Source organism: Silene latifolia, chromosome 11 (genome assembly GCF_048544455.1).
Source record: "Silene latifolia isolate original U9 population chromosome 11, ASM4854445v1, whole genome shotgun sequence".
NCBI classification, from domain to species: domain Eukaryota; kingdom Viridiplantae; phylum Streptophyta; class Magnoliopsida; order Caryophyllales; family Caryophyllaceae; genus Silene; species Silene latifolia.
Window position 1 is genome coordinate 171,969,377 of NC_133536.1, and position 72,089 is coordinate 172,041,465.

Sequence of the window (72,089 nt, forward strand, 5' to 3'; positions counted from 1 at the left end):
TAGTGCGATCACATGTTTAAATCTCAAATTTAGAATACGTAAGGGATGATTAATTTATATAGTCAACTGATCAACATTAATCAGTAATGATTGGCTAACTAGAGTTTGACATTACTGTCATTTGACGGTGGTGATCAGTTGATCCCTTTAGGTCACACCTGTAGGACAATTCCCTTAATAGACAAGTTGATTAATTGTATGATGATACAAGTTAATCAATTCCTTAAAACTGAACAATTCATTTGTGAGAGAGAGAATATTTATATCTTATTGTAATTTGATTAAATAAGATTTATTTTAGTAATGGAAATACTTTATTACTAAAATTGATTATTATTTGTGAAACAATAGAGATAAGAATGAATGGTTAATTATAATTACAATATGTTGTGAATTATAATTATATGACCCATCTTATTTATGTGATCAAGAATCGCTAGTCAATTTGTTGTATGTAATTTAATTAATTTACAAAATGATATTTATTTTATAAATATGCATTAAATTAATTAATAACATGTATCATACTACATGTGACATATTGTATGACAAATGACAAATTGACAAAATAAAATGGTAGTCCATTTTAAATATATCGACAGAAATGGAGGTTGTAGTGGAGTGTGGATGATATTATTTTATGTGATAAAATTAAATAATCACACCTACACTTACTAGCCTTACACACCTACATTATGGAGAAGAGTAAAAGTAAAAGGAGATGCCATGGTTTGGCATTTTGCCATCACCCTACCCGACTCCCTCCTCTCTTTATTATGAGAATTTTGTTCTCATTTTACTCTTAGATATTCACATGCATTCATATGATATATTCTCTCTACCTCTCTTTAAAACAAGCTTTTAGTAAAAGAAATTTGTTCATCTAATACTATCAAAATATTAGATTACTAGTGTAGTAATAGTGATAATATTAGAATCTATTTTAAGGTATAATAATACACTAATCTAGTTAGTTAGTATATTATTTTGAGGGATTTGTCTTGGGTGCAATTAAAGGAGGATCTCTACATTTGGGATTTGTAGGATCATCCATTACATTTAAGATCAAGAACAAATAAGGAAGGTGACCTTATTTGTGCCCAAATTTTCGAGCCATATAACAATGTAAGGAACATTGTTTTTCTCATTTAATCATCTATTTAGTTATGCATGCACTAGATCTAATGAACTTACATTAATATGTTATTAGTTCACTATTAGAAGAGTCTAATAATAGGTTAATAAACCTAACAAATATCTACCGTAATATTGTGTTTCATGGAATAAGGAAGTGTAAATATACCGAAATTCCATAATAAAACGCGGAAATCTTTCTTGCCAAGGAGGAATCCGCTGGAGAAAGGACGCAGCAAATCTTGCGCCTCTTCGAAGGGTCGAAGTAGTTGCAGCGACTCTTCTCCAACCCTTTTTTCGCATTTTTCAGAATATTTTCGATATTTATTTCCATATCTGGGTCATTCCAAAACTCGTCCGTACGTTTAGTATAAATAAAGGCCTTTGCCCTTCATATTTGGCACGCGAGTGTTCCGCCCTCTCTCTCTCTCTCTCTCTCTCTCTCTCTCTCTCTCTCTCTCTCTCTCTCTCTCTCTCTCTTTGCATTCTAGACTACGCTATTGCCTTTCGATGCCTACGTGCTTGATCAATCGACCACCTAAGCTAAGATCATTCTGAGTCCCAATCACGTTGCATGGACCGACCAACATGACCAACTCCACCTTTAATCAATCTAATCAATTTACTAAATCCTTTAACGAGGGCACTTTCCACGCATATTCGAGTCAAGCAATCACTTAATAAACGATAACCTTAGTCAATCTCGTTTCGCTAAACATGTAAGTCTGAGGGTGTAAATCCCATTTTTTTATTGTACTATTATTTTGTATTAATTAATATAAATCTATATCAAGAGCACGTTCGAAAATCGATTTAAAATCCATCTTTTAAAGCCGTTTTTACGAAACAACAGAGGTCAGAAGTGGAGAAGAAATGCAGTAACAGTTGCACCTTCAGGAAGGATCGCAGCCTTGATGCGCCTCTTCCTAAGGCTGCTTGCTGCTCCTGCTCTTCTTCTTCTTCCTCGACTTCCAGCAAATTTTCCTCCTTTTCTTATTCTTTCATTTTACTTCTTTTTTTTTGTTATTCCAGTATATAAATAATATTTTTTAACAATTTCCTTTTAATTACAATGCTTAATTCGTCCTTAATCCCAAGTAATTTAATACTTGCTGGTTTTCGTCGTTTTAATTCAAATCGATTCTTTGGGGTTTCGACTTGTTCATGTCGAGGTTCTGGAGTCCCAATTTGATAAACAAGTTTTCTTCTGAATCTTATTTGTCCATTTTTGTCTTAATTTAACCTCAAGTTTTGCCTTTTTGTATTTTCGATAAGAGTTCCATCGTATGATCATAATCATGTAAACCGCTGTAATTTCTCGTTTTAATTTGTTTTATGACTTGCCCAGATACATATAATCAATTAAAACACTTAAATTCGAGTCTAATATCGATAATCCATCTTAAATATACCAACGAACAATAACAATGATGTGATTCTGACGTCACAGCCAGAACCCAACTCGAGAACAGACGCATGAAGTGTTACGCCTCTTCCAAAGGACGCAACAGGTGATGCGCCTGTTCTGGGTTGGTTTCTACCTCTAAACTATTTGTCGCTTTGACGTAGCTCCTAATTATGGTTTAAATCAACTATTATTCATATTATCACCTCTAATCTGACGTATTTTTCATATTTTATTTCCCTTTCATTTTCTTCTTCGAAATCTCGTCTTTGAGCGTGGTTTTGACGAAGATCTAATAACTCTTGTATCTTTTGTAATTTTAATTATTGTAATTCATTTATCATAATTATTATAATGTAGGATTTAATTGTATGAATCTAACATTTACTTTGACCAAATTTTTTGCTAAAACACGTGTTAACCGACATAGTTTAATTTCACATGCTAGGATTAATCCATGTTTGTTGCATTGCATGCATTAAATCGATGACATATCAATTATGGAAAACTTCCATAATCATTAGTAGAGGCGGCTATCGAGGCGGGCGGGATTAGGTGTTCGAATTAAAGAACTTCCTGATACGTACCCTCACCCTTTACTCCAGTTATCTCTGGACATCCGTGTCCATTGGCATCTCAAGAGTCATTCTAGACATAGAGTGCAAAGGGTAACGAGTTCTTAGTATTCATGTCATTACTTTATGTCTTGACGGGGTACGAGGTATTCGAACGGTTTCCAATTTTCCATAATGAATTAGTGGTGACTCCACAAATGCGGGCTTATTCAACCTTTCACCGGTTTCAATGCCTCACAAATCGGTAACTGCCCATAACGTGCTTTGGCAAACCAAGGTTCCGTGGGAGAAGTGTCGTCGCCTAAAAACCAACAACGCGCGGGTGGCCCATGTCCACACATGTTTAGTGGTTAATTGCATCATTAAGATGTTGATTATGATATGCTGGGTTGCGTTTCATGTATTGGTTGTTATTGTGTATGTGGAGGGTATGTTCTTGTTGAGGAGACGTAAAGCGGTTGTGAGACCGTCTTATGCTTGTGTCGCCTCTTGGAGCTACCCACTCCAAGAGGAATGTGCACATTAATGGCTTGAGTTTGGAGGGACGCGTGTGGTTGAGGCACGACGTCTGGCAGGGGATCCGGTTGGCTTCCGCACCCGGTATGACTAGGCGTATCCCGATACCTTTGTAACGAGTTGCAGTGCCGTGGACGTGTCCGTAGCACCGGTGGTTGTGTGTACGTCTGGGCGTGTCCTAGTACAGGCGTGGTTGCGGTATAACCGAGTCTCATTCATATAGTTGGTTTGTTGCATATTTATTTATCATGTCGTTTATGTTTATTTATTGAAACTGACGTGTTGTGTGTCTGTGTAACTATCACCTATTTCCGGAGTGGCCTGTGTCGATCAATATGATATTTCCGATCATAGGGGGAGTAGGTTGATTATAGGTTGTTTGGTGTCATGCGGGAGACATGACGCGCTTTGGACTTGGAGTCGAGTCCTTGGATAGTTGATAGATAACCTAGATAGTAGTCATGAGTTGTATTCTTTTCTTTATTCATTTATGGTTATGTAATTCAGTATACTTATTGTTTTAGCAAGATTTTACACGGATGTATTGTCTTGCCAGGGAAATATTTTGCAGGGTGACCAAACTCAGTGAATAATGCTTGACTAGTATAATGAATAAGTAAAGAGTAAATAACTTAAAATAACACAAACATTTATACGTGTAAAACCCTGGAAATAAGGAAAAAAACCATGGGCACCAAGCCAGGAGAGATTTTACTATGATTGATGTAGGTTGACAAAAATGCAAGTCTGCCAGGCTACCTGTAGTATAAGAGTATATATGACTGATTGAGTGCAATGTATACAATAGAGTGTGAATGAGTTAGTAAATGAACCATGCCCTTGTTTATTCTTTCCTCTTTCTATTTATAGTAGACTTTAACGGTCTTCAACGTTCAATATGGCTGTTCCTGGTTGATAGGCCTTGTGCCCTATTAATCCGGATGTGGGTATTGACCTTTTAACTGCTTCTTCACACGTCCTACTTGGTTGTCTGTGTCTTCCCCTTTTATGGGCTAGTAGAGTAGTTCTTTCATGAAAGTAAGAATCGTCTTCTTGTGCCCTGATTGTTGCCTAATGTATAAGCGGTATTTGATCATACTAGATGTATATCTCTTCTGGGCACGCAGGATGCGAAACCCTGGCCTGCTCTTCCCTCCTGGCTGGTGTCAATATATGTGATAGGTATTTGATTCTAGGTTGCCCATGTCTGGCGTGGCCTGATAATTATTGCTTGATACTCGTCTGACCAGGCAGGGTAAATATTGGCTCAACAATTGCCCCTTATCTCCTTACTTCCGCTCGTTCTGGCCAGGGATGAGGAGATAAAAAATTGGGCGAGGCAAAAATGAGAGACTTTATGGAGAAGTCTATAGAGTTTATGTTCCATTCAACTTCCTAACGGCTACTATATATTAAATGGGGTAGCTAGGTTCATCAAACCCTAGGAGAGTCATGATTGAACTCATCCACTTTTATTATCCGTTAGATTTAATTGCTGCCTATAAATTGATTGGAGTCGTCAATCATTTTCTCCCTACTTTCATTTCTTAAAATTTCTAAACTTTCTCCTTTTATTTGATTTCTTTGCAAGACAATCTTCGTTTCTCAAAATATTCTAATTTAATCCAAAAAATGGCTAGTGGGAGAAGGAGAACTGCTGCACCAAAAACTGTTGAGGCTGGGCAACCTCCAGTAGCAGTCGACGCTCTTGATGTCATTATTGAAGATGAAGTTATTGAGGTTTCTCCTCCTGCGGAAATTTTGGCTATTATGTATAAAGGTGTCAGCTTTGCCCATGTGAAACCGTTTTTTGCTTTATTTCCCGAGGCTAATCAACTCAAACCCTCTTTTGAGCATTACTTGAAGGGTAGAGGTCTCCTTCCCAGTGAGGCTGAGGTTTGGAAAGTGGCCCAGTCAGGGCTTATTGGTGCAGCCTGGCTGGTTTTGCATTTTTCAATGGGCGTTCAAGGGAGGACGTAGGCTTCCATTTACTATATTTATGGTTGATATTATGAGTGCTATAAAGGTTGGTTCTTTCTAACTCATGCCCATGGTGTGGAAAATTGTTCAATCTATTGAACATTTGTGTGCCAAGCATAACTTGGTGATTACCGTTAAGGATTTCAAAAATGTCTATCACCTTGGGTGTTTTAATTTTCTTGTCAGGGCGAAGATGGATCATTTCATAACAAATTTTGATTCGGCGATGACAAGGGCTGGGCCACGACTTATCCGTGGAGGGTGATAAGTATTTCCCTGCATATGATTTAGAACATAATGATTTAAACGAAATTTCTAATATGAACTTACTTGTATTGTTCCTTAATGGTGGATTAGGCTTGTGATCCTGATGCTGAAGGATTGGCTGATCGTATTGTAGCCTTCATGGCCCTGCCAAAGGAGGAGAGGACTTGGCCTGCTTGCCTCGGCCAAGAACCTTTACCTCATTTTAAGAAGGTTAAGCTGAGTACTTATAAGGCTGCTAAAGGTGATAAGGCTTCTGGGGCCTCGACATCTGGAAGTAAGTTTCATTTTTCTATGTTGATTTCTGTGTTTGAATATACGTTAGTATTGCTGATATGGGGTTTCATCGTGTAGCTACCAGGGGATCTGCAAGGATCGCTGGTTTTGGCCAGGCGGAAGTGAAGGCAGGAATTTCCCAAATTACTCGGGAAAATTCTCGGATCAGTGAGGCTACAGGGAGTGATAGTACTCTCCAGATTAAGGTCCCTACTCATCAGTTTCAACTGGTGCCTCCTCTCCAGGTTGTAGGTAACCTTGGTGAATCCAAGGAGTGACAGTACTCTCCAGATTCCTTTTACTTTTGATCGTCATTCTATTTTTTAATTTATCCCTGCTCTTTCTTACCTGCTCATGATTTCGTGCAAAATGTAAATGACATGTTGAGGGGTGCTTGTGAGTTGAAGTCTTCTAATGCAAAGAATAACATCCTGGACTGTGAGGTGCAGTGTTTGAAGAAGGATGTTAAAGCTCTGAAGACTGCCATGGAGGCGCTGAAAGAGGAAAATGAGCCCCTAAAGAAAGAGAACGATGCAGGCAAAGAAAAATTTGTCGTTGAAGTATCCAAGCTAGAAGCTGCTCGGAATGCAGTGAAGTCTGCCCAGGCAAAGATTTCTACCATTCTACCATTCAGGATGAGCTCAAAGCTGAAAAGCATGCTATACATGACCTTCTGAAAGCAAATGAGGAACTGGCTCTGGAGAGGGCCACAGTGCAAAGTAGGTATAAGGATGCTACCATGTACTTCTTTGGCTAAGGTCGGGTTGATGCTATGAAGGAGCCTGTTGAAGTCAGGCCATACTAGAACCCTGAGCAGAAGATGGCTGACCTTAATGCAGCCTACCCTGATCTTCACAAACTGCATGCTGATGACGAGGTTGAATCTCCTCCAACTAAGGACAGGAGTGACTCTGGCGAAGATGAAGCTGATGAGGATGATGATGAGGAAGAGATGGCTGATGAAGTGATTGGTTTTGCTACTGCCTCTAAGGCAGGTTAAAAATGTGTTTACGATAAGTTTTGGCCCATCCAGGGGTTCCCTAGACAAACTTTGAATATTAATTGGTTTTTGGCCCATCTAGGGGGAGGGGATTTTCCCTGGATTAACTTTGCTCTTGGTCTTCACGTGCTGTGAATGAGTATGCAATTTGAAGCATGTTGTTTTAATTTTTCTTCTATGTACCTGGTTTGAAGCTTGTATTTGTTAAGATGATGCTTGTTAGGAGGGCTTATGGCCCTCAGCCTATTTAGAGGCTTGTGACCCTCAGCCTGTCTGAAGGGCTTTTTGGGAAGGAGGGGATGTTGTCTTTCAGGAGGGCTTATGACAAGTAGTTCAGATTTTTTTCACCATCTTACATGTCTTTGGTACTGAGCTCAGGTTTTTTATGTATATTAGATGTGATAAAATATTGAGATTTAGCGGTCTCTATTATGTCATAATTTGTGAAGCATTTATGGGATACTATTCAGGTTGGGTGGAGTGGCCCTCAATCCTGAATATTTGTTTAAGCAGGTAAGTATGTTATGCTAAATAATTGCATAAAAGCATAAAACAAGTTTTCAGGATTCAATATAATGATTTAGGATGTAAAGTGAAGAAATAATCAGGAAGGTCGGGTTATGATAATATCAGGCAATTTCAAGTAGTAAGAAATTACATAGAAAAAACATGGATCATTTTATTCATGTCAGTTACACATCGAAGCATGTCAGGTAAGAAATAGATTTGATAGCCTTACCTGGTTCAGGTAAAATAAAAGGACTTATACATGAAATTGTTTTAAGTGAGAGACATTCCAGGATCTAGGAATCATGTCTCCATCCAGAGTCTGAAGTCTGTAGGCTCCTTGATCTACTATTGAATCGATAAGGTAGGGTCCTTACAATACAGGGGCAAATTTTGCTGCAGTCTTGTCTTTTTTATTTGGAAACACTTTTCGTAGGACTAGGTCCCCTTCCCTGAATACCCTGATATATACATTTTTGTTGTAGCTTCTAGCTACTGTTTGTTGATAGGATGCTATTCTAATCTTGGCTGCATCTCTTAATTAGCTCTTCAGCCAAGCTCAGGTTATCTTGTATTAATGGCTTATTTTCCTCAATAGTATTCAGGCTACATCTAGAGGTAGGCACGTGGATTTCAGCCAGGATTACTGCCTCACAGCCATAGACCAAGGAGTAAGGTGTTTGGCCAGTTGATGTTTTAGGTGTAGTTATATCAGCCCAGAGGACTAGAGGGAGTTCCTCAGCCCATATGCCTTTCCTTCGTTTCAGCTTCTTTTTTAGGCAGCTGATCACTACTTTGGTGCTGGATCGGCCTGACCATTTACTTTTGGATAGCCATGGGTAGAGGTCGCCAGGTTGATGTTCCATTGTGCAAAGAAGGCCATTGTTATTTTTCCCACGAATTGTGTGCCATTTTCACAAACTATCTCTGAGGGAATGCCATAACGACATATGATATTTCTCTTGATAAATGCTATGACATCCTTATCTTTAACTTGCCTCTACGATTCAGCTTCTATCCACTTGGAAAAGTAGTCAGTCATAGCCAACATATAAGCTTTTTGCCCAGGGGCTTGTGGTAATTTACCTATAATGTCCATCCCCCACTTCATGAATGTCCATAGGGCTGAGATGGAATATAGTAGTTCAGATGGCTGGTGAATGAACGGAGAGTGAAGCTGACATGCCTCACATTTCAAGTTGTATGCCAGGAAATTGGCCCTTAAGGTTGGCCAAAATTAGCCTGTCCTTAGGACTTTGCTTGCCAGGCTCCAGGCTCCTTTGTGATTTCCACAATATCCATTATGTATATCCTGAATGACTTGTTTCGCCTCGTGTGGTTCCAGGCATCAAAGGTAAGGTCCAGCCTGAGACTTTTTGAACAATGTGTTATTGATGATGGTCTAAGTGGAAGCTTTAATTTTAAGGCTCTTGCTTCATGCATGTCTTGGGGTAATATCCCCTACATGAACCAATCGTAGTATGGTTTGGTCCAGGAATTTGTGTCCTCAATGATGGACAAGTCTGATAAGGCCTAGTAATGGCCGGTTCAAGAAGGTGAACAATGGGTATCGTATCAAATACAGCAGGGCTTAAATTTGATCCCTAGGCTGGCTAGGGCATCAGCCTGGGTGTTTAAGTGTCTTGGTATTTGATCAATATCAGATGAACTGAACTTTATGAAAATGTTTTTAACATATTCCAAATATAAGATCATTTTTGAATCCTTTGGAGCATACGTTCCCTTGACTTGATTTGAAATTAAAAGGGAGTCAGTTTTTGCCTTGAGATTTTTTACGCCAAGATCTATACATACGTTGAGTCTAGCTACCAGGGCTTCATATTCAGCCTCATTGTTTGTTGCTTTAAATTCACAGCTGATAGGCTAAGCTATTATATCCCCCTGTGGTGATTTTAGTACTAATCCTAGGCCAATTCCTCTCATATTGGTTGCCCCATCAACGTGCAGGATCCAGTCCTGATCTCATTTTTGAGTGTCTAGTCGATTGACCTCTTTTATCATGTTTGGTTCTAGGTTGGGACTAAAATTAGCCACAAAGTCTCCTAAGGCATGGGATTTTATTGCCATTCTAGGTTCAAAGGTGATATCATAATTCATAAGTACTAAGTTGGATTGACCATTTTGTCATTCTGCTTGATAACTCGGGTTTTCTTAGGACAGATTTGATAGATAAATTGGTCCGGACTATTATTGAGTAACTCTCAAAGTAAGGTTTGAGTTTTGTACAGGATACGATTAATGCAAGTACATATTTTTCAAGTAATCCATCCCTTATTTCTGCATCCACGAGGCTTTTACTTACATAATAGACATGGTGTTGTTGGCCTTCAATCTCCTTGACCAAGACTTCACTTAGTGTTGTTTCAGTGACTGATAGGTAAATTATAAGGGGTTCTCCTTTGTTTGGTTTGGCCAATAATGTTGGAGTGGACATGTAAGATTTTAATTCCTGGAAGGTTGTTTCGAGTTCAGGCATCCACTGGAATGACTTGTTCTTCTTGAGCAGGTTGTAGAATGACTTGCATCTTTCGGATAACCTGAATATGAATCTGTTCAGGGCTGTAACTCTTTGTGTCAACCTCTGGATATCCGTGACTGATTTAGGTGACTCTAGTTCCAGGATGGCTTTTATTTGTTCTAGACTATCCTCGATTCCTCTCTTTGTCACCTTGTATCATAGGAACTTGCCAAATGATACTCCAAAGTGGCATTTGGAGGGGTTGAATTTCATGTTGAATTCTTCTAGGATTTTGAATGCTGCTTCCAGGTCCTTTACATGATCCTCAGTCTTTTTTTATTTGACCACCATATCATCTATGTAGACTTCCATTATATCACCAATTTGATCTTTGAACATCATATTCACCAGGCGTTGATAGGTTGCCCCTGCATTCTTCAGGCCAAAGGGCATTGCAGTGTAGCAATATATACCTCTTTCTGTGATGAATACATTGTTCTCTTGATCAGGTGGGTGCATTTTGATTTGGTTGAATCCATTTGAGGCATCCATGAATGTTAGAAGTTCATGTCCAACTGTAGCATCCACCATTGCATCAATGTAAGGGAGTGGGAAGAGATCTTTTAGACAGGCTTTGTTTAGGTCTGTGTAGTCTACATAGACTCTCCATTTGCAATTTTTCTTCTGTACCACAACCCCATTGGTGAGCCATTTACTACAAAAAGAATTAAAACAGGCGACTGATTTTGGCGACTGAAATCAGTCGCCAAAGGTCAGTCGCGGACCTTAGTCGCCTTTTCTAGCTTTGGCGACTAAAGTCGGTCGCCAAATTTGGCGACTGAAAAATCAGTCGCCAAATGATTAAAATGGCGACGGATGGGGTAGTCGCCAATTTGGCGACTGATTCAAGGTAGTCGCCAATTTGGCGACTGAATAGCAGTCGCCAAATGCCAATTCAGTCGCCTTTTTTGGGTGACGTAGCCAGTTTGGCTGAGGCAATTTGGCGACTGATTTGGGATTTGGCGACTACAAATCAGTCGCCAAAATGGTGACTACCTTGAATCAGTCGCCAAATTGGCGACTGACTTGCAGTCGCCAAATCACAAATCAGTCGCAAAAGCTACTGTAAGTTTTGGTGGTTTTTTTCGTTTTCATTGCTAGCCAAATATTTACAACCTGCATACAAACCGATGTTCCACAACACCATACATCCCAAATTTCAACACACACAACACCATACATTTCAACCCAACACCTCCCAATTTCTCAAACTTCATTTCATATATTGAAAATGAAAGTTTTACAAGCTAAGCTATTCTAAATGTTCAAGTCCAAAGTGTTCAAGTTTTACAAGCTTACATGCTAAAATCATCTTACTTGGAAGCCAACACCGGCTCCACTCCCCCCATGTGGACCATGCGGATCATTTGGATCGTAGTTGGATCTAGGTCCGGAGTTACAACCTTGCCACCAATTCTCAAACATTTCCATTCTTTCCTTCATTTGCCGGAATTCTTCATCAAGTTTGGCAAGTTCTTCATCACGTTTGGCATCACGTTCATCACGCTCTCTTATTTGACCTTGAAGTTGACTAATAATTCCCGGTTGATACGTGTTGCTGGGAATTGTTGAAGTCGATCTCCTACGCGTTTTCTCATAGAAAGCCGGTGTTGAACTTCCGGTACCATACACGTGCCCTTTCTTGAAGCCATCCACCAACTTATACCATATGTCATTATCCGGAGTTTCTGTATTGGCGGCTTTTTCTTGTTCAAATGCTTCCTACAATATTAAACAAATGGTTGTAAGTTAATATGGTAACCACCTTATATACGTCATTTTAAAAGAGAGTAAATTAACAAAAATTAAGTGTTACGGAAACTTACATATAATTGCTTGTCTTTTGGCTTAGTCCAAGTTCTAACCCCTTTGTGGTCAACCCGGAATGCGTGTCCGAAAAGCGATTCTGTACCGTCGCAATCGGCTGTGACTTCTTCTTTCCTCTCTGAATGAACAAAAAAACATACATGTTAGAAAATCAACAAAAAATCTAACATAAAATAAACATGTTGCATTGAAAACAAAAAAAAAAAGTGTGAAATAATAGACAAACTTACCCCCAACATACGATTCCAGAACGATCGTGAACCCGCGTAATGAGTAGGCTCGTTCACGGCGTCTTCCTTTCCTCCTCTTTTGTTGAGGGATGCTTGCTTAGACTTCTTCTGAAACGCGGGAGTTTTGGTATGCTTTATTAAGCCTTCATACTTGTCACCTGCAATTACACATATGAAATCATAACTAATAAGTTACTGATATTATTTATAATATAAGAGAGTATATACTAATTAATACAAATAACAAAATAAGTTAATTAAATACCTTTCATGTGGTCTGGTTCCTTTGGGCGCCTAACTACCTTCCAAATCACGTCCCGATATCGTCGAGTGCCGACTTCATCGTACCTGATACGGACATTCTGTTCTTGAGACGGTGACCAAGCAAATGCTTGCTACAAAAAAAAAAGCGACAAAATTTCATATTAGTATTTATAAAAGTATAACCTTGGTTATTAAAACAAAGAATTACGGAAAATATATACCCGAAAGTTATTGAACCACGCCTCTCTTTGTGCATGAGAAGCTTGTGTCCACGATGTAGGAATTGGACCCACGAAATTAGTCTTCGTGCTTTGCGTGACACCTCGTACCACGCAATCGTCCATAAACCTGCATTTATTTTGAACATGTAAAATTACAAACAATTATTATTTTTAAAAAAAAAAAAAAAAAAAAAAAAAATAGTAGACTAATAAAGAATAAAACTTACCATAATCCCGCCGGCTCAAGAATCATCTTATGATCCGAAGTGTACCGTATCGGCACCCGTGGTGGCTCGTCGGTAGCGTCAGTCTCCTCACCGTCACCGTCACCGCATCGGATCCTCCCGCACAAACTCCTCCTCCCCTCTCCGGACGCGTACTCTGTCCTCCTCCCGAGCCGCCTCCACGCTTCCTACCTCGACCGCTCCACCATCTCGCAAATACAAATAAAAATTAACACAAATAATGATAAATGAAAATTATACAGACTTCTAAATTTTAATAATTTACTCTTGAGGAATACAAAATTATACCAATTTAATCATCTTCATCTTCAAACCCCTCGTCCTCATCCTCATCCTCTTCCTCATCGTCATCATCGTCATCATCATCATCATAATCATCTTCATCTCCAAACCCCTCGTCCTTCCTCCTTTTCTCCTCCTCCCTTCTCCTCCTCACCTCATCTTCCCCCCTCGTCTTCTTCCCTTCTCTCCTCCTCCTCCTCCGCCTCATCCTCCCCCGGCAGTCTCTCTTCCACATCATAAAATTCTTCCTCTTCCATGTCTTCACCATCTTTATTCTCATGCTCATAGTTGATTTCATCGGGTGGAGACAAAAGCGTTTCATTTGAAACGTTTTCTTCTTGGAAAAAAGTTGTATCAACTTGTGACCGTGCCTTTGTCTTAAAGATTGCACACCACGCATTTTGATTTCTATCATTTGTTGTGCTTGGATAAGTAGCAAAATACACTTGATGAGCCTGATGTGCAAGTATAAATGGATCATACTTAGAGTATGTTCTAGTACGATTCACTTCTACAAGCTTGTATTGTTCATGTACTCTCATTCCAAATGCACGAATTATCCTTCCAATCAACCTTGAATAAGACAGTTTTATAAGCTCGGTCACGTCCACTATAACTAATTTCAAAGATATCTTCAACTATACCATAGTATTCGTTGTCATCAAGAGAAGAAATAGTAACCCCCAATTGCACCTAGCCTTACCTTTACCGTGGTTGAATGTTTGAAAATTAAACCCATTAACCGAGTATCGATTCCACGTTCTTACCATTTTTGAAGGACCAAAAGCCAAACTTCTTATCAAATCATCTTGAATATTCAACTCAATTACATGTTTCTAAAACCATGATGGAAATTGGTCCTCATGTTTGTCCCAAACATCATCCTTACTTATATTAGGATTCCTCTGAATGAAATTATTAACAAACGTGTTTCGTATGGCTCCAAGAGGTCACAATTAGATAGCACGTAAAGGTGGGCACGATTATACTCTTTATCATCCAAATATCGTGTTTGCCCCTTTGATGAACACCCTTCATCATCTTGAGTTTGAAAAAATTCGGGTAAACTTCCGTCTACTTCATCCGGTTTCTCAACATTCAAGTTTTTTGCTTTGGTTTCTATATGTTTTTCAAAGTAAAGAGAACAAAAGTTTGCAATCTCTTCCGTTAAATAAGCATTGCATATAGAACCTTCCACCCTAGCTTTATTACCAATTTTTTTCTTCAAATGATTAAGAAACCTATAAAAGTTAATGATGAGTTTTATTAATAATAAAGTTAACATATAATAAATAGATTAGTTATTATTATTAATTTTAATTTAAAAGTAGCTAGATTATCTTAATTACCTTTCAAATGGATACATCCACCTATATTGGACGGGTCCCCCAACTTTGGCTTCATATGGCAAATGAACCGGTAGATGCTCCATGGAGTTAAAAATGCAGGAGGAAAGATCATTTCAAGCTTACACAATATCTCATGGTATTTGCTCTTCCGGATTTAATCATGTCATCAACACATATTGAAGAGGCACATAAATCTCGGAAGAATTGACTAATCTCAACAACTGCATTCCAAACGTTTGTCGGCACGAGGTGTTTCAAAGCAACGGATAATAATCGCTCCATGAATACATGACAATCATGACTTTTCAAGCCTTGCAACTTCAGCTTCTTAAGATCAACACATCGACTAAAATCTGATGCATACCCATCAGGAAAATTCAAATTTTGTAACCACTCACACAATACTTTTCTCTTAGCTTTGTCGAGAGTGAAAATGGATGTTGGCTTAGACCCGTCGCCGCGAATGTGTAATTTGGGACGATGACAAAATTTCTGCAAATCTTTTCTAGAAGCAATGCTATCACATTTTTCACCTTCTACATCCATGATCATGTCAATTAGTTGCTCAAAAAAATTCTTTTCTATGTGCATTACATCCAAATTATGTCTTATCAACATTGTCTTCCAATAAGGAAGGTCCCAAAGAATGCTTCTTTTAAACCAACCGTTTTTCTGCTTTTTCAATTCTTTAAATTCTTCCTCGGTACCATCAATAGGGGATGGTAAATCACATACCGTCTTCCATATCTCATCCCCAGGCACTCGTTTCGGAGGGGCATCAAGCACCTCTTTACCTTTTGTGAAAGCTTTCTTGTTCTTCCTATGTGGATTTCCCTCTCGTAAGAAGCATCTATGACAATCAAACCAGCTTATTTTCTTGCTATTGGGAAGCCAAAATGCTTTACTTTCCTCCATGGAACAAGGACATGCTTTTTGTCCTTGTGTAGTCCACCCAGATAGCATACCATAGGCGGGAAAATCATTTATTGTCCACAAAAGGGAAGCTTTAAGTTGAAAATTTTGTTTTTTAGACACATCATAAGTTTCCACCCCAACTTCCCACAAATATTTCAACTCCTCCACCAATGGTTGTAAATAAACATCCAAATTACGTTTCGGGCTTTTTGGTCCGGGAACAATAAGTGACAAGAAGATAAATGGTCTTTTCATACATAACCAAGGTGGTAAGTTGTATGGTGTGACCATAACGGGCCAACAAGAATACTTCCTCCCAAAATTACCGAAAGGATCAAATCCATCCGTACACAAGCCAAGTCGTACATTGCGGGGTTCCTTGGCAAAATCACGATACATCTGATCAAATCGTTTCCATTCTTCCCCATCACTAGGATGACTCATCTTCCCCGGAGCACGTGGGTTTTCTTTGTGCCATCTCATTTGTTCGGCAATGTTTTTGGTGGCATAGATTCTTTGAAGTCTTGGTGCGAGAGGAAAGTAAAACAATTGGTTACATGCTATTGGTTTCTTACTCTTTTTGGCCCTCTTACTACCGTTGCCTTTTTTCAACACCAAAACTGTATCTCCTTCACTTGTCTCATATCTATCCGCCCCACAATCTTTACATTTGTCAAGCAAAGCATCATCTTTCCAAAATAGCATACATCCTTCAGACATGCATCAATCTTTTCATGCGGTAATCAAGACCTTTAACTACTTTTTTGGTAGTATAGAAACTTCGGGTCATGATATTATCATCGGGGAAAGATTCCTCAAGGAACGAGGCAATGCCATCAACAGCAACAAATGGCATATTGAACTCACATTTCAAGGTAATTAGCCTAGAAGCGGCTTGTAACAATGTCATTCTGCTTCCTTCATACAAGGGTTTTTCTGAGGCTTTTAACATGTCAAGAAAGGCTTTTGCTTGTGGGTGTGGCGGTTGTTCTTCTGAAGTAGTTATATGGTCATCACTATTAAAAATAGTGGAATCCATAGCATCAACAACCATCTCTCTATATGGGTTCTCATCATTTTGTATTTGTTGGGTGTGAGTTTGTTCATGAATTGGAGAATATGCTTCTCCATGTGAAATCCAATTGTAATAATTTGGCTTAAACCCGTTTATAATGAGATGTTCTTCTACTACAATGTCAAGCTGGTATTTCAGGTTTTTGCATTTGGCACAAGGGCACCTATGTTTTTTGTCTACCAAGTCATATTCATCTTGTTGTTTAGCAAATTCAATAAACTCGCTAACACCCTTTATAAATCTAGCGGTAGGACGTCTTTTCTTATTGGAATGGTCTAATCTTCCTTCATACATCCATGAACGTTCCAATCTCTTCATTTTAATCTAAAGAAGACCCCAAAGAAATTTAAACATTTTTAAAAAATAACAATAATATTAAATACAAAATTTAAACATTATACTCCACATTATACAATAAACATATGAAAACAATATATAAATATTGTCAATAAGTAATCCATCTTCGAATGGGGTCCTTATCACTCCAACCTAAACCCGTCAATGTACGTTTCAAGTCACTAGCAAACACACTTGTAATTTATTAATGAGGAAAAAATTGGGCAGCAATTCCCTTCAGTTCTCCAAATACACATATACATGTATTCGGAGAACATTAAAGGGATCGCCACCAAACTCATTCCTCATTAATAAATCACAAGTACGTGTTTACTACCTAAATGACTTGAAACGTACAAAGACAGTCCCAAAATGGGGACTATTCAAGAATTACTCCTAATGAGTAATTCTTGAACGGGTACTAAGTCAACATCAAATCAAACAACAACACAATCAAGTACTAAATTAATTAAGTCAATCAATAGCCCAATTCAACCACATAGTAAAGGCTTCTATCCTAAAGTCCGTAACATAATTTGAACTAAAATTAGTAAATTTAAAAAGTAACTGGTAAGAGGAGGTTACCTAATCAAGTAAAAGCAAAAATGAAAAGAAAACAAGAAGCAACAGACTACAGTGCGGTGGTGCCTAGCAAATAAGGTGACAACCCCCGAAAAGAGAAAAGAAAAACAAAAATAACAAGGTTATTCTACCTCAATTCATCAATAACATGAATTATCAAACTAAATTTATCAAAATCAAGTCCTAAAGAAGGTTCTACTTAGCTAATAGATAATTTCTCTTAATCCAAAAGACGGTTCCACTTAGCTAATTCCATTAATGCAAAGGACGGTTTCACTTAGCTTAACATTAATAATAATAAGGCGGTTTAATTAATAATAATAATAATAATAATAATAATAATAATAATAATAATAATAATAATAATAACAATAATAATAATAATAATAATAATACTAATAATAATACTAATACTAATAATAATAAAAATAATAATAATAATACTAATACTAATAATAATACTAATACTAATACTAATAATAATACTAATACTAATACTAATACTAATAATAATAATAATAATGAGACGGTTTCACCAAGGCCCACCGCACCCACGGACCACCGCCACCCACGGACCACCGCCACCCTTCCCCCACCGCCACCCACAGCCGACCAAACCCCCACCCATAACCCTAAACCTAAACACAAACCCCCTTAATCATTCCCTTTTAATTCAAAAACAAATTAAACTAAATCTAACTACAAATTAATCTAACATACTAACTACAAATAAATCTAACAAACTAACCACAAATTAATCAAACTAACTACAAATTAATCTAACAAATTAAACAAATTAAACTGAAATTAAACAAAAAAAAACTAACCTAATTAAAGAGAGTGATGGAGGCAATGAGAACGGTGGTCACGGTGGTGGAAGTGGTGGAAGTGGTGGTGTGGTTGTGTGGTTGTTGTCGTCGCCTTAATCGCCCGCTGCTTCCTCTCTTTTTTTTTTTTTTGTTTCGAAAGAGTAAAGCAGGAGAGAGGAGTTCCGTTTTTCTATAAAAAAAATTGGCGACTGAAAAGCCATTTGGCGACTACACATATATCAGTCGCCAAATTTTAAAACTCGGTCGCCAAATTGATTCCCTTTTTAAAAAATGACAGCCTGGTTTCTACTAAAAAAATTGGCGACTGAAATTCATTTTGGCGACTGAATTTCAGTCGCCAAATTGGCGACTACACATAAATCAGTCGCCAAATTTAAAATCTCGGTCGCCAAGTTTGATTCCCTTTTTAAAAAGATAAATCGCCAAATTAGCGACTGATTTCAGTCGCCAATTTGAAAATCAGTCGCCAATTTGGCGACTAAATATATCAGTCGCCAAATTTCGGTCGCCTGTTTTAGTTTTTCTTGTAGTGATTAGGGTACATTAATTTCCTGATCATTCTCATGTCCAGGAGTTTGTCCACCTCTTCATTAATGATTGCATTGCATTCAGGGCGAACTACTACATGAATGACTTGAAAAAGAGTCCTCATGAGCTACACTCCCTTCTCGTACAGACCGAGAAGGATATGAAATTGAGTGGGAGCATGAAGCAGGATGTTCTCACGATTTCCAACAAGGGTAAAGGTAAGGGCAAAGCTCCAGGCGACCGAACTGTAGGTAAGACAAAGTTTAAAAAGCCAGGAAACGGTAAGAGTGGGCCTGGTGAGACTAGTGGCTCACAGGGCAAGGCAAAGAGCAAGGGCGGTGACATTGAGTGCCACCATTGTCACAAGACTGGACATTGGAGGAGGAACTGTCCCGTGTACCGTGAGGACATCAAAGCAGGCCGCGTCGTTCCTGTTGGTATGTCATCTTTTATTCATATGATTGAGATTGACCATGCATGTTTCGGAACTTGGGTACTTAATACTGGTTGTGGTTTTCATCTGTGTAATCATTTTCAGGGCCTAAAGAACATCATACCTCTCGGAAAGGGTGATGTGGACCTGCGAGTTGGAAATGGAGCACGAGTTGCTGCAGTCTCCAAAGGAACATAAGTAATCCAGCTCCCTAGTGGGTTTGAGTTATTTTTAAATAATCACATTACTATGTACCTAGTTTATCTAAGAACATCATTTCTGTTTCCGTACTCGATAACGACGGATTTGCATTTTCAATAAAGGATAATAGCTGTGTTTTCTCTTTCAATGAAATGATTTATGGCAAAGCAGTTTCCATGAATGGAATTTACATCTTAGATTAAACCACGGAAGTATTACACATGAATAATAAGAAATTAAAGGTTGGTGACAAAGATCAAACCTATCTATGGCATTGTCGAATGGGACACATAAATGAGAAACGCGTAAAGAAACTCGTCGATAATGGGACTATTCCCGCGTTCGAATTTTCTACATATGGCACGTGTGAATCATGTCTCATTGGCAAAATGACTCGAATTTCTTTCAAAGGTGTTGGAATGCGCGCTAGTGACCTATTAGGACTCATACATACTGATGTTTGTGGACCTATGTCAATTACCGCTAGAGATGGCTATAGATATTTTATCACTTTCATGGACGATTTAAGTAGATACGGATATGTCTACTTAATGAAGCATAAAAGTGAGTCCTTTGAGAAATTCAAGGAATACCAGAACAGGGTTCAGAACCAACTGGGTAGAAAGGTTAAAGCACTCCGTTCAGATCGGGGTGGCGAATATCTTTCAAATGAGTTTGATCAACACCTTAAAGACTGTGGAATTTTCTTGCAGTTAAATCCACCTGGAACACCTCAATTAAATGGTGTGTCTGAACGGAGAAATCGAACCTTACTTGATATGGTTCGATCCATGATGAGTCACACGATAGTGCCTGATTCATTATGGGGTTTTGCTCTTTTGTCAGCTGCTCTTATACTTAACCGAAGTCCGACTAAAGTTGTCGACAAGACTCCATATGAAATGTGGAAGGGAACGGTACCTAACTTGTCCTTTATTCGGGTTTGGGGCTGCGAGGTTTATGTCAAGTGGAGACACGAGGATAAGCTTGGCCCGCGATCGGTCAAGACATACTTTATAGGTTATCCAAAAGGAACGTTTGGCCATTACTTCTATTCGCCCACCGAACATCGAGTTTTTGTTGCGGCTAGTGCGACGTTCTTAGAGAAAGAATTTGTTGAGAACAAGACGAGTAATAGAACCTTCGAGCTGTCGGAGATTCCAGAACCAACAACCGAGGAACGGATGGAGGAAGTGGTTCCTCCAACTGATGACACGGTTAATATTCCTGAGGAACCTAGGAGGTCGGGTAGAGTCTCTCATCCTCCGGACAGATACATTGGTATGGTCGAGGAGAATGACGTTTTACTCCTAGAGAGTAATGAACCCGCTACCTATAAAGGTGCTATGGCCTGTTCCGACTCAAAGCTATGGCTCGAAGCCATGCAATCCGAGATGGACTCTATGTATGATAATGACGTATGGGATCTTGTTGATTTACCTAATAAGGTAAAACCTCTACAGTGCAAATGGCTTTACAAAATAAAGTATTCTGTAGACGCGCAACCAGATACCTATAAGGAACGACTTGTGGCAAAAGGTTTCACTCAAGTGCACGGATTGCATTATGATGAAATTTTTGCACCTGTAGTCATGTTACGTTCCATTCGGATAATCTTAGCGATTGCCGCTTTTCATGATTATGAAATTTGGCAAATGGATGTGAAAACCGCCTTCTTAAACGGTTATTTGGATGAAGAGTTGTACATGGTGCAACCCGAAGGTTTCATAGATCCTGAACATCCTAAGAAAGTATGCAAGCTTAAGCGTTCCAGTTATGGACTTAAGCAAGCTTCTCGGAGTTGGAATCATCGTTTCGACCAGGTGATAAAAGAGTATGGTTTCACTCGATCGGTCGAGAAACCATGCTTATATATCAAGTCGAGTGGGAGCAAGATTGTATTCTTGATATTGTATGTCGATGACATACTCCTAATTGGGAATGACATTCCTCTCCTATCTTCGGTTAAAGAATGGTTGAAGAACCATATCCAGATGAAAGATCTGTGTGAGGCACAACGCATTTTGGAATCTGTATCTACCGAGATAGATCACGACGGACGTTATCACTTAGTCAGGAGTCTTATTTGGATAAAATTCTTGAGAAGTTCAGCATGACCAACTCCAAGAAGGGGAACCTTCCAATGACGTCTGGGATGCAGTTGAGCAAGTCTCAGTCACCCACGACACCTGAAGGGATTGAGCGCATGATTCGTGTTCTTATGCATCTGTAATAGAATCAATCATATATGCCATGATATGCACACGTCCAGACGTGGCATATGCATTGAGTATGACGAGTCGGTACCAAAAGAATCCATGTACCTACGGAGGACTAAGGATAGGGTATTGACTTATGGAGGCGATTCTAAGCTATGCGCAATCGGTTACGCAGATGCTAGCTTCCAAACGGATCGAGATGATTCAAAATCTCAGTCCGGGTTCGTCTCCACTCTTAATGGTGCTTAGGTCAGCTGGAAGAGTTCCAGACAGAGTGTTGTAGCATATTCTACTACTGAATCGTTGAATTATGATAAGCATGTAGGGCACGCTATTTCCATGGGAATTAAACGTGTTCCTGAGTTGTAGTAGTTGATTATGGATTTGATACATTATCTTTTTCTTTTTTTAGTGAAATGTCTGCTTTTTCATTAATAATATAAACCAGTTACAACACTTTCAACTTACTTGAAGTTTCTCAAAAACTAAGCTAAGTACAAAAATGACAACGAATATTAATCATACTTAGCCAATTAAAATCACTAGGCATAGAGTTATTACACAATTGCTTCACTAAACGTCCATGCACTTGATGTTGAATCATTGAAATCAGTACGCCAGGCCGTCTGATAGCATAGTCCAGCCTACCAGAATTTCTTTCCATCCAAATAGCATACCAAGTAGCCATTTTGACGACTCTGTACACTCTTCTTTGCAGCTTAGAATAGAAAGAAGAGCTCCCATTGAGCTTCAGCTGCAGCCAATTCTCCAGTCCCAGAATTATCCTTGAGGAATAAGCACAATCCCAAAACAGATGGTCATGTGTTTCCTCCCCCATCTCACAAAGAACACATCTATCAGTAGCACTCAATCCAAGCTTAAACAGTTTAGATCTAGTATTCAGAGCATGTCTATGAATAAGCCAACCAACAAAAGCATGTTTAGGAAGAATCCATGAGTCCCAGATATCATGATACCATTGAACAGGTGGGTGTCCTCCCTGTAACCAATGATATCCAGCCCTAATAGAATAGTCACCAGCAGAGGCAATCCAGGAATTACCCTGAAAACCACTAGCCAAACACTCCTTAACCCTGCATATATTCCTACATTATCTTTTTCATATACTATTATATTGTGCAGTCGGTTGATGGTGGGTTCAACGAGCCATAAGTCAAACGGTTGACTGATCGATCACAAATGCGAGATTATAACGATACCTCATAGGACAATTTTTTGTGACAACGTAATGGAGTCCTAAATGTTTAAAAACATTCGGTGCCAGGTCATGGATAGGACATCCATTGTGTTCCTAGAGTCGATTCTTTTGACTATCGATTGTCTCTTGAGATTAAGGCAGTTTTTGGGTGACTTTGGTTTCTTTCTCACGGTCTGCCGTAACTGGAGGCTAAGTATATTTATTCTGGGTCATTTCATACTGTGCTTACATCGGCAGGATTCGAGTTGAGGAAAATATCCAACCTTTATCAGGTATAGTTATTTCTCAGGGCCACTCGAGGAGTTGTAACTGAAATGCATGGCCATGCTCGAATGTTGATTCATTTATCAGTTAAGTTACTCTCTAGTCGGGGAAACCACTCTTGATAATGATCGCTTGTAAAATACGACCTTTGTGAATACGGATTTGCAAATTGTTTTACATTGACTGGGAGAAATTTTAGGATATGAGAATCGGTTATCGCACAGACACTTGTGAGTACAAGTGGGAGTTTGTTGGAGCTTGTGTCCTCCACAAATTAGTGTGATAACATTTGTAAATCTCTTACAGGTTCACAAGGGTATACTTCGTATTTTAATCAGTTGATTAACGATTACCTAATAACGGTTGGCTTGCTAGAAAGTTTGACGTTATTATCATACAGATGTCGGTGATCAATTGGTCCCTAAAAGTCACACCTAAAGGATGTGTTTGAGAGATGTGGTTATGGAAATGTAATCACATTGATGCCTTATATGACTAAACAGTTAGTCAATGTGTTGATGAGACGATTATTTAATGCCGATTAAATAATATTAGCGGAGACGAATTAACTGTAAATTCGTAAATTGAATATAATATGTTATATTTAATTAATGTATATAATGTTAGCTTGGACGAATTAATATGTTAATTCGTAATTAAATGTAATCGGTTATATTTAATCAACAAGATGAATGTGTCATAGTGGTAATAGTAAGGGTACTCAAACCAAGAGGTTATGGGTTCGATCCTCACTAAATGACAATTTATATTTAACACATTTTATACATTTTGGAATAACCGAAAATAAGGATTTTAATCCTTATTATTTCGGTTGGATTTGGGCCGAAATGAGGAAGAAAAAAAGACTCCCCATTCATTTCTCTTTTTCGGTTATAATAAGAGAAGGAGGGAGAATTTTTCTAACCTAATCATTCTAACCTAAACCTAGCCTCCATCTCATCAAAGAAAAAACACAAAACCTAAAATTAATCAGTTAATTTGTGGATCGATTCTAGCAAAATCAAAGGGCATTTCTCATATCGTCTTGGGTGCAACTGATAGGAGAATATCATTGCGATATTGTTCATAGGCCATAAAAGCTAGGACCGAAGGTTATTTCTTAATCCTTTATGCTTTTGTTTATGCAATTTAGTTTTATGACTCGTAATCATCACTTTATAATTCGTTATAATCCTTAAAAATAAAGGGATGCATATAGATAAATCCCACATTTTCTTCTTCCAACAATCCTCAAGGATTTTGTCGGAGATGCAAGGATCTTCTTCATCAATGCCCATATACTACTTTATTTACATAGGCCTTCTAGTCTTGTCTTCACTTTGATGCTTGGTCATTAGATTCGATCAATTTAGCTCCATTTTGCCATGAAAATGCAAGGTTTACACTCCTCTCATACCAAGGACACAAAACCTCAAAGAATATGCAAAACAAAGGACTAAAGATAGTAAATGACCCAATTATGCACTAAAAAGCATAGGAACGAGGCTAATTTGGGGACTAAATATGCTCAAATAATGGTCACATCAAATATCCCCAAACCGAACCTTTGCCCGTCCCGAGTAAAGAGGTGACAAAACTATGACCCTTATTTAAACTAACCTACTAATATAGCCGACATGAGACAATTAGCGGGTCTCACTCCACTCCTTCAACTCGTAACAAGACAACCATGAGGTAGGATGCCTTCTTGCAAGGCAAGGTGGGTCTTGCCAAAATGGCGACACATCCAAGCATTAAAGCACACAAAAATCAAGTAATGGATGCATCTACAAAAGAATAGCCATTTTCCTCATCTATGTGGCGGAAATTATCTAAAGGGGAAGCAATTCAAGGGTACACATGCCATTATAGATATAGTTTCTTCAAACTACTAAGCCTGGAAGGATACCAATAAATCACCTCCAAATTGTGGTCAAGCTAGGGTACCTTTGTCCTCAATCGTTAAGTGTTTTCGTCAAGAGTAGACTCCCTATGGTGTTAGAAACACTGGAGGATCGCGGAATTCCCCTTCTTGCCTAGACAAGAAGAAGGGTCGTCCCCTCTCTACCATGCACAAAAGGTGGATACGATGGATAAAGGGATCAATAGTATTTGAGTTTCATTTGGGAGTTTGCTTTTGTTGTTGTTTTTCCCCCAATTTGTGGCATTTAACATTTGAGAACACTTTCTTTTTGCCATTTCTTTTTGATTTTTAGCATTTCAATACTTGACAACTTTCAACTTTTTGCATTTTCTTTTTGAACATTTTCAAAGTCATCCCATATATAGTGTGAGGGTGCTTGTATTTGAAGCTTTAGGAGTCTATTTTTGCTCCTCTTTTTTTTTGATGCAATTGCAAACTTTTTTTCACTTTTCATTTCATTTCTTGAACTAAAATTTTGAACAATTTTTGTACCCATTCCCTTTTTGATGATAAAATGTGGTAGAACATGGATGATGTTTGCATGGTTGCATGGTTTCAAGGGTCACCTTGGAATAAACGGTAGTTATCACACCACAAGGTACTCCTGACTAGGCCTTAATCCATGGGTCAAAGGACACTAGCATGACACATCCTAGGGTGTTTTACAAGTATTCTAACAAGCAAAGTCTTAAGAAGAAAAAGTATCTACAAGGGCCACTTGTCAAGCTTCCCAAATAGACGGTTTCGCAAAAAATTTCTAACATACAAACTACATGCCATGATGCAACTAACATTTATACAACCTAATGCAAATGCTTCTACCAACTAGTATGCCATATAATCTAAATGCAAGTCTTAAATTCACATTGTTTATACCGCATCAATCAAAATAAAGCCACATAGTCATTAACATAAAGAGGAAAAAAGAGATAGGAAAGATCATACCATGTGGTCTTCTATATCCTCATGTCTCGGATGTGGCGTAGTCAATCAATGTGAACAAGGATGAACAAACACAATATATACAAGCAATATAAACAAGAGACTACACTACAAAGGAATGAACATGTTTTTGGATTTTTGAAAGTTTTCAAATTTTTTTGTATTTTCGAAAATTTTTAATTTTTTTGGATTTTTGAATAAAAAGTCAAGTTAGAATTTCCCATTCCCACACTAGTATGGGCATTGTCCTCAATGGCCAATACGATAGGAAATTATGCAATTTATATGCATATGCATGATTTCTAAACTAAACTAAGCTAAACTATACTACATGATGCATGTGTTTTTGTTATGGTGGAGAGTATAATTTAGATTAGCTCCCAATGCATATGCATTGACTTCCCCAAACCAAAATAGACACTATTTCTAATGTCAAAAATTTTGGGGAAGTTCATGCACAAAAATGCAATGCATGAAACTAAAATTTGTCATTTTGGATTTTGAAATTCGGGAACAATAAAAATGAACACCTTAATGAAGCCAAAGTGTTAGTCCTCCAATGTTGCTAGGACTCCACAAATATGATCAAGATAAAATAAAAACAGGAGAAGTAGACAAACCATATAGGAGGTGTAAGAATGTAGGAGCCTCCAATAGTTTGCTAATCCTCACCCATCGTGTCATCATCATTATCATCATCAACTTCCTCACTTGAAGCATCATCAACCTCCATGGATGTGGAGTCACTTCCACTCTCACTTGCACTTTCTTGTTCTTCCTCACTTTTCTCTTCTTCTTGAACTTCTTCATCTTCACCTTCTTCTTCACATTCTTGATCACCACCATCTTCAACAACCATCTCCTCATCACCCGGTCTACCACCACTAGAAGTGCTAGGAAAGAATACCTCCTTATCCGCCCAACTAGGCAAAGGACAAGATGGATCAAGAAGTCCTTGCCTAGCAAGATGTAGGAAGGGCGGATATTGGGCCTTGTAAGAATCAACTCTATCATTGTAAGCTAGTTTATGCATTTCCTTCATTAGTAGAGTCAAGTAATCATTTCCCGCCTTGACATTTTCGGGCTTGAACTCATGGTATTCAAATGGATAAGGTGGGGTGATAATAGAGGAGGAGGGCTCGGTATCTTCTTCCCCTTGGTGTTGAATGATGTAGTCGGCTTCTTCGGAGAGTTAGAGAAGGTAGTTCGGTCTATGAACATTCAAGCGGCAAATTTTGCTAGGCAAAGTGAAGGATCTAGCTTCATTTGTCAACCACCCAAATTTGTTGTCAAGAGTGTCGTTCTTGACCCACTTAAACGTGTGAATCATGGAGGGCAAATCGATAAGATGGCCTCCTTTTACCGGTGTGTAAGTGTCATTCTTGTTGAAATCCCGGTTAAAATGCTTAGCCAAATAAGTAACTAGTCCTACATTGACAATAAAGGCCGTGCCTTCATTGCCACAATCAACATTAAGCCATCGATCAACCAAAAGTCGTAAAGCATGGTATGGCTTGGTAAATTCTCTCCCAATGTTCAAAGCCGATTCAAGAAGTATAAAATCAAGTTTGGTAAGATGATTTGTGCCATTTCTAGCTATCAAAGTATTCCCAATGACCTTATGCCATACTCTAATGCCCGGGTGGTGGACTACGAGAGCACGACAATCATGATAACTTGTGAATTTCCTTCCGGAAATGTCCATCCAAAGAGGAGCGGGGTCATACTTGATAGGCACCTTTGTAAATATCGCACTATCACTAAGGCCAAATATCTTACCCAATTCGTCATAAGATAAGCATCTATCAACATTTTTAAGACGAAACTCAATAATGGTTCGAGTCTCCACCTTTGTGACTTTCAAAGAACTCAAGAATTCCAAGGTGAGGGAGGAGTAAGTCAATTCTTGCATTGTAAACAATTTACTCAATCCCATAGACTCGAAAAAGGCTTTAGTTCGCTCAAGGATACCCAATTTTGACAATGCATCATCACATATAAACTTAGTAGGCATGATGGTTTTCTTAGCAAAGAGGAGAAATTTCTTCCTATGGGAGTCGGAAGTGAAAATTACCTCCGGATAATCGGTTAATTGTTCAATGACCGGAGTGGTAAAAGTAGTAGCTTCCATAGGAGGATTTTGTTCTTGAACCACCATTCTTGCATTATGGACTACCAATGCCTTTGATGCTTGTTTGGCTTGAAGGGCTTGTTGCCTCTTATAAAGGGTCTTTTTTTTGGGTACCTTGGTTGCACCTTTTATTCTTGCCATACTCCTTTGCTTAATAACACCAATGAAAGATTGAAATCTTCAATTTCTAATAATGCCCAAATTGATTTTAGGAGAGATGGATGTTGCTTTGGTTCCTAAATATCAACTCAAAATATGAATATTTTTGGTTTTTTAATCACTTGTTTGATGATAAAGGAGTGATTTAATTTGAATTTGAGGAAGTTTGGATTTGATTTGGTTGAATTTGGTTGAGAAAATTGATTTTTGTTGATGGAGAGGATGAGGGTTTTGAGGTTTTGGGTAGTGTTTGTGTTTGAAATAATGAAAATGAATTGGGAAAGAGGGTTTAAAAGACCCGTTGGTTTTTGAAACAGCAGAGGGAGACGAGCGGCTTTGGTGTCGGGACGCTCGGATTCTTCAAATTCTAGGTTCAGGAAAAGAAGCCATGGGACGAGCGGATTTCAGGAATGACGGGCGGATTCCTGTGCTGAGACGAGTGTCTTTAGTTTAGGACGCTCAGATTCCTTTCTAGGGAAAAATCCCAAATTTTGGCAGTAAAAAGATGAGCGTCTTTTATGTTGGACGACCGTCCTGACTGAGACGAGCGGATTCCTTGCTGGGACGCTCGGATTCTCAGTCAGTCCCAAAATTGATTTCTGCAGCTTTCACAAGACGAGCATCTTATAACTTGGACGCTCGGGTTCTTTCACGACGAGCGGATTATCCCTCGGGACGCTCGGATTCTTCCTCTTCCACACGGATTCAGGTCCATCCGTGGGTGCTTCGTAACCCGTGTCATTTCATTCTTCAATTCTTGTGTTCTTCATTGTAGGGGCACTAGAAAGGCATGGATAGCCTAGGTAAATGCTATCCCCACACTAAGGCAAAGCACTACACATCAATAAACTCATAAGTCCCTCCCTCACTTTTCTCAAAATGATAAAAATCTTGATCAAGGCATAAAAATGTAAATCTAAAAATGACAAAAATGCAATACAATAATTGAAATACAAGTTAGGGAGTTAGAATATTTACAAACGGTGGTTTGGAGAGGACTCCACCAAACTCTCATCCTTAGTGAGATGTCATGGGGGCATGTCCAAGGTGTTGTTGATGTTGCTCAACACCTTGAAGAAGTAGTCGAAGGCTTGTTCATTGTCATGATAAAGATCTTGAATAGACCTTTGCACTTGTTGGTCCTCATTGTGGTCTTGGGCCATAGCATTTCCAACATAGGGATTGAACATCCCTTCAAACTCATCATCCCAAAGACCGCACACTTCGTCTACTTGGTCACTAAAAATGTCTTGAGTTGATGAAGACAACTCCTCTTCTTTCTTGTCTTGACCAACGAGGCCATCTTCATTGTTTGACTTGGGTGAGCTTTTCAAGATCTCTTTGTTGAAATTCCCTTGCTCTTTGAATGGAGCATCATCCACTTTCTTTTTCCATTGAAATTCCAACTTCTTCCTTTCATCTTTCCAGCTATAGTGATCAACCATAAAGCATGGCTCATGTAATCTTGGAGCTCTCATAGTCTTGTCGAGATTAAATGTGATAGTTTCATCTCCGACTTCAAGGGTGAGTTCTCCATGCTTAACATCAATCACCGCTCCCGCGGTATGCAAGAATAGCCTTCCTAAGATAATAGGAATGTTGGAGTCTTCCTCCATGTCAACAATAACGAAATCCACCGGGATAAAGAATTTTCCAATCCTTACGGGCACATCTTCCAATACCCCTAGAGGTATCTTTGTCGACCTATCCGCCATTTGAAGCGTGATATTAGTGCACTTAAGTTCTCCCATCCCTAGCCTCTTACTCACCGAATATGGCATAACACTAACACTTGCCCCTAGGTCACATAGAGCTTTGTTGATCATAGTGTCACCAATAGTGCATGGGATGGAGAAACTTCCCGGATCCTTAAGTTTTGGAGGTGAACTCCCTTGGAGAATGGCACTACTTACTTTGGTGAAAGCAATAGTCTCAAGCTTCCGGATCGATTTCTTCTTTGTAAGGATATCTTTTATGTACTTTGCATAGGCCGGAACGTGATTGATCAATTCCGTGAATGGAATTGAGACTTCTAAATTCTTGACAATCTCCATGAATTTTCCGAGTTGGTTATCAAACTTAGGCTTAGCTTGACGACTTTGAAAAGGAAGTCTAATAACAATGGGTTCCTTCTTTTTGGCCTTTTCTTCATTCTTCTTTGAAATTTCATGAGTGAGGGGTTCTTCTTCCTTAGAGTTTTGCACAACTCTTTCCTTGTCACTAGCCTCCACAATTTCATTCTCAACTTGCTTCTTTGACCCTTCATAGCTTGTTCCACTTCTTAGGTGGATAGCACTAACTGATTCATGTCTTGGGGGATTACTTTGTGGTGGTAATTGTCCTTTTTGCCTTTGTGAGCTTGAAGATGCTAGTTGAGTCAATTGGGTTTCCAACATTTTTGTATGGGCTAGGATATTGTTGATGGTGATTTCTTTTGCTTGACTATCCTTTTGCATTTGAGTGAAGAATTCTTGTTGATTTTTTTGCATTTGAATGACCGCTTTTTTGACATCGAAACCTTGGTCATTTGATTGATTGTATGGAGTTTGATTTTGGTAACCTTGGTTTTGATTGAAAAAGGGTCTTTGATTTTGGTTTCTCATTGGAGGTGGGGTGTATGTTGAAGGATTTTGAACATTTTGGCTTTTATATGAGAGATTTGGATGAAACTTGGTGTTTTCATTGTAATAATTTGAATAAGGGGTACCACTTTTGTATGCTTGAAAAGCATTCACTTGCTCACTAGTTCCCCTACATTCACTTTGGTCATGTCCCAAAGTTCCACAATTCTCACATATTCCACTTGGAATTGATGAAGATGCCACCATGGCATTAACATGTTGCTTTGGAGATTTTGAGGCTTCTTCAAGTTTAGCCATAGCCTTTTCAAACTTCAAGTTAATGGTATCAATATGAGCACTAAGTTGAGCACCCAATTGAGTAATAGAGTCCACTTCATGCTTTCCTCCTCTAGTAGCCTTCCGAGGCCTACTATATTGTGAATTATGGACCGCCATTTCCTCAATCTTGTTCCAAGTTTGATTATCGTCAACTTCCGTGAACATACCATTTGATCCCATGTTGAGAATGTTTCGGGAGTTCATAAAGACCATTCCAAAATTGTTGTACCAAGAACCACTCGCTAAGTCCATGATGAGGACATGAGCGACAAGTTCCTTTGAATCGCTCCCAAGCTTCATACAAATATTCTTCGTCCCTTTGCTTAAAACTCGTGATTTGAGCTCTTAACATGTTAGTCTTCTCCGGAGGGTAGAACTTTTCGTAGAAAGCTAGAGCCAATTTCTTCCAAGAGTCAATACCAAGAGTAGCTTTATCAAGGCTCTTCAACTATTGTTTCGCTATACTAATCAAAGAAAAAGGAAATAAGACCCATCGAATTTGGTCTTGAGTTACTCCGGTTTGTGAAATCGCATCATAATAATCACAAAAAGTCTCCATGTGAGAATGAGGGTCTTCACTAGGCATCCCCCCAAATTGGATTCTTTCGACTAATTGGATAAATGCGGATTTTGCAATGAAATTACCGGTCAAGTGTTGTGGTGTGCGAGTACCATTGGGTAGGTTCTCCTCGGTTGGTACGGAATGTGATGAAAATTTAGGCATTGTGGGTTGATTTTGTGGTTGGTTGTTTATTGGGTTATCCTCTCCCTCTCTTGCAAAAAGATTGATGAACTCAATAGTATTTGAATGAATATCTACAACCTTACTAATACCTCTCAAACTGTTTCTAGCAAGTCTTCTATTGGTTGTTAAAGTCCTTTCCATTTTGTGATCAATGGGTAAAAGGTTACCTTGTGATCTTCTAGACATGCAAAATATCAAACAACTCGAAAACAATTAGAACAAACCTTGAGGAGTTTTACTTCCCCAAGGCAAAGAAAGACACAACTAGTAACAATCAAAGAAAATCAAATCAAGTTAACACTGTCCCCGGCAACGGCCCATTTTTTGGTCGGGACAATTTCGTTTTCGGTTACTTGTCGTTTGGAGCACCTAGACCAAAACAATATTTATAGCTTCACAAACAACTCTACTATTAGTAAAGAGGTAAGTAAAGGTCGGATCCCAAGGGACGGGTATTGATGTAGGATTTTTGATTGCAAGTAGTGGTGTCTAAGATTGTCACAATTTGGGTTTGAGGTAGAAGATCACTAAACTAAATAACAATGTAAGTAAACAAGCAAGATGATTAAGATGAGATGTAAACAATTGATAAAAGGCACTAGGGTGTCATGTGTTCATAGGGGATTCATGGGATTTGATCATACAAACATGTTTTCAACTAGAAGCAAGCAATTATTGTTGTGATGGGATCGAGTTAGTGTATATCTTATAATCCGTAGGAAGGTTTGGGTCCCGGAGCCGAATCGATTAGATTGTACAACACCTACAAGTCGACTTAATCCTCCCTATCCAACAATATGCATGGTCTAATGATACTCGAGTTGGTTTATGTCTTACAAGTCTCATTGAAAAGATAAGTGATGGGTAAAAAATGCAAGGATTTATAGGCTCGCATTTCATCAAACATAACATGTGCATAAGTTGAAATCACAACAAGCAAGCAAATTAATTATGAAAGCATATTAGATTAAGCTTGAATCAATCCCCATGTTGGTTTCCCCTAATTCCCCATTAACCCTAGTTAAGGAAACTACTCACTCATTATCAAGTTTAACATGCAAGGTTGTCAATCATACTAACAAAGCAAAACATGATGAATAAATGAAGATGATTAACAATAATTAAAAAGGGATTAAGAGAATTAAGAGAATTAACAATAACTATCCCTAATATTATTTTAAAATTGTTAAAACCTAGAGATGTTTAACCTAGAGATAGAAAGAGAAAGCAACATTCGCCATCTCGAGGGTTTGCATTATCGACATATTTGCTTGATCTCTTGGTTCAATGGCTAAGAAATCTAGTACACCCCTTAATGCTAAACATCATAATACTACTAACAAATCTAATACATTAAGTATAATACAATCAGAAAAGGAGAATCTGCTAGGAAGGCTGAATGTTAAGGAAGGACAGAAACATAGAAATATTCATGACATCCATGGGATTAATCCTTTTCAATTGGAAGATTTCCTAGAGGAAGACATTGATGAAGAATCCGAGCCTGAAAAGGAGGAAGAAGATTAGGGTGAGCATGGAGAGTGGTTTCAAAGACATGGCAGAAAGATCATTCAAATGATTGATGAAGATCCTTCGGATCTCCTGCAATTAACAGATGAGGATGTCAAGGATGAGTTATCTTACTGGCAACAAGCAGTATATGGTTTCATTGTAGGAGCAAATCCCCCTTGGCAAATTCTGGAGGGTTTCTTGAAGCGAATTTGGAGTAAGTACTCTATAGATAAAATATCTTTTTTACCAAATAGTGTGTTCTTGGCTAGATTCAAAACTGAGGAAATGAAGCAGGCTGTTTTAGCCAGTGGACACTTCTTATTCAACAATAAACCACTGGTTATTAAGGCTTGGAGGCCTGATATTGAACTAGAAAAGGAAAACATTAAAAATTTACCTGCATGGATAAGATTGAATGGCCTTCATTTGAAGTTCAGGGGCAATAGTCTTCCAAAAATAGCAAATCTGGTTGTTACCTATGTTAAAAGTGTTACAGCAACTGAACAAAAAACAAGACTAGGGTTTGCGAGAGTAATGATGGAGTTGAAGTTGGGTCAGAAATTTCCAGAAAAGATTAAATTTTTGGATGAAAAAAAGCAAGTGATCTATGTTCCTGTAGTTTATGAATGGAAACCAAGTGTTTGTACTAAGTGTAATCAGATAGGGCATGACCAAGATAAATGCAGGAAGCATAAAAGAAGTTCAGTTCAGCACAAAAGCAAGCAAATTTGAAAACCTGTTCAGAAGATACAACAGCCTGTTCAAAAGACACAGTAACCAGTAATTAAGCCTGTTGAAATCACTCCTAATCCTGAAAATAAACAGCAACAAATTAGTATCACAACAACAGAGGAAGTAATAACTCCTATCATCAGACCTCTACAGTTGCATTCAAGGACTATGTCACCTGTCATGTTAATAACAGCCTTTAGATAGGGAGTGGATGATATGAGCAAGAACACTCAACTATCTCCAAGTTATATGGAGGTGTTGAATGGTCAGGGCTCTTCAAAGGAGAGTGTGTGTGATGGTAGTGATCCCCCAAATCATAATCCATGATAAATATGGGTTTTTAGAATATGAGGGGGATAAATGGGGAGGCAAAGCAGAAGTTTGTAAATAGATTTTTACATACTAATAATGTAGGAGTCTATGGTCTTATTGAAACAAAGATCAAAGCCGATAAAGTTCATAAAACTATGAGTAATGTTTTTAAGGATTGGAGTATATCAACAAATAATGCTCAACATCAAGGGGGAAGAATTTGGGTCCTCCAGAAACCTCATATGGTGGATATACGTTTCCTGGAATACGATGCCCAATATATTCATATGCAGATCCTAGATAAAGTTGCTCAGGTTCACTTTCATTATACTATTGTGTATGCTTTCAATGGTGTGAGTGAGAGGGAACCTTTATGGACCAACCTAAGGAGACTTGCCGGGGCTATAAATGGGCCATGGGCAGTTGGTGGGGATTTTAGTTGTGTTTTGTTTGATCATGAGAGGTTGGGTGGCAAGGTGAGTCATGCTGAGGCCGTTCCTTTTCATGATTGTTTGGATTCATGCCATTTGATTGACAATCAAGCTCTAGGAGCCTATTACACCTGGAGTAATAAGCAAACCCCAACATCCAGGAAGTATAGTAGGCTTGATAAATTCTTAGTTAATGCAGAATGGATGAGTACTTTTGCTCAGTTGTTTGCAAAGTTCTTACCTGAAGGATTATTTGATCACAACCCTTGTGTTGTTAGAAAAGATGACAGAGATAAGCAAAGGAATAGGCCCTTCAAGTATTTTAACACGTGGAGTTCGGCTCCACAATTTCAAGCCACGGTCACAAAGGTTTTTGAAGGGACTAAAACGTACAAAGTTATCAAAAAAATGAAGGCCTTGAAGCCTAAATTGAAGGAAATCAACAGATGCCTTTTCTCTGATGTTGAGAATGCGGATGACCTGGCCATGACTGAACTGCTTCAGCTCCAGAAACACTTAATAGATCATCCTACTGATCCCAATCTCTTAAAGCTAGAATATGAAGCTCATCAGAAAGCTAAAAGACTACAGCAAGCTAAAGGTGAGTATCTCAGGCAAAAAGCAAAGGCTCATTGGTTCATAGAGGGAGATACAAACAATGCATACTTTCATGGAATAATCAAGGCTAAGAGGAACAAAAATACTGTGCATGAGATCAGGGACCATAAAGATAGGTTGTACAATGATGAGAAAGGCATCCAAACAGCTTTCTTGGAGTATTACCAGCTATTACTAAGGTCACACAGTCAGATAAGTCATATTATCACAAGCATCGTCAAACAAGGGGCCCTATGTACTGATCAGCATAAGCATAGTCTCATGGAACCAGTTACTAGACAATAAATTAAAGATATTATTTTTCAGATTCCCAATGACAAAGCGCATGGTCCAGATGGCTTCTCAAGTAAGTTTTTCAAGGACACCTGGGATATAGTAGGAGGAGATGTTACATATGCTATTTTAGATTTTTTCCAATCAGGTACATTGCTAAAACAGTTGAATGCTACTTTAATCACTCTGATCCTAAAGGTGAATAGGCCTACCACTGTTTTGCAATATAGACCCATAGCGTGCTGTAATGTCATCTACAAATGCATTTCAAAGGTAATCTGCAATAGATTAGCAGGTATCCTCCCAGACCTAATCTCACAAAATCAGGGGGGTTTTATTCAGGGAAGGAGTATTATGGAGAATATTCTAATATGCCAAGACATAATAAGACTTTATAATAGAGGAGTTGCATCTCCCAGATGCCTGTTTAAAATTGATCTACAGAAGGCCTATGATACTGTGGAATAGGATTTTGTCTTTCAAATGCTTAAGGCCATGAACCTTCCTGATCAATTTATTGGATGGATAATGCAATGTGTAACTACTGCCACTTATTCTTTGAGCTTGAATGGGGAAATGTTCGGTTTTTTTAAGTGCCAGAGGGGATTGAGACAGGGGGACCCTTTATCTCCTCTCCTATTCACAATATGTATGGAATATTTATCCAGATTGTTGGCGTACACCACAGAGACTATGGGATTCAAATACCACCCCTTATGCAAACCTTTGAAGCTCACTCATCTGATGTTTGCAGACGATTTGTTGCTTTTCAGCAAAGGGGATGTCAAGTCTATTATGATTCTGCTGAAGTCTTTCTCTACCTTCTCATATGCAACAGGCCTGAAGCTAAGTAAGGGTAAGTCCAATGCCTACTTTAATGGGGTTAAAAATGATGTGAAAAATGTCATTCTGAAGATATCTGGGTTTATTGAAGGGATTTTGCCTTGTAAATATTTAGGGGTTCCAATCAAGACATCCAGACTAAGTGCACATGATTGTAGACTGTTGATTGAGAAAATGGTGAGCAAAATAAGGGGTCTTGGTTCAAGAAAGCTATCATATGCAGGTAGACTAGTTTTAGTCAAGGTTGTGCTTAAAACATACCACAATTATTGGGCAACAATGTTTATCCTTCCAAATGGAATTATTTCTCGAATAGAAGCTATTTGTAGGAACTTTTTGTGGGATGGGGGAGCTGATTACATGAGATATACCCTGGTTACTTGGGAGAAAATCTTTAAGCCCAAAGTAGAGGGTGGTTTAGGCCTCAAAGATGACATCACTTGGAACAAGGCAGCTGTGGGTAAGCTTGTGTGATGGCTATACACTAAATCTGACCATTTATGGGTCAAATGGGTGAATCACACTTACCTCAGGGGCAGTAATTTGCAAGATTATAGCCCACTAAGTGATACAAGCCGGTATTGGAGAAAGTTGTGGCAAGTTAAAACCCTACTGGATAGTCCTTACCAGTAGGAAATTTGGTTAAACCAGGAAGGGAAAGAATACACAATTGCGAAAGGGTATGAGTTCCTTAGATGCAAAGGCGACAAAGTTAACTGGGCAAAACTAGTTTGGAATAATTTGACAGTTCCAAAGCACAGTCTAGTGGCCTGGTTATATCAGCATAAAGCAATGAATACAAAAGAAAGATTGCACAACATAGGGATAACAACAGATATTACCTGCTACATCTGTGAAGATGGGATTGAGAACACGAATCACCTCTTCTTTGAATGTGAATATAGTGACAGAGTTGTGTGTTGCATATAGAGATGGATTGGGGTTAACTTACCTCACAGTAGCATCCTTGATTGGAGATTGAAGATGAAAGGGGGCAAAAAGCACCAGGAGATGATTAATGCAATCATCAATGCGACGATCTATTGTATTTGGCGACAGAGAAATCTTTGCAAACACGAGGCTTAAGTACTCAGAGCTACTAAGCTTGCGGGTGTCATCCTTAAGGACATGAAAACTTGGTTCTCTAGCTTGATTCAACGGAAGATTGACATCGACAAGGATGAGATCAGGAAATTTTTCGGGGAAGACATGAATCCTATTTTCTAGGGTTCATGTGTGAAGCAGAAGACGATTTGATTTTGTTGTTGAGATTCAGGTAGGAATATGGTCTTGTTGTAGGATCGGTCTTGGACTGATGTCGGTTTCCTTTTGTTTTTGTCTATGCGATTTGATGAAGCCCATTAGAATAATGGACTGACCCAAATGCATTGTATGGTTACCTTTTTTCTTTGAATGAATTATTTACATTTCATAGAAAAAAAGAGAATTATTCCTAATGATGATTCCAAAATAAAACAAAGAATAATAGAAGTACTTTATGATAGATGGAAGGTTGTCAATCTCCCAAAATAAACCCCAAATAATCTTCTATTACCCAAAATAAAAGATGAACAATAGAGAAATTAAGGAAATGTGATTTTTATTAATGCTTAATTAAAAGTTGATTACAAGATTAATATTGTATTAGAATAACATTAGAGTTTAATAAGAAGAACATAAATTATACTAAGGATTGATGATAATCTCATTAGTACAATGGGGTAATTATAGTGGGGATTAGGTACATAAATTAGGGTTACTAAGGGCTTAAATGACGATTAAGACCCTTAAGAAAAGTTGAGGAAATGCTCCTCTTAAGAAAAGATGCGAGTCTCCTTTTTGCTAGTCTTTCAGAAATATGCGCATCCCGAGTGGAACAGGGAGAAGACGTGCTGCACTGGACGACAATCCGAGTAGCCAAGGTGTCGGGACGAGCGGATTGTGGTGGTGGAAGGCGGGCGGACAGGAAGGTGGGACGCTCGGATTGTGCAGGTGTTGGTCGAGCGTCCCGAGGCTGCGACGGGCGGATTCTACACCAGCAAGCTTGTTCCTCTTTTCTTCTTTTCTTCTTCCAACAATCCTCAAGGATTTTGTCGGAGATGCAAGGATCTTCTACATCATTGCCCATCTACTACTTTATTTACATAGGCCTTCTAGTCTTGTCTTCACTTTGATGTTTGGTCATTAGATTCGATCAATTTAGCTCCATTTTGCCATGAAAATGCAAGGTTTGCACTCCTCTCCTACCAAGGACACAAAACCTCAAAGAATATGCAAATCAAAGGACTAAAGATAGTAAATGACCCAATTATGCACTAAAAAGCATAGGAACAAGGCTAATTTGGGGACTAAATATGCTCAAATAATGGTCACATCAGTAATGAATAGAGAGAAGTCTGATATTTATTTTAATGGTATGAGTAATGAGGATAGCCAGTTTGTGTTGGGAATCTCAGGGTTCAAAGAGGGGAATTTCCCTTTCAGATATCTTGGCATTCCCATTTATTATAAGAGAATGGCAGTGGGGGACTGTTCCAGGCTTGTTGAGAGGGTGGTGATGAGAATACGTGGATGGGGAGCTAGAAAGCTCAGTTATGCAGGTCGACTTGTGCTTGTTCAGGCTGTGTTATCTCAACTGCACAGCTTTTGGTCTCGTATTTTTATCATTCCCATTACAGTGATGGATAGAATTGAGCTTATATGTAGGAACTACCTATGGAGTGGATCTGAGGGTTTTCATAAAACATATCATGTGGCTTGGAATAAGGTGTGCACTGATAAGAAGGCTGGTGGGCTTGGTATTATAAATTGCAAGCTTTGGAATGTAGCAATGCTTGGCAAATATGTCTGGTGGCTAGCAGAGAAGGCCGATCACTTGTGGATTAGATGGGTGAATCACATGTACATTAAAGGTCATAACTGGCTAGATTATGTTTCTACTGCTAGCTCTAGCTGGACATGGAGGAAAATATGACAGGTCAAGGATCAATTCAAGGCTGCATACTTTAATGGCCAGTGGAGTACTAATACAGGGAGATATACTATCTCTGTGGGGTACTCTTGGCTACAAGAAGATTAGGCTAAGGTTCCATGGCATCCAGTTATTTGGAATAGACTCAACTTGCCCAATCACTCGTTTATTGGATGGCTAGCTATCCAAGGAAGGTTAATGACTTAAGATAGACTACTTCGTTTTGGCATTATTCAGAATAGCATCTGTGAAATGTGTATGGATCAGCCTGAGGATAATACCCATCTGCTGTACCAGTGCAGGTTCAGAGGCTAATGCTGGACATTGCTTGCTGATTGGTTGGGTGTTGTTTTGCCTAGCACAGGGATATTAGAGTGGTGCTGCTCGTGGAGATGCAAGTCCCTAATGAAGAAGAAGATTATCATTACAGCTATTTTGGCCATGATTTATCAGATTTGGATGGCTCGCAATTTGTACAGGGTGGAGTGTCAGCTTCCTCTACCTTCCTATGTATTCAAGTCTGTGCAAAGTATTGTGCAGGGCAGAGGACAAAATTGGAATTGGACATCCAAGTATCAACGAATGACCTGGTCACCTTGGATGTAAAATTTATTTTGATTAGCTGATTGTCTTAGGGTTACTATTGTATGCTTCTATTGGTGATAATGTACGACAAATCTTAATTATTTAATTTTCACATTTCACCAAAAAAAAGAGAATTAAATTCATGACTTATGAACTAATTACAATGATCCCAACATTGTAATTCATTTATGATTAGATTAAGGCAACACAATTTATGTTATGATATGAAAGATGTATAATGACAAATTTTTAGAACGAAAAAGAAAAATTTCATAACCGAATGACTTGGGTTGAAAGCCAAGCCATTAAAATTCATACAACCATTGTTTACGAAATGGAAATGAAACAAACTTCCATGTCCAACATGGAAATTAAAATAAGTTCTAAAAATAACAAGTCAAAATACAACAATACTAAAAGAGACAATAAAATAAAAGCCAAGCTTCCATAGGCTTTCTTCTATGGGCGGCTACACTAGCATCCCTTGTTGAAGATCATCCTCAAGCTTGCTTATCCTTTCCCTTGTCTTTACTCACATGCCCTAATATCACATTTAAAGGGGGTGAGAATTACAACTTGTATCTAAATACCAAAGTTGAGATTTCTATCAATAACATAATAGATTAGAGAATTTATTACCTACTGGAGTCACACATCCAGCTTTAACATCTCCAATATACTTAGGGCAATTACGCTTCTAATGTCCCATGCCACAACAATAGTGGCACTTATCTTCGGTAGATGCACCCTTTTTCGGCCTGGAAGAGTTATTCCCAATAACTTTCCCTTTACCCTTGTTGGGTTTCTTACCCTTACTAGTACTCCGCTTGAACTTCCCTTTGCTTTTGTTGTTAATAGAAAGCACATCATTTGATGAACTAACATCAAGACCCATGTCCCTCTCAGCTTGCACAAGCAATTTGTGCAACTCATGGAGAGAAGTCTTCATGTTTTGCATATTGTACTTTACCCTAAACTGCACATATGCATTCACTTTGTTCAAAGAATGTAGAACTCGGTCTATTGACCCCTTGGGTCTTTAGAGTCTCAACAAGCTCAATCAATTTGAGCACATGAGGGCTCACCTTTTGGCCCTCTTTATGTTGATCTCGAAAAATATGGAGGCCGCCTCATATTGGATTATCCTTGGAGCTTGTGAAAACATGGTCACAAGCTTTGTATAGATCTCATAGGCCGTGCTCATTTTAATAGCACTCCTTTGGAGATCGGGCTCCATAGATAAAATCAAGACATTCTTGATTGCGGCCGACTCTTTTAGGTAAGCCTCATAGGCTTCCCTTGCGGTGGAGGTTGACCTAGTAGTAGGTGCGGTGGCAGCGGCTTTGGTAAGGTAACGAAGCTTGTCGTCACCTTCTGTGGCCAAACGGAGTTACGCATCCCAATCGACGAAATTGACAGTTTCGAAAAGTGACAGACTTAAAACCATGATGGTCAAAAGTAACACTTTACCGGCTACACTACAGGACACCAATGCATAAGCTCATCTCAATTATGACAATTTAGTCTATGGCAAGCAGTTTACGAGTTATTTATCTCAAGTAGCTTATGTGCAACAACACCTCGGAATCCATAGAGGGGAAGAAAAATGCAACACACCATACAAAAATTTATATAATCTCATGAATGCAACACACCCTTGACAGTAAACTGTGGGTTAACACACCTACCCTCAAATCAGTATAGGTAGTGTTGCCATGATGCTGTCTACTCTTACCACATTTTGATTTATTTTTTTGGTATAAGTTCATATTCGCTTGCATAACATTGTAATGAAATTATTTTGATTTTCCGGCAACCCAACAATACTTATTTTAAACATATTTGGATCGATAATCATCTTATTATCTTCAGCCAGTTTTTCCAAGACCAATTCTTAATACTACTTCTTATCTATTCGTAATACTCGACTAATCAATTCCTTATACACAAATAATTGCCCCCAAATTTAAACGAACAAAGCCCAATTTACCAGTTCAAAATTTATTGCAGTAAATTCTCAACAACTTCACTTTATCCCTCAAATCAAACAAAAATCGAGAAATGAAATCAAACTAAAATTGACAAAAGCTAACATTACACATAATAGTGCAAAATTTCATCAAAAATTCAATTTCGAGTCACAGTACCTCGGTTAGGAGACGAAGGCGGGCGATGGTGCTGACCTGGAGTGGCGGTGTGCGATGATAAAGGAGACATGGTGGTCGTTTGCAATTGTTAATTGCGCTGAAGTCGAATAGCAACTGTGGCGATGAGGGTCGGTGGTGATGGTAACGTCGGGGGCGATGGTGGTGGTAACGAGAAGCGGCGGTGGTACAATTTGGGTCGGTGCTGCTGGTTATGCTAGGGTAGAATAATGTGTGTTTTAATAAGAGGAAGGCAAACGATATTCGAGGAGTGGTGGGAGAATATCAAGGAGTAAAAAATAAAAAGATGGTTCTAGGAAGTAACAGCTTTATTTATTAATAAGAGGACGGTTATGTTGACTAACCGTCTTTGTTGCTTATTAAACGAGAACGGGTCTCTTTTTAAACCGTCTTCTTTGTGTTATCACTAATGGCACGAGAAATAATTGGCTGATATAAGACGGTTTTGCTCCCAACCGGACTCTAATCGGCGTCCTCTTAGCCTAAAATTGTAGTAGTGAAAAATTAAGAACGACGCCTAACTTCACTTTTACAATTAGCATAAGCATTAAATAGGCGCCTAACTTTTATTTTACATTTAGTTTAAGCGTTAAATGACGCAATTTCGTTCGGAGAATATAAATGTTGCTATTGTTGCTTAAAGTGTTGCGACAAAATGCAACATTTGTGTCAAAACGTTGCATTTATAACAATACAATGCAACACTTCTCTTAAAGTGATGCCCTATATCAATAAAAGCAACATTTTTGAATAAAGTGTTGCATGATTAACTAAAATGCAACATAAAAAACAAAGTGTTGCAGATGAAATGTTGCATTACATCAATTTTTGTAGTAGTGAAATTAGTACCATTCTTATCAAGTTTGCATCGATCCATAAAGGATCGGAGCCAAGAAGCATTATGGAGTGGTGGAGCGTTTGTGCTAGTTGATGGGGATGTAATTGGAGTCGACATTGCAAATTAATCAAATTGACTACAAAATAGAAATGAAGGAATTATAAACATTTATTGTCTTAAAACTTGTAAATATTTTAAATCAAGTTTTAGCATTTATATAGTGACCTTTACCCAACTATAATAAATGATTTCGAGACCCAAAATTCATATTAACTTGGATGTGAGCCTATGGGCCCTCTACATCTTTTACCAATATAACTTTGTTGGGTTAACCTTTTAACCGATTCTACAACTAGAACTCTCGGTCGATGATTTTACATTTAAATTCATCTTTAGCCGGAACCTTTTGCGGCTACGGTCGCAAATACCTTCGTTCAGATCAACCAAACTTTCGAAGTGTAATAACTATTTATTACTGATGAGTAGTATTTTGGTAGCTTTTACCCAGCGCTTTTACTCTTACCCGACTCGATTTTGCGTGCTTAAATGATTGAATAGCTCATTTAATTACAAATTTATAATAATTAGTCGTCTTAGTTAGAATTAATAATTAGTCGGATGCCTGTTTAATATTAATATTACTATTACTTTATGATAATAATATGTAGGTAAGGAGGAATAATGAGAAGAAAAGCGGGTCAAGACGAATCAAATAGGCAAAAGAAGATTTGTGACATTGTGAGTCAAATGAAAAGATTTGAGATGAGTCACTGAAATAGACCAACTTTGACCTTTGACTTTGTTAACTCACACCCCTGCCACTTAAATTTTCCATCCCCTTGTCTCCTTCTTTAATAAATACATACAAAACCCAGCAAAGCCATCATCTCCATTCGACCTTCATCTCCAGCGGCCAGTAACAGTCTCCGACAACCAATCGAGCCACCGCGGTCCTTGCCCTGAGCCCGCATCACTTTCATACTCAATCACCGACGGAGCAACGAAACTCGACCAATCACATCACCACCATATCAACCATCCTCGACACCAACAACCACCACCCGTCTTCCTTATTCATCTTCCTCATTCACCTTCAATACTCCACCAAATACCATTAACATCACATTCTCCATCATCACTCACCACGTCGACAAATTCGACAAACACCAGCAGCAACACCACCATTTCAACCACGATCACTATCCCATTTCACTCCTCTGCCTCGCGACACCACTCTAGTCACCGAGCACCACCACAAACTCAACTCCACCTTCAATTCACTCCGTCCTCGCCACCTGTATCACCAGCATCAACACAATCATCACCATACCCAACATCCATCTCGGCTCACCTGTACCTGCAAATGAGCACGAGGCCAACCATGAAAGTAGCGGTATCGACAACGATCAACTCAACCTCTCTTCCGGCTCTACCCAGATCCGCGCTCCACCCGCATCAACCACCAACAACAAGCAGCTACCATGAACCATCATCGTTCCCTCGCCTCTGACCTTTGCATCATCAATTCATCACCAATGGCTCTCAGCCGGCCAACCGGCTGCTGCCTACCCGGCTCCCAACTCGCACAAATCTCAAATGGATCCTCAGCCGGTCAACCGTCTGCCGATTCCCCCAACCGGCTAGAAATCCTATCAATTTTACCTCAATTTTCCAGTGGGTTTTTTACCGGTGCACAGCCGGCGGCCGGTGGACTGGCTCAGCACCCTTTTGGCGTGTTTGAATCTCGTTTTCCCCTTCCCCTTTTTGGTTGTTTTGTTTATTTTGTCTGAGGGATATGTCGTGTAATTAGGTGTGTTTGGTGAGGATGAGGGTTTAGTTAGGCCATGTTCTTTTGGACTGAAATTGTCTGAATCAATCAACTTAATGGAGCTGAATCAATCTGAATCAACTTAATTGAATTGAATCAAATCGAATCAAACTTATCTCAAATCGAATCAACTTAATCGAATCAAATAATAATAAAAAGATTATACTAATAATAATAATACCAATAATAATAAATATATTATAATAAAAGTAATACCAATAATAATAATAAATATTATAATAATATTATTCATTAAGAATAATAATATATTAATATAATATAATAATAATCTAATAAGATATATAAAAAATAAAATAGTAATATAAAAAATAAAATAGTAATATAACAATTAATATAGTAATAATAATAATATATTAATAATATAAACGATACCATTATGAATAATAATATAATAATAATAATAATAACTAAAAAATAAATAACTAATAATAATAATAATAATTATAGGTCTAATATAATAACTTCTTAATATAATAATATTAAATATAATAATCATAAATATGTCATTAATAATATTAATAATAATTAATATATTATTAAATTATTAAATAAAATATAATAATATTAAATAATAATAATAATAATAACAATAATAATAATAATAATAATAATAATAATAATAATAATAATAATGTTACGAATAATATTAATAAAATAATAATAATAATATAATAATAATAATGATAATAATAATAAAAAAAATATATTAAATATAAATATAATAATATAAACAATACGAATTAATTATTAATAAATATAATAGTAATATAATAAATATAATAATAATAGTAATAATAATAATAGTAAATACTAAATAATAATAATAATAATAATAATAATAATAATAATAAAAATAATAATAATAATAATAATAATAATAATATTAATAATATTAATAATAATAATAATAATAATAATAATAATAAAAACTAATATGAATTGAACTGAACTGAACTGATCTGAACTGAACTGAACTGAACTAAACTGAATGGAGCTGAATCAATCTGAATCAACTTAATGGAGCTGAATCAATCGAATCAACTTATTAGAACTGAAATTAAGTCCAAAAGAACATGGCCTTATTATTATTATTATTATTATTATTATTATTATTATTATTATTATTATTATTATTATTATTATTATTATTATTATTATTATTATTATTATTATTATTATTATTATTATTATTATTATTATTATTATTATTATTATTATTATTATTATTATTATTATTATTATTATTATTATTATTATTATTATTATTATTATTATTATTATTATTAATATTATTATTATTATTATTAATATTAATATTATTATTATTAGTAGTAGTAATTAGTAGGAGTAGTATATAAAGACATTACAAGACTTTTACACTACTCTACACACTACCATTTTACCTTAGAAATTAGACTAGATTATCATTCTCTCTCAATATTGTTGAACCCTAATATTTCCTCTCATTCTCATTCAATAAAAAGTTGTAATCTTTCTTTAATTATTAGTTTAAATCTTCCTTTGTTTATGCAAGTTCTTAATTTTCTCAATAGTTTACATTTAATATTTGGGTTGTATTTGGAAGACAAGAAGAAATTCATTCTTCCATTATTATCCAAGCTTGTTCCTTTCCTCTTTGTTGGTACAATTCTCAACTTTTATTTACAATTACTTGATTAGTTTACATTTAGTGTTCTTTACTTGTTGTTTTCATTCAAAGTTTCTATCTTTATTATGTTTAGCATGTTTGTGTGTGTATTGTTCCATCTTATTGTTAGTTTTTCATCCTTAAATATGTGTGAGTAGTCCTCATCTAGAGCTTAGGGGGATCTTGGGTAGTAAATGGGTGTGAAATTGGGTTGATAACATATAGATTTGGGTGTTTTAATGGTTGTCACTTTCTTGCACATGAAGTGTGTGTAGAATTGCTCCTATAAAAGTTTGAGTATTTTCTCACATGTTTGGTTATCTTGGTGTCTATACTAGTGGATGGACAATCTTGGTGTGTAGACTATTGAATGATCTTTTTGTATGTGAGTGACGAGATTTAGTTAATCACATGAAAGTGGGTTAATGAATTCTAGGTGTCCTAAGATATTAGGCATAATTCCTTGACTATTTGAATCACCTATTTCCCTTGTTTCATGCCCAATAACCCGAGTGAACCCGAAAGCTCTAGTCTTTCTCATATTGATCAACTACAATTTCATTTAGTTAAATTTTATATTTATTTGCACCTTAGTTTACCAATAATCAAACCTCCTTCATTTATTAGCTAAATTGGGACTTAAACGGACTAAGTATACACCCCCTCCATCTTTGTGTTCGACACCCTAATTATACTACTTAATTTGGGTTCTTTATAAATTGTTTTTGATTGGGAAATGACGACAAAATCCCCACTATCAAAATGGCGCCGTTGCCGGGGATGGCGTTAGGTTATATAAGCTTAGTTAGTTGAAGTTTCTAGCTTTAGTCTTTACTTGTTGTTTGGTTGTTTGTGTAGTTTGTGTGGTTCTTGTAGAGTGTGTGTGATTTTTGCCTTACCCTAGTGTGTAAAAGCACTAGGAGTCTTACGGTTTGTCAAGTTGTATACCTAGGAGGAACCACCAAGCTTTGCTCTTTGACTCCGATCCCGAAAGGCTTTTTAGAGCCTTAAGGAATAGGACCATAGCAAGGGTTAGAGTCTCTTCTCATGCAAAATAAACCAAGCAAATCCACCCATTCAACCTCTCATTGAAAACACAACGCAACAACAACCAAACAACACAATTGAGCCTTCAATAGAAAATCCATTTCACAAATTCCAATTTCCAAATATCCCACCTCAAACATCACCCCCTCATATACCAAATCCACCACCACCAATGGCTTTACGTGACCATAACCGTCTTCACCACAATGATGCTTGTGACCCAATTAATTTCGGCACCTTGGCTCCCAACAACTTTGAGAGGCACCCCGCCCAAGTGGGGTTGATTGAGAGAGACTTGTTCGGAGGACAAATTGAATAAGATGCTCATGCTCATCTATGAAAGTTCAAGAGAAAAGTCTCTATGATAAAAAAAGAATGGGGTATCCGAAGACACACTAGGGATGATGTTGTTCCCATTCTCCTTGATGGGTAAGGCGGACCGATGGTTGAATGTTCACCCTCTGGACACATTCACAACTTGGAACGCTTTAGCCAAGGCATTCATGGCCAAGTACTATCCATCATTCATGACCGCCATGCTGCAAAATGAGATCCACACTTTCCAACAAGAGGATGGAGAATCCTTGGGTGAAGTATGGGATAGATATCAAGTTCTTATCGCTAGTTGCCCTCACCATGGGATTCTGGATTGGTATGTCACACAAACCTTCTTCCAAACCTTGTTACCAAGAACAAAAGAAATGGTGAATGGCTCCGCAGGAGGGGGTTTCGATCATTTGGGTGATGAGGAGGGCACTACTCTAATCAAGAAAATGGTGGATTCCGAGGCAAACTATGGCACAAGAGTGAATGTCTTGAGAAGAAGTAAGCACCGTCCCAAATTCTTAGTGAATGTGGAGACCAATGCTAAGCTTGATATGCTCACCAAAAAGCTTGAAGAGTTAATTAAGAAGAAGCAAGTGAATCAAACTACCACTTCTCATGGACAAATCCATGGAGGAAGTGATTCAAAGACCAACATGTGAGTCATGTGGAGGGATGGGTCACACTTATGAGGTATGTTCAAATAACCACCATAACAACTTTGATGGGAACAATGTGCAAGAGGTGAATGCTTTCCAAGCATTTAACAATTTCTCCAACCGCCCACCAAGGCCCTCATTAAACAACAACCAAGGATCCAACCAAAACTTTGCCAACCAATCTCAAGCATACCAAGATTATGGGTGTAACCAAGGGAACCAAGGTAATCAAAACTTTTACCAAGGAAACCAAGCCAACCAAGGGTTTGGTCAAGGGTTCAATCAAGGGTTCAACCAAGGATACAACAATAATTAAAAGTACAACCAAGGGCAAAACCAAGGGTTCAATCAAGGGTACGAAGGGAACAACCAAAATTCCAACTTTAGAGATCAAGGATATGACTTTCCTCCTCCAATTTCCAACCAACCTTTCAACCAAGAGCCACCACCCCAAGCAAGTAATACCATGGGAGATGATAAATATGACAACTTAGTGAAGTTGATAGGGGATTTGGCAAGTAATACCCAACAACAAATCAAGAGTCTTGAAGCTAAAGTGGCTTCTCGAGCTCTCATGAGTTCTCAAAAACCACCGGGTGTATTTCTAAGACAAGGGAAAAATACAAGGGACTCTATGAAGGCAAAGGAAGTTAATGCTATCATGGTTGGAGTTGAAGAGGAAAGAGAAGAGTCATTTCATTTGCCAAGTCAAGAGGAGTTATCATACACTACTCCCTTTTCCATGGCTATGGAAACATTTCAAGAAGTTGACCATGACCCCGAAAAAGAGAGCATGGGAGGTTATGTACTTGAACAAATTATGATAATCCATGGTACAAGCTTGGATGTTGAAGTCGACCCTGATAAGGGAGAGATGGTTATGATACTCCAACTACTATGAGTGAAGAATTTGTGCTTGAAGAAATTGTGGAAGCACCATATGTGATGGTAGAAGTTGAGGAGAACTTGGAAGAAGAAGAGATGGTGATGGTAAAAGAACACTCTTTGGCCAAGCAATAAGGAGCAAATGACACTTCAAGGTATGACAAATTTATGGACTTGGTAATGAAAATGGAAACCTCCAATCCATCTTTGATGGATATGCCTCATTATTCCGAATTCTTTGAAGAAGTCATTTCTAGAAGAGTGGGCATTAGTGGATATGAGCTTGATGCCTCAAGTGAGGAGTGCAATGTGGTCAAATCTAAAGAAATCCCCGTTAAACTTGATGACCCCGGGAGTTTCTCAATTCCTTGTACTGTTGGTGACCAAAAGGTGGATAATGCTTTGTGTGACTTAGGGGCAAGTGTGAGTGTCATACCACTTGCCCTTGTGAAGAGGTTGAATATTTCAAGCTTAGCCCACACTTCCATTACAATCAAACTTGCCGACGGGACAATCAAATCTCCAATTGGGATTCTCAAGGATATCATGGTTCAAATTGGTAAGCTTTCAATTCCTACCGATTTTGTTGTGTTGGACATCCCTATGGGAAGACGCTCTCGTATCATTCTTGGTAGGACATTCTTGGCCACGGTGGGAGCCGTCATAGATGTCAAAGAGGGACAATTTTCATTCAAAGTTGGAAGGAAAAAGTTGAATTCAAGCTACCACATGCTTCAAAGAAAACCATGGTTCAAAACATGTTTGCCGTGGAAACTTTAGAACTCCATGAGAATGAAGATGAGAACATAGAACTATTGATTGCTTGTGAGCCAAAAGTTGATGATGAGCCACCGACTAAGTTCCTTGAAGAAGAAGTGAATGCTAAAGATAAGTGTGGGGAAAAGGGAAAGACTTGGGAAACAGAGATCAATTCTAGAACCAATGCCCCTCCAAAATCAAAATCGGGACTTGAAAAGAAGAAGTCAAAAATATGGAGGAAGAGATCGAAAGGAAACAAGGTATGTGACCCTAGTGTTGACAAAGAGACTAAGGAAAAGCTTGAAGAAGAAATGAACCGAAAATGGCAAGAGGTTCAACATGCCATGTGTAGGTTACATGACGTGACGACAAGGGTGAAAGACTCTTGTTTTCTTGGTAGTGAAAATGGTGGAAGGTTATTGGGATCTCGGGATATTGATTCCGGCTGAATGAAGTCTTTGAATGAAGAGGTTTGGTGGAGTTACTTAAGAACCACCGCAATGTATATATTCTCTTTCTTTTTAATTAAGTTTTTACCGCATTTTGCATTTGGTGACATGATTCTAAAAGGATCTAATCTAAATTAGCTCTCTTTGGATTCATATAGTATAGCTTGCATCATATTTCAATATTGCATATAGATTAGATCATGCATTGCATACTTATTTGAAAATCACTAAAAATTTGAAAAATAAAAAATCAACAAAAACATGTATTTCATTTCTAAATTTCCTCCACACATTTATTTCCATTGAAAATATGTAAATAAATAAGTGTGGGGATGAAATGTTATCATTTAAAAATAATAAAAACATGTTATTTACTTTCAAATATTCAAAAATTCCATAAATATGTTCTTTAATTTCGAAAAATTCAAAAACCACCAAAAATATGTTGTTTATTTTTCCTATTATCTCCCTATACTTTGTTTCGTTGAGGACAATGTAAATTTCAAGTGTGGGGAGGGAAATATCCACTTTATGAATATTGTTTATACTTGTACATATACATATATAGTTGTAAATTTAAGAAAATTCAAGAAAATGCCTAAAAATCGAAAAAATTCCAAAAATTATAAAAATATTGCATTGTATATATATGTTTGGCTAACCTTTGGCATATGCATGACCATTTGAGGCAAAAAGGAACTAGAAGTCGCTTGGTAAACTCGTTCTAATCTCTCTCCTTTACCGTTCTTTCTTTATATATCTTGCATATTTGAAGGAGGATGGGAAATTTTGTGCCTTGGATGTTCCCTTGGGAACTTGTGGATTGTTGGTGTTGATGTGTTGCTAGGATTAGTCAAAATTGTTCCACGTCACCTTTTGTGTCATTTTCATTTCTTGCATGCATTTGTTTCACATGTATATATGTGTTGTGTGTCCGTCTTGTTGCATTGAGTTTGTATATAAATTTTTGAACAAAAGTTGGTCTAGGAAGGGAGCATGATACCCTCTATGATGATATTGTCTAGGCTGTGTCTTTCCCCTCTTAGTGGCGTGCACCTTGTGACCTCCTTGTTAGGTATTTCCTTGCAGATACCCGGGAAATGAGGCTAGACCGGAAAGTTTTGACCAACATGTGAGACAAAGACCGTAGTCTAGGCCTAAATTTCGACATAGCTACTTTGATGTGAGGTTTAGAGCCTCTTTTGGACCGGTACATCCATGCCCGGTCTCCCTTAGGCATGAGTAGGCTCCTTGCATGGCATGTCACATCACGACGCATAAGCATGGCGTCCTTTCCTTTTTAGACCATGAGATGTTCATTTGTGTGCATATTTTGAAACAATTAGTTGCATTTCATTCTTGAGCTTCACATTGCCAAATAAGCCTAATTTTTCAACCCTTTAGACTAGGTCCTATTTTGCTAACCCCTTTTGAGCTTGAACCTCTCTTTTGGCACCTACCAAGCTAGCTACATACCATAAACAACCTTCCCTTATCAAGAAAGTTGCTTACATGTTGTTGGTTGTATGAAGAAGGGTGTTTTGAACCTTAGTTGATGAGTGAGTCAGGATAATGGTTTTATTTGGTTTATTTGAATAAAGAGGTTTTGAAAAAAGAAAATAAAAGAAAATAGAAAGGAAGAAAAACGTAAGGAAAAAGAAAAAAAAATTACTTATACTTTGTTTGATGAGAAAAACTAAGCAACACTCCTTTCATCAATGGAGTAGAAAAAGGCGTTGCAAGAATAATATGGCACATGATGTTTTTCCTAAATGAGTCGGGTTTACACAATTTTTGCTTGATTTTGGGAAGCTATTTCTTGTTAGGGTGTAGACATTTCTCATTGGTTGCAATAAGGTGATTATTTTCGTGTTTTTCCAAAGTGAGTCGGGTTTGCACAATGTTTGCATAAATTCGGGAAACCAATTTTTGTTAGGGTGTAGACGTAGCTCATTTGTTGCAATAAAGTGGAAGAAATGTAATTTTGGCAACTTCTTGATGTGTACCTCCACATATTTCCAAAATGGTGCTTGCACCAACCACGTTTCGTCCCGTCACCTAGCCCCGTTATAACCCTTGTTTCTCTTTATGCATATTTTCCTTTTTTGCATCTCATAAATGGTCTTGTAGGAGAGGGTTTCATGTTAGATTGTGGGAATGTCTCACAAGTCGAGTAGTTGAGTGATTTTGGTTACTTTTTGTCACAAAAAAAAATCACCCGTTCTAAAAAGGAAATGAGAGACTAGTGAAAACCGTGAGGAAGTCGGTAGTCTAGGTCCTTTTAGTCATGGGTCAATTTGGTTGAATTTTGTGTGTGTCATGTCAATCTTGAAGGTTAGGCTTTGCTTCCCCCCTTTCCCGCCTTTGAATTTGTTTCCTACGCACTTGGTTGTCATATTGAGGTTGCTTGAGCCATAACTAAGGCATTGACAACCCGTTGAGACTATGAGATGGTATCCCCCGACCAAAACCTTTAATTGTTCAAAGCAAAACGGCCGCTCAGATGAGGAAAGTGGTTTGACTTTTTGATTGATGCATCTTATGATTGATTATGTGCTTAAATGTTGGATGTGTCTAAATTTTCCGGAAGCCCCCACTTGCCTTGCATCGGAATGTATACCTCATTGTATTTCGGTGTGAGTTGAAGGGGCGGAGAAGACCCGTTAATTGCCTACCATCGGATATTATTAGTTTATCTAGTCCTTTTCTTTTACGGGTCTTAAGTTTATTTAATGAGCTTACTCGAGGACGAGTAAGGTTTAAGTGTAGGGAGATTTGATGAGTAGTATTTTGGTAGCTTTTACCCCGCTCTTTTACTCTTATCCGACTCGATTTTGCGTGCTTAAATGATTAAATAGCTAATTTAATTACTAATTTATAATAATTAGTCGTCTTAGTTAGAATTAATAATTAGTCGGACTCTTGTTTAATATTAATATTACTATTACTTTATGATAATAATGTGTAGGTAAGGAGGAATAATGAGAAGAAAAGCGGGTCTAGACGAATCAAATAGGCAAAAGAAGATTCGTGACATTGTGAGTCAAATGAAAATATTTGAGATGATTCACTCAAATAATCCAACATTGACCTTTGACTTTGTGAACTCACACCCCCTGCCACTTAAATTTTCCATCCCCTTGTCTCCTTCTTTAATCAATACATACAAAACCCAGCAAAGCCATCATCTCCATTCGACCTTCATCTCCAACCACCAGCAGCAATCTCTGACAACCAATCGAGCCACCACGGTCCTTGCCCTGAGCCCGCATCACTTTCATACTCAATCACCGACGGAGCAACGAAACTCGACCAATCACTTCACCACCATATCAACCATCCTCGACACCAACAACCACCAGCCATCTTCCTTATTCATCTTCCTCATGCACCTTCAATACTCCACCAAATACCATTAACATCACATTCTCCATCACCACTCACCATGTCGACAAATTCGACAAACACCAGCCGCAACACCACCATTTCAACCACGATCACTATCCCATTTCACTCCTCTGCCTCGCGACACCACTCCAGTAACCGAGCACCACCACAAACTCAACTCCACCTTCAATTCACTCCGTCCTAGCCACCTGCATCACCAGCATCAACACAATCATCTCCATACCCAACATCCATCTCGGCTCACCTGTACCTGCAAACGAGCACGAGGCCAACCATGAAAGCAGCGGCATCGACAACGATCAACTCAACCTATCTTCCGACTCTCCCCAGATCCGTGCTCCACCCGCATTAACCGCCAACAACAAGCAGCTACCACGCACCATCATCGTTCCCTCGCCTCTGACCTTCGCATCATCAATTCATCACCAATGGCTCTCAGCCGGCCAACCAGCCACTAGTAGAAAAAGTCCTATTGACATCGCCACAAAAACACCGGTTTTAGTTGAAACGATGTAAATGTTTATAGATAACTTCGGTTCTTACAAAAACCGATGTAAAATATGTACTGTTATTTTCTCTTACATCGGTTTTTTCAAAAAACGATGTACAAAAATATTTATGCCATCGATTTTAACATAAACGATGTAAATGACTAAAATGGGGTATCATTTAACATCGGTTTTAACTTTTAGATGACCGATGTAAGAGAGTTCTCATTAACCGCAAAAGATTAATAGACAAGCCCTAGCTTCTCCTCTTCACACGACCTTTCCCTTTCCTTTACCGTCCAGGACTGCAGGGTACCATTCATCTCTCACAATCCCTCTATTTTTCTCTCTACTTGCCTCGCTCTTCTCTGTAGATTCACCACCGTTTGCCGCCGCACCGATTTCACTTTCTCCGCCGACGATTTCCGTCTCATCTGTTTTTCCTCTTGTCTCGCCAAACATGTATCATGCCTATTGATTTTTAAAGCATCGTAGAGGTTAAATCCACGTCTCTCCTACCACCGATAGTAAGCAGCTGCCAGCCTGCGACCATAAATCTACCTCTGTGTTAGGTATTACTTCCATTTGAATTATACTCCGTATCATTTAAGTTGGTTAGGGTTTATGGATTAATGAATTGTTTTTTTTTTAATTCTATCGGAATTAATATTTTTATTTTTGTGAAGTTAGGACATCCCAAGTAAATATATAGGTTTATATCTGTATGATTATTGTTAGATTTATAATCGTTAGCAAACCATAGAAATTACGAAAGATGAAAGGGATTTATAATTGTTTTGTCTTATCAATCTTTATTATTTCAATCTGCCTATAATTCTTTCATCGCTCTCTTCGATCTAGTGCTTGTATAAACCCTAAAAATTCTATCGTATTCAGTGATTTTGTGCGATATCGAAGGAAATCTTACAACAAGCTTCAGTAGTTTCACTCGCTTTGATGATTTTCCATTCACTATCTCAAAAATTAGGTAATTTTTCCATTTTAAAGTTCTTATGAATTTGATTTCGTACGATAATGACAGCAACATATATGACCCAAATTGTAATAGTCTAGTCTTTGGATTAAGTCTTCATCCTTTCTTTTTGGATACTCTAATTCAGTCTATTTTGCAGGATCATTAGATTTTTGAGTTTTTGAACAAAGCTTCAATTTAGGTAATTTTTCTAATTTCTAAGGTTTTATTTTTTTTTTCATCAATTAAGTTGGGAATATGAGAATATCAAATAGGCTTGCTGTTTGCTTCAGAGTGTGAGATAGGTTAGATGGCCAACTTCTTCACATAGGCTTGCTGTTTGCTTATTGTATTCCCACAATTTTTTTGGTTGTTTCACTGTTTGTTGAACATACTATTTGTTGACCGTTAGTTTCTAAAATTGACTACAAAATTACACTTCACAAAATAGTCGTTAATGATTCTTGCAGCTGAGTATGTCACGTTTGCTAGTTGTTCAGGCAGGACACTTGTTCATGCACGAGTGCACGACAGTTAGGCACTTCACTATAAGCCTAATACATTTGTATTTTTTTTTTCACAAAGCAACTGTTTTCAACACTCTTGACATTCACTTGTGTCCGACTGTTGCAGCTCAGTCTGAGTAGCATAGGTTTGACAGCGAAATTGATAGATTAATGTCACTGGAATCGTTATTATGAAATTTTGCCGCCGGGAAGTTCCAGACTGAGATTGGAGAAGCATGGACATCGTAGATTGTATCAATCCAATTGCGAGTGCATTTTTTCTTAGAGTAATCAATGTCGTAACTTTCAGGGTTAATATTTATGGTAAGGCGTCGTCAATGATATCATGACGATTTCTGCTCATTGTTTATGTGTTTCGGCGTATTAGAACCTTGTTGCGTAAATTAGGATGGTTAATTTTGGATTCAATTTGTGGTGTAGTCGAAACTTAGGATCTTAATTTATTGCTTGACAAGGGAAGAAGGATAACGAAGGTTGATTAGGATTGTTAGGAAGGGTTCAAGTATTGAGAAGCAAGCAAAAGATTCTGACATAGTTTAGCAGTGTTCTTATTACAATATGCTTCTTATGCATCTTATGTTTAACCATGTTCTAAACAGGGGATATAGCGTACTGCGATCATCATGGTTACTTTACATACTTGATTGGTTTAAAGGGATTGCTAAATACAAGGGTATCCAGGTACCATTCTTACTCATTGACATATCGCAACATTTGGCGATCCTTGACTATCTTAGCTTGCAGTAGTACAATCTTTGGATTTTGTATGAAGATTGCCTGATTTGGAATCTGTTTTGATATTCCCTTGAAATACTTGATGCTGAGCTATACACTCATTATACACTTATACATACTATCTATTTTACTTAGGTTCGGGACACGAGTCTGTTGAGCATGAACTCGACATTACTCAGCTTTTTTAGGCATGGGTAGCCTGTCCTGAACTAGGTACGGTATACAGGTGTTGTGCATGACAGATATATTGTTGATACTGATGATGAGCTACGAGCCTTTCCAAGCTGAAAACTGGATGCAATGTTGCTAGTTAGAAGGAGCTCGGATATAAGGAACTAACGAGGAGTATTAAACTATTATGTTAGTTTTTTTTTATGACATTTTGTATCTATAGGTATCTGTTTATGTGTAGATCTAATTATTTATGTTCAAAACACATTTATATTTATAAGTTTGGAGTATTTATTTATAAATTGTTAGATTTGGAAGTGTAATTTTTCTTAATTGATGGCAACTCTCATTTGAGGCGTTCTACCCATAAGAAACGCCTCAAAATATTTTTTTTAATTAAAAACAGCCTATTAACATCGGTTTTAGTTAATAAATTAAATGATGTAAATAAGGGGATATTTACATCGGTTTTGCACCAAAACCGATGTAATTGAGACACTATTAACATCGTTTTTCACCTATAACCGATGTTAATAATATACTATTTACATCGGTTTTAGACCAAAACCGATGTAATTGAAACACAATTAACATCGGTTTTCACCAAAACCGATGTTAATTGTATACTATTTACATCGGTTCTAAAACCGATGTTAAGGTAAAAATACTAAATACGTCGCCCCCAGAAACATCGCCACAAAAGCGATGTAAATGGGGTAAAATAACCGATGTCAATGAGACTTTTTCTACTAGTGAGCTGCCGCCTACCCGACTCCAAACTCGCACAAATCTCAAATGAATCCTCAGCCGGTCAACCGTCTGCCGATTCCCCCAACCGGCTCAAAATCCTATCAATTTCACCTCAATTTTCCAGCGGGTTTTGTGCCGTTGCACAGCCGGCGGCCGGTGGACCGGCTCAACACCCTTTTTGGCGTGTTTGAATCTCGTTTTCCACTTCCCCTTTTTGGTTGTTTTTTTTATTTTGTCTGAGGGATATGTCGTTTAATTTGGTGTGTTTGGTGAGGATGAGGGTTTAGTTAGTATTATTATTATTATTATTATTATTATTATATATTACTATTATTAATATCATTAATAGTAATTAGTAGGAGTAGTATATAAAGACATTACAAGACTTTTACACTACTCTACACACTACCATTTAACCTTAGAAATTAGACTACAAAATTAGACTAGATTATCATTCTCTCTCAATATTGTAAAACCCTAATATTTCCTCTCATTTTCATTCAATAAAAAGTTGTAATCTTTCTTTAATTATTAGTTTAATTCTTCCTTTGTTTATGCAAGTTCTTAATTTTATCAATAGTTTACATTCAATATTTGGGTTGTATTTGGAAGACAAGAAGAAATTCATTCTTCCATTATTATCCAAGCTTGTTCCTTTCCTCTTTTTTGGTATAATTCTCATCTTTTATTTACAATTACTTGATTAGTTTACATTTATTGTTCTTTACTTGTTGTTTTCATTCAAAGTTTCTAACTTTATTATGTTTAGCATGTTTGTGTGTGTATTGTTCCATCTTATTGTTAGTTTTTCATCCTTAAACATGCTTGAGTAGTCCTCATCTAGAGCTTAGGGGATCTTGGGTAGTAAATGGGTGCGAATTTGGGTTGATAACATATAGATTTGGGTGTTTTAATGGTTGTCACTTTCTTGCACATGAAGTGTTTGTAGAATTGTTCCTATGAAAGTTTGAGTATTTTCTCACATGTTTGGTTATCTTGGTGTCTATACCAGTGGATGGACAATCTTGGTGTGTAGACTATTGGATGATCTTTGTGTATGTGAGTGACGAGATTTAGTTAATCACATGAAAGTGGGTTAATGAATTCTAGGTGTCCTAAGATATTAGGCATAATTCCTTGACTATTTGAATCACCTATTTGCCTTGTTTCATGCCCAATAACCCGAGTGAACCCGAAAGCTCTAGTCTTTCTCATATTGATCAACTACAATTTCATTTAGTTAAATTTTATATTTATTTCCACCTTAGTTTACCATTAATCAAACCGATACCGTCGTTTTGTATCAAAATTAAATTTATAATTCCAAACTAAAACTATAGCTAGTGATAGTAAGGGTCGAACCACAGAGAGACAAGGTCAATTTTGTTTGCTTATTTCCAGTCTATAAAAGTAACAATTAAGTGGGGGGGTTTTGAATTTGATTGACTAATTTGACTAATAGCTTAAATAAGAATTTCAAGATAAAAGGAAGATCGGGAACTTCGGTTCACCATGGCTAAGGTCAGGTCAATAAGGTGGCAAAAGTCTAATAAAACGGTCTCAGGGAATATGAACAAGCCTTTCGATCTATGCTCAAATTAACCTCACGGTCTACTAACTCCCAAGAATTTCTCAAAGCTTTCGCTCAAAGGAAATTCAAATCTAATGATAACTTTAAATTACTAATTTTTCAATCTAGTAAAAGGGTTTATCAAAAGACAACAAGATCGATATGGAAGAATTCATGCTAACCAAATAATCCTAATTTATGCCATGGCTCACCTCATTCCCAATCAATAAAATTAGCTACGCATGATTACAACTACGGCAATTGCTAAATTAAAGACAAAGAACAACACCGACATAAATGAAATTGAATAAAAGACAAAAGACAAGAGATGAATTGCTGGAATTAAATTGGTAAAACAAGAATTGAAATAACAAGAATTAAAAGAAGAAGGAATTTGCATAAAACATACTAAATGAAATGATGAACAACGTAATCAAATTCGAGGTTTTCCGTCTTCCCAAAACTAGATCTAAAAACTGAGTTCTTCAGTTATGAGAGGCATAACCTAACAATTGCTGCGTTCTACTGATAAAAAGATACCAAAAGTTAATTACAAGTTGGGCTTTTAAAAGTCTTAAACGAAAAAATCAATATCAGCTCGCAGACTGGTCGATCGACTGGTTAGCATGGTCGATCGACTGGTCACTTCAGAACAGTAGCGTCTGATGTACTTCATTGGTCGATCGACTGTGAAGCATAGTCGATCGACTGGGCTAAGCTACGTAGTGGCTTCTTTCTCTCTTCAAATCAGCTCTCCACTCCTTTGCACGCATCCCAAGGTGGGTGAATCCGAACTCCCTTCTTCAAAGCTTCCCTAAAGTTGCCCCCGGAGGACGGTTTAGACTTGATTTAGCTTACTTCCATTCATTCCTACAATAAATCATAGAAAATACAAAGTAAACCATTTCGGGAGAAATAGTAGCCTTAAGCTAACAATTATGCATGGAAATACGTGCCAAAATTGCAAATAAAGTGTATAGAATATACACGTATCAAATCTCCCCAAACCAAACCTTGCTTGTCCCCAAGCAAGCACTATGACCCATATAAAAGCCTAATGGAAAGGAGTATATCTCAGAACTAGCTACAAGCCAATGCCAAACCGTTTAATGCACATAGTCAACTACCGCAAAGCTTAAATCAAGTGAACAAATTTATGCATATCATCGAATTAAATCGGGCGTTCGACCTTGCAAGACTCATAAATTCGGACTCTTCCGGGTCACTCTTCCCTCAGCAAAGCAAATGGTAAGAATATATGTAAAAGAGAGGGAAGAAAGTACAGACTCTCACCTAGACTGCGACCGACAAAACATGTATGCTTGACTAGTATGAATAATGATTCTAGCTACCGTACATACGCATAACCACCGTCAAAGACTATTACATGCCGAACTATTGCAAGATTTGGATATGTGAGGCTAAGTGGGAAAGAAGGGGCAAAACAATTATGGAAAAAGTGAAGGTAAGAGCCAAGCTAGTACCTATCAAACCATCAGAAACCGTATCCCGTTCCTCCAACTCAAAATATAAACCATGCCTTTAATGACTAGGCAACACAATATCCCAAAACAAACACCTCCATATCATGAAATAAGCACATGAGGTGTATTCTCAATTCAACCAAATTATTATTTTTTCAAAATTTTTATTATTCTTTTTTTTTTTTCAACTTCTGAGCTGGTGGTCGATCGACCAGTGATGGCAGTCGATCGACCACCCTGTCACAACCAGAGCTCTCTGCCCAGGTAAACGTCCCTTTTTTTTCATTTTTCCTGAATTTTTCTTTCTTTCTTGAGGCTGAACATGAGCAACCCCTCAACTTCTCATAAGTACTTTCTCCATCATTACAAAACCGAACCAAAACAGCTTATAATTCGACAAATTCCTCTACTACTTCCTAGCTTGGCACAATGGTAGGCTAAGTATGGGATGTAGCCGAGGGCAACTGGCAGTTATGGCTTATAGTGGAGTTAATGGGGTAAAATGAGAAAGGCGAAGATGTAATAGTTCTCAAAACATGCAATACCGACCACAAACCAATGTGTATAGGCAATAAGCAATCAAAACTCATACACGTGCAAAACATGAAATGAAGGGAGTACTACTCTCAATCCTAAATTAACCGGTCATGAATGTCACCAGTTATAGGCTCTATATCTCTGAAAGTATAAGTAGTTTGCCAAAAATAATGAGTCAAGTCTAATTACCCGAAATGAATTTCATAACAAAATTTGAGAAATCACTTTTAATTTTTGCTAAGCAGCTATGAAAAGGCAAGGAATGGCATAGTTGACTAATAGTGCAAAATCATCATTAATAACTCCATTCCGACTCAACTATATGCAAAAGTAAACGTGATATTTTTGATTTTTATGAATTTTTTCTTTGTTTTTTTTTTTTTTTTTTTGAACTGAAAAAACAAATGCAAACAGAAATGCACTAAACATGGGACTGAAATGCAATAAAAAAACAAATGCAGATGCAAAACAAAAGGCATATGCAAATACCCTCCCCAAACCAAAACGCACAATGCCCTCATTGTGCTCAGCAGCAAATCACCAGCAGAAATAGGGAAGAATAAAAGCATAATAAAATAAAAATGAAACTAATAAAGAAGGTTCGGAACTCACAAAAAAAAACGACCTCCCCAAACCAGCCAAAAACGGGGAGGTCACCAGCATCTAATCACCACCGTCGTACTCCTCACCACTAGACTCTCCGAACCCTGAGTCATCCTCCTCGTCCGCCTCAGCAGCAGCGGCAGTGGCTCTCCTGGAAGTGGAGGCACCAGCAGTAGTAGTAGGACGGGGTCTCCTGGCAGGCGGAGGGTACCCACCCACCGGAGGGACAAAGAAGGACGGGTGAGTCCAAGCACCCTGTGGAAGCATCCCTCCCCGGGCGTACTCCTCGTAAACTAGGTACAGGGCCAAGGCCGTGTCAAGTCGGTGCTGGTCAAAGCTCCTGCACAGGTCAGTCAACACACGTGACATCCCCCTTTGGTCCATGACCGGGGGGATAACAGTGGGTGGAGGGGGACGGAAAGTGGTCGGGTAGCCGGTGGGAGCAGTAGTGGAGGTAGAGGGTGCCTGTGAAGTGGAGGCACGAGCTCTCCTCGAAGAGCTAGCAGTAGCAGTGGCCACCACAATAGGGAGCCTGTAACTAGGCAAGGGCGGCCGAGCTGCCCCCTGAATAGTGGTAAGGGGCAGGATAGGAGGGTAGCCTAGAACAGGGATGCGGTGGCAGATGAAAGAATCAATCTTCCACCGCATCTGTCTATCGACCCACTTCACAGACCTCGCGTAGACAAGGTCCATGAAGCGCAGGTCAGGGTCAATGGAGTCCTCCTCTCGAGGAAAAAGTCAAACTAGACGGTTGGCGATACGTGTCACCAACCCACCACAAGCAATAGTGGTCAAAGTGCCCTCACTTACAGTCTGAAAGTGAGCGGCGGTCAAATAGGTTATGTTATAAATACGGGCTACCCGACTTTCAATGTTCAGATAGCCCGCTAAGATTGACAATTCAATAGCATTCACATTGTTCGACTCTTTACGGCCAAAAATGGTATTACCCATTAGCCGTAGAAAATAACGAAGAGGGGGCAAGTGGACGGAAGTGCCCGTCCTTTTAGGCCCGTAAAAGTCACTAATGCAAGACCACATGACCCGGTGAACATCAGCGGTATCCGAGGTTCTGCCCTCTAAATAAAGACCCAGAAAACCAGCAAAGTCGGCTAATGTCAAGGAGTAGTTGACATTGAATAGCCTAAAAGAGATGCAAGCACTAGTCTTATCAGCCTCGAAAGAGGCCGAGTCAAAAGCATAAGAGGAAAAGAAGTCGAGGGTCAAAATATAATACGTGAACTCAGCCATGTCCACTAAACCTGTCATACCTGTCCCGTTTAGCAGGGACACAACCGACTCATAACAACCTAATTTCTCTAAAGTAGGTTTGTGTAAAAAGCGGGTGGCAGTAACTTTCATAGTTGCGGCAAAAAGAGAAAACTTGGCGCGTTGAGTCGAGTTAGAAAAGATAACCTGCGGATAGTCACGAAGACTATCCGTGGTGTCCTCAATCATTAGCGGCGGTCCTCGTTGCCGCTTGGCAGCTCCTTGACTCGACTGCCCCTCGTGCATTTGCTGCTTTCCTTTTGTCATTGTGGTTCCTACAAAAAACAATCAAATTAGCAACAATCATCCCCTAACAGTGTCAATTTAAGAAAACCCGAACAAAATCAGAAATTAAAAGCAAGTTAGGGTTTCGAAATTTTTGGGGAAAACTGGATTAAACATCTCCTAGTTGCTAATTAGTTTCGAAAATCAAGGGGGAAAGGGTAATACAAGCAATTAAAGCATAAAACAACAAGAAATCAACCCCTAAATCAATTATCCCAAATCGATTTTTCCGTCTCAAGGGGACAATGCTCGAAAATTGGGCATGATACTTCAGTAAAAGTCGAAAATAGAGCATGGAAAAAGGATTAGAGACATACCTTGAAGAAACTTGAAGATGAAAGCAAGAAAAATCAAGTCTAAGATGGGATTGCAGGTGAAAATCGCTAAAAGGGGGATGGAATTAGGGTTTGTTCTTGATTTTCTGATTTAGAGGGAGTGTAAGAGTGAATGAATGAAAAAGGAAAGAAGACTCCCTTATAAGTTGCACTCTGATCCCGCGAAGTGGTCGATCGACCACTTGACTCGGTCGATCGACCTGTCTTCCATTTACACAACTTCTGGACTTCCTGTGGTGGTCGATCGACTATATGACCCAGTCAATCGACCACTCCCCTATACACAGTAGTTTCTGCTTGCTCCACCTCAGTCGATCGACTGGCTCACTGATACCTGTCGAAGTGAGTACCAAAAATAATATTTATAAATTCCGAACTACAACTAGCAATCGGTAGTAAGGGTCGATCCGCAGAGAGGTAGGGAGATAGTAGTTGCTATATATTTCAGTCTGTCGGGTAACAACAAATGGGGGTTTTGATGTGAATAAATTCTAAAACTAATAACATAAATTAAATAAATAAATAAAAGTTGCAAAAGATGTAAACTATGATAAAAGAAATGCTAAGACGGTCGGTTCACTATAGCTGCGATGGCACATAATCCTAGGTAACTTCGAAATACGGTCGCGAAGGATGGGGAAAACAAGTCCTCTCGGTCCATGTTAAATAGTAACTACCTCTCGGCCTATGCTACTAATCCCTAAGTCTCATTAATACTAACTCTCGTTCTTGATTAATGATTCCTAATGCAAACTAAATTACATTATCTTTCAATCTAGCAATCTAGCCGTCTTAAATTCGTTAATTATTGTCCATTCCTATCTCTCGATCTACGAGATGGTCAAGTTTAAGCATCTATCAAATCTCCTCTCGGTCTCATTGAAAGATAAAGCACTTAACGAAACAAACAAAGCAAAACCAGACGCGAAGTCAGTCGATCGACCAGCTATCCCAGTCGATCGACCAACCGGCTCAGTCGACCGACTGGTTAAGCCAGTCGATTGACCAAGCCCTAATGCGAGGTCACCTATTCTAATGCCATCTACGCCATAGATCCCCTACATCTTAGCAAGGGGTGTTTAGCTACTCATACTTACGCAAATAACAAGAACTAATTTGATAATAGGCATAAAGAATTGCATAATTGAAATAAATGATGAATAAATTAGCATAAAACTATAACTAGGGCTTTGGGATTCTATCTAGCAAGAAATAATACTACTGAAACGAAATAACAATACTGAAATTAAAGGATTAGTATTACCAAAGCTAAGGAACAAGCGATGAATCCGGAAATAAGGTGCGAACTTTATTGAGAAACTAAAGTATTTGAATGTAAATTATGCTAAGCTCGAGACCTAATGTCTCTCCTCTCAAAAAACTGATAATTATTCTGAAAACATCGGTTAGTTATATAGGAATATCACGCACTCTTATTCCTAAACCTAAGAACACATTGGGCTTTCTAATTCTTGATCTTTTAATTTGTGCATCAGCCCGCGTGGTGGTCGATCGACCACTGAGGTCAGTCGATCGACCAAAGGTGCTGTACAGAATTGCATTCTGACGATTCCTGCAGCGCGTACCGATCTTAAAACAGCTGCCATGTCTTCGTTACTTGGTCAAATCAGGCGTTCTACGCGGCGTTGGAAAGCTAAGAGGATAAGCTTTCACCTCCAATTGGAATCACTTGATTATCAGCTGTAGAGCTCGAGATATGGCCATCTGAAACAGGCTGCAATATCGTGAAGTGGTTCTTTGCTTGTTAAACTCGTACGCACCCTTGCTTTTACTATCTTTAGGCCTTGAAACGCGCACCAAGCTCATTCCTCGAGTCAATACTCCATGTCAAATGCAATGCTAAGTACTTAGGGATGGATTCGGCTTATTTTCCACTGAAATCTTCATATTCTTACAAAATCACAAGAAAAGGAAGAAATACACGAAACAAGGGAAATAGTAGCATAAATTACTCAATTGAGCTCTGAAATGCGTGTAAAATAGGGTGTAAAACATCATATAAATGTCACGCATCACTCACTTAGTCGATCGACTGCCAACGCTAGCAATTAAATTTTAATTCGTCAAAAATTCATTTTGCCATCATAATTTTCCTGTCTTTCTCTCACAAACATCCAGTAAACCACATACGCACTTTGCATAAAATAAATTCCTGCAAAATTTATCAAAGGCGTTCATTTTCTTAACCAAGTAATTACTAAAAAGAAATAAATAAAGCTCGAAATGCAAAGTAAAAGAAATAACAAAATAAAATTCCTAAATTACAATTAATTACAACCCGGGTTGCCTCCCGGTTAGCGCTGGTTTAAGAGGTCCCGCACGACCTTTTTTTACCTCACTTTGAATCATCCGATAACGGTTCGAAGTACAATACCTCGACTTTCCCAACATATGCATCTGATCCGTGATAATGCTTCACATATTGGCAATTAACTTTGAATCTTTCTCCAGCAGAGGTCTCCAATTCAACTGATCCGAACTTTGTGACTGCTGTGACCGTGTAAGGGCCAGTCCACCTGGATTTCACTTACAAGGAAATAAACGGATACGAGCGTTAAAAAGGAGTACCTTATCGCCAATATGGAACTCGCGCTTGATGATTCTCTTGTCGTGCCAGCGCTTTGTTTTCTCCTTGTAGATCCTAGCATTGTCATAGGCCAGCAGCCTAAATTCCTCCAACTCATTCAGCTGTGTCATACGTTTCTCACGAGAGAGGTTAGGATCCAAATTAAAATCACATTTAGCTCACCAAGACTTACGCTCTAACTCAACAGGCAAATGACATGTCTTACCATAAATCAATCGGTATGGTGACATCCCGATTGGCGTTTTAAACACGGTCCTATAAGCCCATAAGACATCATCTAACTTAAGACTCCAATCTTTCCGTGATTTAGAAACAACTTTAGCTAAGACTTCTTTCAATTCTCTGTTAGAAACCTCAACCTGACCACTAGTTTGGGGATGATACCCCAAACCTCTACGATGTTGGACACCGAATTTAGTCAACAGAGCACTAAGTTGTTTCTCTTTAAAATGCATTCCACCATCGCTAATGACAACCCGAGGGACACCAAAACGAGGGAAAATGATCTTTTAAAACAATTTAATCACGGCCTTTGCATCGCAATGGGGAGTAGCAATAGCTTCCACCCATTTGGACACATAATCTACAGCTACGAGGATATATTTATTACCTTGACTGCTCGGAAAGGGTCCTTGATAATCAATGCCCCAGACATCGAAAATCTCAACCTCAAGAATGCCTACCTGTGGCATCTCGTGTCTATTGGAAATATTCCCCGATCTTTGACAAGCATCGCACTCAGCAACAAAATTGCGACAATCTGCATGCAAAGTTGGCCAATAGAAACCAGATTGGAGTACCTTAGCCACAGTCCTAGACGGACCATGGTGACCACCATAAGTAGAAGAGTGGCAAGCTTCTAGGATATCCATCACCTCCCATTGAGGCACGCATCTCCGGATGAGACTGTCTACGCATTCCTTGAAAACATAAGGATCATCCCAAAAGTATTGCCTAGCATCATAAGCGAACCGCTTCTTCTGCTGCCATGAAAGCTCGGGTGGTATCCTACCTGTCACAGCAAAGTTAGCAAAATCAGCAAACCACGGAGGTGGATAAGACCCTGAAGTAGTAATGGCTAACAGACTCTCATCAGGAAAAGAATCATTAATAGGTAACGAATCCTCCCTGTCTGTCAGCTGCAGACGAGATAAGTGGTCAGCCACCACATTCTTAGCTCATTTCTTATCTTTGATCTCCAAATCAAACTCCTGCAAAAGGAGTATCCACCTCAAAAGCCTCGGCTTCGCATCTTTCTTAAGAAAGAGAGTCTTCAATGTTGCATGGTCAGTATAAACAGTAACCTTAAAACCTAACAAATAAGACCGAAATTTGTCTAAGGCAAAAACTACTGCTAGAAACTCTTTCTCAGTGGTAAAATAATTAATTTGAGCCTCATCCAGAGTTCGGCTCGCATAATATATGGCATTCAAAGCTTTATTCGTCCGCTGTCCCAAAACTGCACCGACCGCATAATCGCTGGCATCACACATGATCTCAAATAGGAGGTCCCAATCAGGCGGCTGAATGATTGGCGTAGAAACTAGGGCCTCCTTTAACCTGTTAAAAGCGGCAAGGCACTCATCATTAAATTCAAAGACAGTATCCTTAAGGAGCAAATGTGTGAGTGGTTTAGCAATTTTTGAAAAATCCTTAATGAAACGCCGATAAAAACCAGCGTGACCAAGGAAACTCCGCACTCCTTTAACATTCATGGGAGGAGGCAATTGCTCAATCACCTGCACTTTTGCTTTGTCAACATGTATACCTTTATCAGAAATCAGATGCCCTAACACAACTCCCTCATTGACCATAAACTGACACTTTTCCCAGTTTAAATCAAGATTAACATCTATACAACGCTGCATGACTTTATCAAGATTAGCTAAACAACGATCAAAGTCACTACCATAAACTGAGAAATCATCCATGAATACCTCCATAATGTTCTCTATATAATCAGAAAAAATCCCCATCATGCACCTCTCGAAAGGTAGCGGGCGTTACACAATCCGAAAGGCATTCTACGGTACGCAAAAACACCCTGTGGACAGGTAAAAGTGGTCTTACTCTGATCATCTGGATGAATAGGGATCTGAAAGAACCCTGAATATCCGTCTAGAAAACAGAAAAATTTGTTAGAGGCAAGTCTTTCAGTCATTTGGTCAACAAAAGGGAGGGGGAAATGGTCTTTCTTGGTGGCGGCATTTAATTGTCTATAATCAATGCACATCCGCCACCCTGTCACTACTCGAGTTGGTATTAATTCATTTTTCTCATTTTTAACCACGGTAGTCCCTCCTTTCTTCGGGACTACCTGAACTGGGCTAACCCACTTGGAGTTGCCAACTGTATAAATAATACCTGCATCGAGTAGTTTCATCACCTCAGCCATAACAACTTCCTGCATCTTTGGGTTCAACTTGCGTTGACCTTGTCTGTAAGGCTTATGGCCTTCCTCCAGCTCTATCCTGTGCATACAAACATCAGGGCTGATGCCCTTAATGTCATCCAAAGAGTAACCTAGAGCCTTCCTATTTTTCTTAAGCACACACATCAAAGCAGACAGTTGGTCATCATTAAGCTTAGCACTAATAATAGCTGGGTACTGCTCTGTATCATCTAGAAAAACATACTTAATATTGGGAGGAATTGGCTTACGCTCTGGCACCTTTACCTCTACAGCATAGACAAAATCAGCTTCAATGGTGTAGCAAGTATTTACCAAGTTATCGTTGGCCAGGCTTAAAAGCATCTCATCTTCTTCTCATTGAGCTCATAGCTCTCCATTGAGGCTACCAAAGCATCTGGCTCCTCAGCATTCTCCACTTTATTACCTGCACACTCATCTAAATGGGTTAGATCAGCTAAGGGATCCTTGGATAAGGATTCCCTCCAATTACAAGTAACTGCCCTGTCAACATTATCAATGGAGTAACACGTATCATCATCAGCAGATTCAGTCGCCTTGTGAGCAAGACTGAACTCAATGGTGTCATCTCCTACCTCTAAGGTTATGGTTCCGCGTTTGACATCTATTACAGCCCCGGCTGTATGTAAAAATGGCCTACCTAAAATAATAGGTATCTGACTGTCCTCTGCAATGTCCAAAACAACGAAATCGACAGGAATAAAAAACTTACCCACTCGAACGGGTACATCCTCTAGAACTCCTATAGGTCTCTGAGTCGATCTATTTGCCATTTGAACGGTAATATCGGTTACCTTGAGTCTACCAATATTTAACCTTTCGTAAACAGAATACGGCATGACACTGACACTGGCCCCTAAATCAGAAAGGGCCTTTCCAATTTCGTGGTTACCTATAGTGCAAGGAATTGAAAAACTACCCGGGTCCTTCAATTTAGGTGGTACATTAATTTGTGAAAGAGCATTACATTCCTCCACAAAAGCAACATTACCATCATCACGAAAATTTCTCTTACGATTTAAAATGTCTTTCATAAATTTAGCGTAAGAGGGTACCTGGGTAATTAAATCAGTGAAAGGAACCGTTACCTCGAGATTCTGGACCATCTCCAGAAACTTACCAAACTTGCGCTCCAGCTTAGTACTCTTCAAACATTCCGGATACGGGACTGCAACACTGGCCGTAGGATCAGCAACCTTTGGCTTCCGTAAGTTTAAAACTTCCGTCAAATCATCAATGAGTGAAGAATCATGCAAACTAGTTGACGGATTTGCATCCTGCACTGGGACCCCGGTCGATCGACTGATATGAGTGGTCGATCGACCAACTTGGCTAGGCGTGAACAGTTCCTGTTCAGAATTAATTTCGTCAGGTGACTCAGTCGATCGACTGACAATGTTGGTCGATCGACCAGAAGTACTGGGTGTGAATAGTTTCTGATCAGAAACATTTTTATCTGACGCTTCAGTCGATCGACTGACAATGTTGGTCGATCGACCAGAAGCGCTGACAATTGAGCTCGTTTTTGCACCAGAAACTAAACTAGCTTCTTCATCATATCCCAAGTCTTCTTTTGGCTTGTCGGGACTTTCATAAGAGAGGCCACTTCTGAGATTAATGGCATTAATCATTTCAATTGGCCCTTCACATTTGCTTGAAGAATTAGCGACTTGCTTAGCCTCTATATTCTCCAACTGCTTCACAAAATTCTTTGAGGACTCAATCCCGGATGCTTCCATATTCGCCACTTGAATCAAAAGAGCTCGGACCATTTCTCTCAATTCCTCGATCTCATTTGAGTTATGAACGGGAATTTCAACTTTTTCCTTGGAAGCTTCAGCGGTCTCGAGCTTCTCGAGACGGGCAGTGATAGAAGTAATGAGTGTCACAACGTTACTCATTTCATCACTTTGCTTTCGTGACTTTCCACGTGAACTTCCAAACTCAACTCTATGGACGGCCATCTCCTCAATAGTGTTCCAACCTTTATTTTGACCGGTATTGTTTTGGAACCTACCATTAGCAGCTGCATCCAGGATGACCTTGTAATCATCATATAGAGCATTATAGAATACATTGCAAAGGTACCACTGCTGGAAGCCATGGTGAGGGACAGCTCGGACCAAACTTTTGAAACGTTTCCATGCTTCACAAAAGCCCTCATCAGATTCTTGCTGGAAATTTGTAATTTTACTCCTCAAGGCATCAGTCTTTGAAAGCGGGAAATACTTCTTGTAGAAGGCTAATGCTAGAGATGTCCAATCCGTGACTCCAACTGCTACCCTATCAAGGTAGCGGTACCAATCTCGCGCCGAATCCTTCAAGGAGTATAAGAACATCAACCCCTTTACTTCATCCTGAGTCACCCCAGCTGGTATAGGTATGGAACAGTAGTAGTCTGTGAAAATTTCCATATGCTTCAAGGGATCCTCATCTGGTAGACCAGCAAACTGATTTCGCTCCACTAAATCAATATAAGAGGAACGAAATTCGAAGTTACCCGTAGTAGGAGTAGGTAACTGGTGCCCCTTTGGAAGATGGTGTTCCTTTGGCTGAAGATTATCATAAATTGTAGCCATATTCGCAGAACTGAGAGTACTCAAGCCTTCCTCTCAAAAACCTGTCTTCTAATTGTGCAAAAGCAAAACTAGAAGCAAAGGTAAGCAACGGCCTCAAGGAACCAAAGTTCCTTGAGACAAGAAAAATAAACTAAAAATAAAGCAAACATAATTACACCGTCTCCCCGGCAACGACGCCAAAATTTGATACCGTCGCTTTGTATCAAAATTAAATTTATAATTCCAAACTAAAACTATAGCTAGTGATAGTAAGGGTCGAACCACAAAGAGACAAGGTCAATTTTGTTTGCTTATTTCCAGTCTATAAAAGTAACAATTAAGTGGGGGGGTTTTGAATTTGATTGACTAATTTGACTAATAGCTTAAATAAGAATTTCAAGATAAAAGGAAGATCGGGAACTTCGGTTCACCATGGGTAA

General features: G+C 38.4%; 2 protein-coding genes and 3 non-coding genes across 5 annotated transcripts; 4 read left to right on the forward strand and 1 right to left on the reverse strand.

The window, feature by feature from the left end:
* The first annotated feature begins 31,517 nt into the window (after positions 1–31,517).
* LOC141615643 (small nucleolar RNA R71) lies at positions 31,518–31,624 on the forward strand. Its single transcript, XR_012530053.1, has one exon. It is a non-coding gene; the product is annotated as a small nucleolar RNA R71 (small nucleolar RNA).
* Positions 31,625–33,592: 1,968 nt separating this feature from the next.
* Positions 33,593–34,261, forward strand: LOC141614360 (uncharacterized). The gene has a single exon (XM_074433111.1). The coding sequence runs from the start codon at positions 33,593–33,595 to the stop codon at positions 34,259–34,261; it is 669 nt and encodes a 222-aa protein (XP_074289212.1).
* Positions 34,262–34,608: 347 nt separating this feature from the next.
* Positions 34,609–35,907, forward strand: LOC141614361 (uncharacterized). The gene has a single exon (XM_074433112.1). It carries the CDS (start codon positions 34,609–34,611, stop codon positions 35,905–35,907), a length of 1,299 nt encoding a protein of 432 aa, XP_074289213.1.
* Positions 35,908–48,377: 12,470 nt separating this feature from the next.
* On the reverse strand, positions 48,378–48,484 carry LOC141615809 (small nucleolar RNA R71). The gene has a single exon (XR_012530205.1). It is a non-coding gene; the product is annotated as a small nucleolar RNA R71 (small nucleolar RNA).
* Positions 48,485–71,188: 22,704 nt separating this feature from the next.
* Positions 71,189–71,297, forward strand: LOC141615682 (small nucleolar RNA R71). Its single transcript, XR_012530088.1, has one exon. It is a non-coding gene; the product is annotated as a small nucleolar RNA R71 (small nucleolar RNA).
* The last annotated feature ends 792 nt before the right edge of the window (positions 71,298–72,089 follow it).

What these genes read in the sequence shown, in the direction of transcription:
- LOC141614360 (XM_074433111.1), top strand. Translation starts at nt 33,593, where the DNA reads ATGATTGATGAAGATCCTTCGGATCTCCTGCAATTAACAGATGAGGAT.
- LOC141614361 (XM_074433112.1), top strand. Translation starts at nt 34,609, where the DNA reads ATGAGGGGGATAAATGGGGAGGCAAAGCAGAAGTTTGTAAATAGATTT.